Source organism: Gorilla gorilla, chromosome 19, assembly GCF_029281585.2.
Source record: "Gorilla gorilla gorilla isolate KB3781 chromosome 19, NHGRI_mGorGor1-v2.1_pri, whole genome shotgun sequence".
Classification (NCBI taxonomy): Eukaryota; Metazoa; Chordata; class Mammalia; order Primates; family Hominidae; genus Gorilla; species Gorilla gorilla.
This window is the reverse complement of record NC_073243.2, coordinates 21,208,216-21,279,621: the sequence shown is the minus strand read 5'-3', so window position 1 is coordinate 21,279,621 and position 71,406 is coordinate 21,208,216. Positions and strand designations below refer to the sequence as shown.

Sequence of the window (71,406 nt, the reverse complement as noted above, 5' to 3'; positions counted from 1 at the left end):
GATTACAGGTGTGTGCCACCACACCTGGCTAATTTTTTTTGTATTTTTAGTAGAGACAGGATTTCACCATGTTGGCCAGGCTGGTCACAAACTTCTGACCTCAAGTGATCGATCTGCCTGCCTTGGCCTCCCAAAGTGCTGGGATTACAGGTGTGAGCCACTGCACGTGGCCTGTCATTATTACTTTGAGCCAAATAATGAGTTGGTGCTGTAGAAACAGATGTAAATAACATTGCCACTGCCCCACAGGAGCTCACAGGCCAGTTGCAAAAGCAGATATGAAAAAATGCCAGTGATGGTTAGAAGCCGAATGGTGGAAATGGAACTGTGGGGATTCCAGAGGAGAAGCCCATTCATTCAGCCTGGGAGAGCAGAAAATGCTCCCTGGAGGAGGTAGATTCATTCAAGTTGGACCTTGAACGGTGTTTAAGATTTGAATAGTCAGAGAAGGGGAAGAAAGACATACTAGGCAGGTGGAAGAGGTACCGTGTGGAGTGGCTGAAGCATCAATGCAAGACTGCATCCATGCAAAAGATGGTTATGTGGGAAGGTTGCAGAGGGCTTTGAGTGCCAAGCCAAGTGGAGCCTGTGGGTTTTATTCTCCTGGGCCATGGTAAGTGGTTTCAACAACTCAAACAAGAGAAGGATTGGATCTGATCATTACTGAGGGTAAAACTTGCCATTATAAAAATGAATATGCCTACCTAAGACTGAGAAATATTGGCTGGAATAAGTGACCAGATTTTCAGTTCTTTGTCTGTGGGGGTTTGCTTCCTGCTGGAGGCAAAGGGGCCAAGAAGGATGACGTCACAGGGCCCGTGGGATGCCTCATGTCCAGAGCAGGCAGCCAAATCGTGCTTACCGGAGACCAAGCGGCCGGGGAGATGAAGAAAGCATTTAGCACCATATACCAAACTTCCTTTGATCTCTACAGCCCCAGTGTGCTCCTTGAGATCTGGGGAAACTATAGAAGGGAAACTGAGGCACAGAGGGACTAATAATATAGCAAGTTGGAGCTAGATAGTCATGAGTCTGCATCCCCTTTCTACCTGTTAACTAGTTGTGTGACCTCAGGGACAAATCGCTTAACTTTTCTGAGGCCCCATTTTCTTATCTGCAAAACAGGATAATAATGGTAACTATTGGCCAGGCGCGGTGGTTCATGCCTGTAATCCCAGCACTTTGGGAGGCCAAGGCGGGTGGATCACCTGAGTTCAGGAGTTCGAGACCAGCCTGTCCAACATGGTGAAACCCCGTCTCTACTAAACATACAAAAAAATGTAGCTGGGCATGGTAGTGGGGTGCGTGTCATCCCAGCTATTCAGGAGGCTGAGGCAGGAGAATCGCTTGAACCTGGGAGGTGGAGGTTGCAGTGAGCTGAGATTGTACCATTGCACTCCAGCCTGGATTACAAGAGCGAAACTCTATCTCAATAATAATAATAACTACTTCACAGGGTGATAGTGAGGTTGCAGTGAGAGAATATAGAGTGTTTCTGTCAAGCTGCTGTGTGTGCATTAAATGCTCACCAGATGGTAGCTGTTGGAAGAGCTCCGGAGACTTTGGAGAGGCTTGGCACGTAGGCTTTCCTAACCTCTCACTTCCCCTTCCTCCCTTAGTCCTTGCTGACTGTCCTCTGACCAGGCTGCGATCCACCCCAGGAATAGCCAGAGAAGAGTGGGAATGAAAAGTGTAGACACTTGCCTGGGAGTTTTACAGTCAGAAAAAACCAAAGCATAGCATGTATTTTTCACCACTTCTCCGAAGAGGGTAGGATATGCATCATACCTTTTTTTCCTAAGTCCTTTGAAATTTTAGCTATAAATGGTAAAACACATTGATGAATTTCCCCATGAATATTTATTGAAATGGCACTTTTAATACAAAGCCATTTGAAAAGTGAACCTCCAAGGAAAATGCATTTTGTGCAGCCATGGATCTTAAAATATTTACTATGAATATGCTCATCTTAGAAATATTACACACTGCTTTTTTATTATTTGTTCTGGATGAAATCGCAGGGATTTGGCTTAGATGGTTTTTACAAGCTAAACAGTATGGGCAAGATGATTTTCTGGACTCTATTCAGCTTTCTTTCTTTCCAGTTCTTGATGTGTTGGTTTCTGGCAATTTTTTCAAAGATGTCTCTGGGATTTGCAAACAGTCAGTGAATGGGGGCTAAACACACACCTGCTAACAGATAAGTTATGAAAAAAAATAATTTGAGAAATATGGACACTTGAGCTAGAACAATCTTAGAGTTTGTCTGATCCGATGCCTTTGCTTATACATGAAAGTGGCCTGAACGCCATTTCTCACCCCTCTGATCAGATTGGCAAAAGTTGAAAAGACTAATAACTCTTAAAATCTTTAAAGATGCAGGAAATAAGTGTTTCATACATTGCTGGTGGCGGGGACATGAATTGCTACAGACAATTTGGAGAGCAGACCACCCATATCAGTTAAAATTAAAACTAGACAAACCCTTTGAATCAGGAATTTTACTTCTGGGAATCTGTCCTATAGAACAAAAAGCACGGCCGGGCATGGTGGCTCATGTCTGCAATCCCAGCACTTTGGGAGGCCAAGGCGGACAGATCACGAGGTCAGGAGTTCGAGACCAGCCTGATATGGCGAAACCCCGTCTCTACTAAAAATACAAAAATTAGCCAGGCATGGTGGCGGGTGCCTGTAATCCCAGCTACTCAGGAGGCCTAGGCAGGAGAATCGCTTGAATCCAGGAGGTGGAGGTTGCAGTGAGTGGAGATCACGCCACTGCACTCCAGCCTGGGCAACAGAGCGAGACTCCATCTCAAAAAAAATAAATAAATAAAAATAAAAAAGCACTAGTATGTAAATATCTGTGTAGAGTAATGCTTGTCAAAGCATAGTTTGTCGTGGTACCTGTTGCAGCATCTAAAAACAGCCTGGATATCCATCAAAAGGGAAATGTGTGAATAAGTTGTTCCCCGATTCTGTAGACTAGTGGTCTCTAAGCATTTCTGATTGCTCATTTGATGATAGCATGCACTTCCAAAAGATGGATATTTATTTGCATGTGTGAATACCTTAAGTGTAGGATAAACAAACAGAAAATAGAAATTTTAAAGAGATCAAAATAAATAGAGATAAAATTTTTAATATGTTTTCCTTGTGCCGGTACAGTGTATACACCTCATTCTGGAGATTCCCAACTAAAGAATATTAGATTTGCCTTCTAAAGGAATGAATGTTTTGCATAATTTAGGGGCAAATTGAATAGAAAACACAGAAAAATCATTTTATTACATTTTTGCAAAAACAAATGATGGCCCCCAAATTTTTATATCTATATCTATAGACATATGGACACAGACAGAAATATAGATATATACACATATGCTTTTATATATTTATATGTGAATGGTGTGAATGGATAATACCAGGCTGTCACTGGTTACTACATCAGGGGGCTGAACAGGAAAGTAGGAAAAGGAGAAGAATTGGGGAAAAATAAGATACAAAAACTATAGGCCAGGCACAGTGGCTCACACCTGTAACACCAGCACTTTGGGAGGCTGGGGTGGGAGGATCAGTTGAGGTCAGGAGTTTGAGACTAGCCTGGCCAACATGGTCTGTACTAAAAATACCAAAATTTGGCTAGGGGCAATGGCTCACGCCTGTAATCCCAGCACTTTGGGAGGCTGAGGTGGGCAGATCACCTGTGGTCGGGAGTTTGAGACCAGCCTGGCTGACATGGTGAAACCCCATCTCTATTAAAAATATGAAAATTAGCTGGGCATGGTAGTGCATGCCTATAATCCCAGCTACTTGGGAGACTGAAGCAAGAGAATCACTTGAACCTGGGAGGCGGAGGTTGCAATGAGCCAAGATCCAGCCACTGCACTCCAGCCTGGGCGACAAAGCAAGATTCCATCTCAAAAAAAAAAATTAGCTGGGAGTGTTGGCACACGCCTGCAGTCCCAGCTACTCGGGAGGCTGAGAAAGAGGATCACCTGAGCCCAGAAGGTGGAGGTTGCAGCGAACCAAGATTGCACCACTGCACTCCAGCCTGGGTGGCAAAGCAAGACCCTGCCTCAAAAAAAAAAAAAAAAAAAAAAAAGACTACAGAGAAATGGAAAAATATTCATGATATAATGTTAAATAAAAAAGAAAAGTTTCTATCTATTACATCATTCGTTCATACAGGTAAAAAATTAGCAGGAAAAGGGAGAAGAAGGCAATGCAGACAAATGAAAGAACTGATTTGATTAGGTGCACAATTTTTGTCTTGGGTATTGGTTACCATTTTAATATTCACATGAACAGATCCTATTTCAGCCTCTCTCTGGGTTATTTTCTTCTCAGATCTCCATCTCTCAGCACAATGATGCCATTCATTGGTCTCTTTGCAGCGATCATCTGCGTGCCCACATCTATGCTCCATGGGCCCCACATTCCTGTGTCTTCATTTTGCGCAGCTAGCAGACAGACAGTGGTCTCCCAGGCCCAAGCCCAAGTGACCAAAAGGAGAATCCAATTGCCCAGCTCTGGTCAGGGGCCCCAGCAGTCCCGTGAGCTCTGGCCAAGGAGACAAGGTCATGAAGTCAAACCCAGATGTCAGCTCTACTGCCCTGTTTGAGTGATAGTTCTCAGGGAAAATGATAAGAGTCTTCCAAAGATGCATGGCCAGTTAGAGGTAGGGTCAGTTGTAGAGCCCGAGTTCCCCAGACCCCAGGCAGGGTCCCTTTGGAATTGCTTCATTCTCCACATCCAAGGACTGGTGACCCTAAGAAGGACTTTCTCAGTGATTTATGGGATTCAGAGAAGCAAGAGGTGTCAAAATGGGACCCAGAAAAATAGCAGTGACTCACAGAGCAGAATGTGGCTTTTTAAACGAGTGAAAGTAGATGAAGGTGTCTCTGGCTTATTTCCATCTGCTGTCCTTCAATGACTGAAAATCTGCATAGAACAGTTGGCTTATGGCGTCCACTGGCCAATGCAGCTCTCAGAGCTGAGAATTTGCTCCCTTCCTGTGTGTAAAACACCCTCTTCTTGGCCCCAGGCCTTGGCCTGACCCTGAGCAGGGTAAAAAGGCTCAGCCCACTGAAAGAGAGACAGAGAGACAGAGAGAATGAGAACGAGTGAGGGGTCCTGGCTGGCAGAAGGCTCTGCCATTACCTGGGGAGCTGAGGTTGGGATAAGCCCTGCTCAGCACTCAGACAGGCAGGAGCCTGCACCAGGTCCAGGCAACTTCCTTGATCAGAACTTGACAGTGCCAGAAATGGCCCCACTGCCCTTGGTTACTGGGCCATTTGAGGGGAAAATTGAATTATAATCCTAACATCCCTTGTACATCTGGAAATTTGTCATAGTAATTAAATGCTAATAAGGCAAGAGAGATTAAATGGATAGTTTCCTTAAAGATTACACTCTACCACCAAGGTCAGGTAGAAATTATAAGTAATGTAGTGGTGTAGTCAGATCACTCCAGCTGAATAAATGTCACGATGAGAAAGCAAAGAGTCGCTCGGTTTTCTATATTTGAATGTCTCATTAGAGTCTGTCATTCAGAGACATATTGGGTGGCAGAAAGGTGACATTTAAGGTCTCTCATGGAAAGCCAAGCCCTTAATTATCTGATGGAGGTTAATGTGGCCACGGAACAGGGGAAGTCTGGGTGTAACCGGGGAGAATGGATTGTGCTAAGAGCAGGTTTGGTGGATGGACCCATAGAGTGGGGCACCCCGATGGGAGGTCTGGGTGGAGTTTTCCTGCTTTGCTTTTTCCCTAGCAGGCTGAATGTGGGGACCAGGAGCATTCTCCTTGGCATAAAGAAGGGATGAGCACAGTTATAAGGAAAGAAAGCGTAGGAAGTGATCTCTCTGCCACAATAATGATGTAGGCAGAAGGCCAGCCAGCCTACAGGCCTGGAAAGACTTTGCTGAGTATGCCGAAGTCTGCAATGTAGTATGTGCAGGGGCAAGGGTAAGTGTGTGCGGCAACAATGATGGCTGTGACTCTAGTGTAGAAGGCCCTCCATGGGAATATAGTAGGCAGCCATGAAAATCACTCCACAGGTTTCCTGCCTCCCAGGATTCATGCCCTTGTCTAATCCCCTCACCCCAGCATGTGGGCTGGACCTAGTGATGCGCTTCTAACAAATACAATATGATAAAAGTGATGTGATGTCACTTCCAAGGTTCAGTTACCAGAAAAAAAAAAAAGACTGTGACTCCTGCCTTGCTTACACTCTCTCTGGCTCTTCTCACTTGCTCACAGTGGTGAAGCCAGCCACTGGGTTGTGAGGTGCCCTGTGGAGAGGCCCAGGTGGCAGGGAACTGAGGGTGGCCTCTGACCAACAGCCAGCAAGAGGTCCGCAGTCTGACAGCCTGCAAGAAATGGAATCTTGCCATTATTCTACCTGAGTGAGCTTGGAAGTGAGTTCTTCCCAAAGTGAGCCTTCAGCTGAGACTGCAGCCAAGTCCAACTTCTTGGTTACAGCCTCATGAGAGTCACTGAGCTAAGCTATGCCTAGATTCCTGACCCACAGAAACCCTGAGTTAACAAATGTTTGTTTTGAGTCATGGGTTTAAGCTGTGGCTAAGTTCTGGGGTAGTTCGTTACAGCGGGTAATTAACACAAGGAGCTTTAGACTTTATGGTAATACTGGGGTGGGAGGCCTCAGGTTGACCAGTAGGCAGATCCTCCTTGCTGTGTCTCTGCATTCTCGCCCCTGCCCTATACCAGGGAGAGGAAGTTTCTTCCTGCACCTAGCTGGAAGTGGGGTCTTTGTGTCCTACCTCGGGGCCTACGATAGATGGGTGGTTAATATTAAAAGAAAAAAAGTTTTGCTATAGGTTTAATGAGCTTTAGGTAATGAGCTACAGAACCAGAAGAGGCAGAGAAGATGCTGCTTCCCACCTACCTCGATGCAAAAAAGAACAGTGCCCATCTGCAGTGGAGACTCTGAGTTGGAGCAAAGGTGTGGATTGTGCCATTAAACTATCGTTCTGAACATCCATGAACAGAGATTTTGACAGGTATCCTAACAACCTGCTTCCTGTTCCTCAAGAGTTGGGAACAAGTGGTTGATCAAGAACCATGGCAGCTCAGAACAATTCTCCAGCAAAATTTGGTGGCTGCCACATTTCTTTGCCTTTTACATCTGCGGCACGGAACAATTATAGCTCAACTCAGTTCCTGAGCTTCTCAATAAACAGCTGGTGGAAAAACTCAACCAAATATCCTCAGCAACATATCCTCAGCTTGTAATTGGAAGAGAAAGGTACTATTTTCCAGGAAGATATTATTTTCTTGGAAAACTTTAAAAGCCAGGTGATTTAGAATTTTAATCTATCCGTCCTTCTATTTCATTAACATTTCTTGTGCCTCCTGTATACGAGGTCCTTTGCTAGGAGCTAAGGTTACAAATATAAATGCAAAATACAATACTATCCCTGCCTCTACTGGCTTAAACATATAATGAAGGCAATATATAAATATAGTTTTTTGGCCAGGCACGGCGTCTCACGCCTGTAATCCCAGCACTTTGGGAGGCCGAGGCAGGTGGATCACCTGAGGTCAGGAGTTCAAGAACAGCCTGGGCAACATGGGGAAACCCCATCTCTACTAAAAATACAAAAATTAGCCAGGCGTGGTGGCAGGTGCCTGTAATTCCAGCTACTGAGGAGGCTGAGGCAGGAGAATGGCGTGAACCTGGGAGGCAGAGCTTGCAGTGAGCTGAGATTGCACCACTGTATTCCAGCCTGGGCAACGGAGCAAGATTCCATCTCAAAAAAAAAAAAATATATATATATATAGCTTTTCAAGTGAGTAAAAAACATTGGAGAATTGTTTATGGAATCAAACACAGAAAACAAAGAATGGAAGGAATAAATAAAAATTATTTTTAGGGTATTTTATTTTTCCCGGGGCACTATCCATTTTGCAGAGGAGACCTGACAAAGATTGAGAAGCCAATTCTTGTGAAGTGAACATCTGTCATGATATCATTTGTTGAAGTCTATGTTTTGAGCTGGTACAAAAATCATTCCATTGGATTATGTTGTGGATGTGATAAGCAGAACTTTAGAAAGCCCAAGCTAGATGAGGATTGAGCCAATTCTTATTTCAAACTTCTAATTTTTAAGATTCAGAGAGGCAAGACACTTGCCCAAGATCACACAGCACATAACTTGTCCTTCTAGATTAGAACCTTGGCCTTCTCACTCCAAGCCAGCATTTTTATGATGCTCTTAGGTCACAAGAGAGCATCAAAGATATGGTTTTCATGACCAACAACCTGGTTTTCCTGGTGATGGATTAAGCATCAAGGACCTTGCTTACATGATGGTAGGTTCAGCAAGCACTTACTTTGTTCCCTGAATCAAGGTATACAATAACATAGCCACGCTTGAAAATAAGAAGAGGCACTAGACTGGACCCAAAACTGAGCTGAAAGATAGAAAGTAGATGGGAAGCTTAGAAGGAACCCACAGTCCAGGACCTAGCTGGGAATTCTGCCTCAGAAATACTGGTGCTTCCTACTGAGAGTGGGTGGAATTTGGGAGCAAGAGGCGGCCTAGGGGTAATTAACAGAGTCATTATTAAGGCGTCATACCTAAGGCAGAAGGCAGGATGGTTGACACCTCCACAATTCCCCTCTATTTTCATGAACACACAATCACTAAAATTTTGATAAAAATCCAAACCAGGAAAAATATAGCAAAATCAAGAAATGAAAAAACCTAAAACCCAAGAAAATAGAGTTGATAGAGCAAACACGACAGAACATTTACATAAATATATTTAATATCTTCAGAGAGAGGCAAAAGAGTATCACGGCCATAAAGCACGTCCAGATTGTTACAAAAATCAACTAGAAGTCTCATGAATAAAAAACATAAATATAGAAATCCATAGATGTGTTGACGAGCAGAATGTGCACAGTGATGCGCAAATTATAAATTTTGACTATTAAAGTAAAGAATTCTCTCAGGACCCAGTACAACGGGATTGAGAGATAAAAAGTACGGAAAAAGAGCTGAGTGTGGAAACTGGATTTTTGAGTTCCAACACCAGTGCCAGAACGAGAGATTAACGAAAAGAGATGGCAATATTCAAAGAGATAGTAGCTAATATGTACTAAAATTAAGGAAAGAAATCCGGTGTAATCCCAGCACTTTGAGAGGCTGAGGTGCGTGGATCACAAGGTCAAGAGATCAAGACCATCCTGGCCAACATGGTGAAAACCCCATCTCTACTAAAAATACAAAAATTAGCTGGGCATGGTGGCTCATGCCTGTAGTCCCAGCTACAAGGCTGAGGCAGGAGAGTTGCTTGAACCTGGGGGGCGGAGGTTGCAGTGAGCCGAGATCGCTCCACTGCACTCCAGCTTGGTGACACAGCAAAACTCCATCCAAAAAAAAAAGAGAGAGAGAGAAGGAAGGAAGGAGAGAAAGAGAGAGAGAGAGAGAAAGAGAGAAAAAAGAAAGAAAGAAAAAGAAAGAAAGAAAAAGAAAGAAAGAAAGAGAAAGAAAGAAAAAGAAAGAAGAAAGAAAAAGAGAAGAGAGAGCGAGAGAGAGGGAGGGAGGGAAGGAAGGAAGGACAGAAGGAAGGAAGGAAGGAAAGAAAGAAAAGAAAGAAAGAAAGAAGAAAGAAAAGAAAAAGAAAGAAATTGAAAGTTGCACTATGTGCCGAGCAGAATAAATTTTTAAAAATAATACAGGTCTGGCCAATATAAATTGGGAATGTTCCTTTAGCTTCACAAGTAGATGATTCTGCTACTGTCAAGGCAGTGGGTTGAGGACATTAGCTCTGAATTCATTATTATGACTTGGATATCACCGATCCTCTTGGATGATGCTTCAAAATATCCACTACAAGCAATATGATCCAGTGGCCAGTGCTTCTCTATGGACCACAAAGCATGCTCTGATTGCTGGACTTTTTCCTTATTGGTGTTGTGGTGTACAAATGATCCCCATCTCCTGGTGTTCATGCCTTTGTGCAGTCCCCTCCCCTTGGATGTGACTAGGGCCTGTGACTCACTTCTAACCAGCAGAATGTGGCAAAGATGAAGGGATGTCACTCCCGTAGTTACATTATGAATGTTAGACTGTCTCACTCTCTGGGCCTTGAAGAAGCCAACAGCCATGTGGTGAACATGGAGATACCCACAGGTCAAGGAACAGTGGATGGCCTCTAGGAGCTCAGGGCCTCTGTCCTACAACCACGTGCAACTTAATTCTGTCAACGATCTAAGTAAGTTTGGATTATTCCTGGTCAAATCTGCAGATGAAAACGCAGTCTGGCTGACATCTTGATTGCAGCCTGATGAGATCCTGAAGCAGAGAACCCAGTTAACCATGCTCAGCCTCCGGACCCACAGAAACTGTGGAATGATAAATGCGTGTTGTTTTAAGCTGTTCTGTTTGTGGTCATTTGTTGCTCAGCAATAGAAAACAAATACAGGTGATTCTGGTGAGGGATGATTTCAACCTTCGGCAAGTGCCATGGTACGACTGGATGGTTGAAGGCTTAGAAAGTATCTGTATTAGCACCACTATTCTGCTTCCCTGGGCTTCCTCCTAGACACATACTAAATGTGTGCCCTGCCTTCCAAAGTGAGGGTAGATTATTCTGTCATCTGGGTACCATAGATCTGACTGTGGGAGAAAGAATTATCTAAGTGAGTTGATGCCAAAGTCCAAGTGACCAGGCTCTTGTCACTTGTAATGCTCAGGATGGCTGGCATTGGATTCAGAGAGGCAGCTGTCTGCAACTGGAGCTCTTACAAATAATTACATACTGCTGGGCTCAGACCCACCAAAGATTCTTGCCTATTAATTAATGTCTTGGAATAACGGGACCTTTCTTTGTCTGGGATTCGGTGACTTGGGTTGAAAACTCTGGGCTCCTATCTTACGGCATTATGGTCCATCTCACTGACTCCCCTTCTTTGGAAAGGGATTTTTCTTCTGAGCAGGTTGTCAAGTAGTGGGGATGCTTGATAAACAGCTCTTAAAACTCAGTTGCCCACCAAAATGTATTCTGGCAAAGAATGAGCAGTGAAATTAATGGACTTGCTTCCAAATGAGCTGTCTGTGCACACTTGTCTCATTTCCAGCAACTTCTTGAAGAATTATAGGTATGCAACGTGGGGCCAATCAGGTGGTTTAGTGGAATGAATCCACCTTCTGGTCCCAGCTCCACCACTGATTCCCACAGCATGACTTTGTATGAGACCCCTCCCCATTCCAAATCTCATTTTGCTCTTCTATAAACTAAAGCTGTGAAATTTTGGCTAACTCAGTCTCAGAAACCACATATCCTATTCCCTCCACATGGAAATAATAATGTTCACCTCACTGAGGCACATGTGGGATGATGTTTGTGGAACTTTGTGACCCAAAAGAATTTTGTTCACTGTTATTGATCATCACTATTCACACCTTCAAACCATGGGTCTGTCACTGCTGATGCCTGAACCTGAGAAAAATTCTTAAGTACTAAAGACACCTTGGAAAGTTAATGCACTCAGCTCATGGTTGTGCTTATAACATCAACTGGGATTCTTTTTATTTTTGACATCAATATTCCTCATTTTATATTGCCTCATTTAAGCTGGATCTGCTCATATTTCCCATGGCAGGGACCTGGATGTCTGCAGTGTGTCTGCACACTTGGGCCCCTCCTGAGAACTTCCAGAAGTTCAAAATCTATCTTCAGTCACAAAAGGGAGCACTGCAGACAAATATATTCAAATAAATTTCCTGGGATCCTGGCCTTTTTCTACATATTGTATAGATTTTCATCCTGGCATACTGTATAATAGACATTCCAAGGAGAGTATGAAGATGGGGAGCCACATATAACTCCCTCTGTTCCTCTGATTTCTGGCATATAGAGGGCTAAAGAGGGAAAGACAGAGGGGGAAACTCGCAGTGGCATCATTTACCTCTCCTCCAACAGCAGCAATTCAGCTCTGCCCCAAGCTTGCATGTCCCACTTTGCAAAATCAATGCTATATGGTTAACCACACCTACCCTCCCTAGAAGGGAGTTTACTGTCTATAAGCTGTTACACAAGCATGTCCCCTGAAGGGGCTAAAGAGGTCTTATCCCCAATCCAAGTAATTTATCAAATAATTCCTTCCAATACCACATCATATACTCCACGAAAGAAGTTACAGTAACTACAAAAGGGCCATACTTTGACAGTCATTACAAATTGGAATCCCAGTCCTCTCATTTTTCAAGCAGAGATAATAAATAATAACCACACCAAAGAGTTAAACATTAAATGAGACAACTAATGGTTTGGGCTGGGCACCTTATGAATTATTGTCTATGGCTATATGGGTGACCTCACCATGTACCAACTTAAAAATGCTACTTGTCTTGGCTAAGCACAGCTTTCTATTGAGCATTTGCACTCAGCTCAATTCCTGTGAAAAGTAACCTCCCAATCCTACAAGCTCAAGTTGGACTGAGTTTCAGGCTTTATCTAAATCAGCCACAGAGATAGAGAATGTCAGAGCCCCAGGGCTTTTCAATTCAACCCATTTGCACCATGTTCTGAGTTATAAGTAACAGAAATTAAACTCAACCCAACTTAAACAATAAACAGAATTTATTAGCTCATATAACAAAAAAAGTCCAGAGGTAAGGCCAATCTCAGGCAAGGCTTGATCCTGTACTTAAACAATTTCACCAAGGACTTGATTTCTTTCTGCCTCTCAACTCTCCCTTCAGTGGTGTCAGCTTCACGTGATTCCTGGTCATGATCCCAAGGCCCAAGGTGGTCATCATAAAGACCCAGGAATACTACTACCTTTTTCACATTCAACAAGGGAATTAAAACAGCTTCTACCCAGCATTCCCAAAAGTCTTGAAATTCCCTCTGGCTTCATTGCCTTAACTCACAAGATCATACCTAACCCAGTCACCATAGCTGGAAAGATGGAAGGTGTCATTGGCTTAGTCCAGGACATGTATTCCACCCCTGGAGAGGCTCTGGCAGATCATATGAATTCCCAAACAGAAATGGGGGGTTGCTGGGAAAGGAAATGGAGGAATGAATGTGGATGCAATCAGCAAGACCTACCACTTCACCCATTTTATGGATGGGAAACTGAGACTGGAGATGGGAAAAGCTTTGTCCAAGATGGCAGATAAGAGCTGGGACTACATCCTGGCCTTTCAGTCTGACGACTCTACATTATTTCCACTCTACTTTATCCCTACCTTGTTCAGACCAACTCACCCAATATTGAGTGGTGATAAATAGGAGGTCAGATGAATCAATTTCTCCCTATAGTGAAATGAACCCCTTTGGAGTCATCACATTTCAGATACCTCCAATGGGTTTCCAAGCAAGTCAGCAGAAAACAAACCTGTGTCCCAAGAATTCTTGCAGTCGTAACATCAACCTCAGCACTTCTCCTCTCCTCTTGGGGCCCCCTAAGAACCAAGTGGCTATTGCTACTTTTAAGGGGAGAATGCATTCTGATATGCAAACATTATCACAGATTCATGCACTCAAAATCTAATTTTAGCTGCAAGAGACTTCATTATACGATGTTCACATAATCAAGCAGCTTTCTTCCCAGGGTTTGGAAGCCTGTCTATTCTTCTCTCTCATTTACACATCACTGGGATTACCAGAATGTGTTTTAGTTTTTTAAAATTACATATTTTGGTTTTTCCAAATTGATCCACAACAGGAGATGAAATCCATAAAAATTACATGTTTTAACACAGGTTTGTGTAACTCCGCAGGCTTGCTATTAAAGTTGGAATCTGTAGACAGTCAGGGTTTCTCTGTTCTGTTCTAACCGGTTCCTGATGCATTTGCCACACTTCTGCCCTACATACAGATCAGCTTTTATTCCTTGGCTGGTTGGGAGAGTATCCTCTTTACTGAGAAGCTAAGAGCTGTAGATGAGACCTAACTTGGAGAAAGACAAATGGACTTTCCTGCAAGCACAGACAGATCCCCGTTCCTGTTTCTGATGAGATCTCCCACGTAGGCAGACCTGGGATGAAGGCTGTGAGGACCACTGCCAGGTGACAGGGCCTTTGCTCTCCCTTGCTGATCAACATCCGGGAGTACCTGCCAAGTGCCAGGTGTCTTGCCGTATGGACTGACTCAGCGTAAACTGGATGGACACCGACCCCATCATTCTACTTGCCTGCACTCTTCACTGAGGTACACAGTCATCTACAAGGCCACAGGAGCTGGTGACACTCTACCTGGAGAGAGATGACATCTCTGGGTACCTGGCAGCAGTGAATGTACCAATCCAACTACCAGGAAAAGCCTGGTGCTGTTGCTGTCCCTAGACCCCGGCTCCAGTCCCGGTCACTCCTCTCTCCACACTTTGGCCTTCCCAGCCTCCATGGCTTCCCCGCTGCCACGCCTGCCATCGCTTTCAAGGATCTAGGCTTGCTCTGGGATGCAGGTCTGCCCTGGCTACCCTGTCCACAGCAGTGTGGAAACTCCTGAGGGGTCTCAGTTGCTCCTAATACTAGGAAGAAATAGCCCCATCAGGGGCCTTTGCAGATTGGATGCTGAAGCTATCCTGAGCCAATAAACATTTTCAAAGACCTTGGTGTTTCTAGCTTTGATCTGAACTGAGTTGATGCTATGGGAGGGTCAAGAACAGCTTCACATCAGTGTGGGTTTGGGGGAATCCCAGGAAGGATTTGGAGGCACAGATGCCCAAACCCACCCACTGGCCAAACTGAAGGTTGGAGGAAGCTTCCATCTGGAGAAGGGCAGCTCTACTGGGCCTTCCACCCCTGACCTGTGCTCATAGCGGGTGGCTCTGGGTTCCCCATCATCAGGCTAGGAAGCAGAGGGTCAGGATATCTCAACGTCCTGCTCTCCCAGATCCCTCACCCTGCCTTCTCCTCCCAGTGCAGCTTGGCTCAGGCTGAGGGGAGGTCTCCCTGACAGCTGACCCAGAGCAGGACCATGGGGCCTGGCCAGGGTTATCCTAGGCCTGAAGAAGCCACTGAGGGGCTGCCTGAGTTCAGGCCCACCCACCTTCCCACCTCCCTGACCTCCACAGGGGCCAGTGTGCAACCGGATCACCACAGTCCTCCCTGCATCTCAGCCACCTTGAGCGTTGCTCCTGGGTTGCACTCCTACCCTCCATACTTGAACCTCCTGGCCTCCACAGCCTCACTCGTGAGCCCAAGATGTGTAGCATACGTTGACCCCCATCCCAGGCTGGCAGGGCCGGACCTAGGGGTCAGGCTGAGTACTAATTAGCTCTCGTGACCCCAGTGTGGGACCCCAGAGAGAACAGGGCCCCTATGGGTGGAGCACCAGTACCAGTAATCTCGGAGATACAGCCCTTACAATCTCCCCATGCCAACTCCCAAGACCCATCCTGCTGGTGTACAGGTCCCCAGGGGTCCTGGGCTCCCCTGGAACTTCAGCTCCTGCCCTCTTCCCCACGCCCCCATGCTTACACCTTGCTTCTGGGGCATGACTTGAATCTCCAACTTCCCTGAGGATAGTTGGAGGAAGAAGCCAGGCAAGGAGGCCCCAGGCCCCGGAGCATGGTGTAGGAGGGGTTGAAGGGGGTGGTGGGCAGTGCACAGACTTAATGTGGCTGGTCTTGAGGTCAGTGTCTGCATTGGCTTAGGCGGGGTGGGGGGCAGTCCTCAACCCTGCCCATGGTGCAGCCAGCCCAGCCACAGAGAAAAGAGAGGCAAGGCTGCAGAGTTTGTGGTGCCCGTAGTCACACCACACACACATTTATGGGATGTCAGACACACGGCCAGGGCCGCACACCCTGGAAGCAGCAGTCTTTGTGCCCACCTCCATCCCAACGGTCCTTGCTGCTCAGAGCATAAATGTCTGCCCGGCCCAGCATCCCAGAGTCAAACACCCTGACGAGCAAGTCTATGCCAGGGCTAGACACAGGAAGCCCAGGGCCTCCTGGATCCCAGGGAGCACACGTGTATCTGTGTGAGAGACAGCCAGCCAGCCAGCCTCCAGGAGCACACGGCCTGGCACCTGTGTGTTACGTCTGTGCGTGGCTGCGTTTGTATCTGGGGGCGCCTGGCACACCCCACGTGGGTGGCTTCTCTGCGTCAAGACGGGGCTATGAGCCTGGAGTGGTGTCTGAGTGTCTGAGGAGGTGTGGGTTCGTGGCCAGGTATGTGTGTCCTTTTGTGTTCGCTTTGTGATGTGTGTCTGTTGTGTCCAGGTCTCCTTGTGCGGGAGGCAGCACCAGGGTGGGCCCCCCACCCACCGTTCATCCCAGTGAGGCCACGGGCCTGAGCATGAGAGTGGGGAGCGCAGCCCCATGGTGCAATTGCGTCACTCAGCGGGGGCGGCAGCGTGGGCCAGGCCTATCATCTGGGCACATACTCCCTGGGCAGCCCCGTCCAGTTGTGGTCGCGCAGGGCTTGGTCCACCGTCCGGATGTAGCCATTGATCAAGTCTTTCATCTCCGGGGTGAAGGGCTCAGGGTCGTGGGAGCGCCGGCCGCGCCGCCGGAAGCTGCCCTCCTTGTTGTTCTCCACGCAGAGCAGCCGCTCCTCGCTCACAGACACGTTGAGGAAGGCCACCATCTCCCGCAACGTGGGCACCAGGCTGCGCCGCAGCTCCTCGTAGTGCACCACCAGCAGCCGCTTCCCGTACTTGAGCCAGTCCAGGACGTGCGAGGACCACCACGAGGCGTAGCTGTTGACAAAGTCCGGCCACTCTAGAGTGAGGACAGGAGAGATGCAGAATCGGGGGCTGGCCCTGCCAGGGCTGCCGGTCCCCGGGGGGCTGCTCGGGAGAGGGAGGTGGGCAGGGTTTTCCACTGTCCACTGCCTAGAGTCAACCTGGCATTCACCATGGAGGAGGACCCTTTGGTGGCTGAGCAGTGTGTCTGTGGTGGGTGGGGGCAGCTCTGGGCATCCTGGTGGGATGAGGATGCTGTGCAGCCTCCATTTCCCATCCCAGGTCCTCCTATAAAGCTAAGTCAGCGTGGTGCCTGATGGGCAAATATGTGTCTTGTGGTTTGATTGCCTGTTTGAACCTGTGAAACTGCAGGGCAGTAGGACATACAGTGAAGCCACAGATGGGGTGGCCTCGGACTTTTGCAGGTAATCTACTTTATGAGCTTTCTTTTCCAGAAAATTAAGAAATTAATTTTGGGGGAGGGATGTGCAGGGTCCAAATATCAGAAATCATCCCAATAAAAAGTTTCCATTATTGGGCTATTAACGCACCTCAAACGCCGTCTGAAGCGTTTGCTTTCTCTAATCTTCACAATGCCCCTAGGAGACAGGGCCTATCCTTGTTTTTAACATGAGACAACAGGCTCAGAAGACAAGATAAGCAGCTTTCCCGGAGTTATACGGCTCATAAGAGGCAGAGGAGGCGTCAGAGATCAGCCTGCCTGACTGTCGGGTGCTGTCTAAGTAAAGGATGATGGGGGAAGGGGAAGACTAGAGGCCGGCAGAGGCCACCCACTGGGTGATCCAGTAACAAGTGGACAGGAGCACAAGCTGGTCTGGCCATGGTTCCTGTGACTTCTCCTCTCACCCCACCTTGCCTGGACACTGCTTTGTTTCTGACCAACTTCATTTCACATCACTTACCACCCAGACTCTATTCGTCACCACCCAAAGGCTCAGCTGTGCATGCCTCGAGGGAAGAGACCCTGACCTCATTAGCCTGCGCTCCTGGTACCTTGCCCCGTGCCTGGCACCCAGGAAGACTTCAGCAAGTGTGAGTCAGAAGACTGATTCCACGAATAAAGCTGCAGTGGGGAACAGGCCAATGTGACCCAGAATCAGACACTCTGGATGTTGGGGCCCAGATGCTTGTATGCCCCCCAAATTCACGGAGAGTCCTAACCCACCATATCATGGTATTAGGGATGGGGGATTTGGGAGGCGATTAGAGTCAGATACGGTCATGAGGGTGGGGCCCTTGTGATGGAATTAGTGCCTTTATCAGAAGAGTCACCAGAGAGCTTTTGGGGACATGTGAGGACACAGTGAGAAGGCAGCTGTCTCCAAGCCTGAAAACAGGGCCTTCCTTAGAATGGAATTAGCTAGCACTTTGATCTTGGACTTCCCAGCCTCTAAGACTATGAGAAATAAATGTCTGTTGCTTAAGCACCACCCCCTGCCCCATCCCCCAGTTTTGTGGTATTTTGTTATGGCAGCCAGAGCTGACTAAGACATTGGGTGTGAGTCCCAGCTCTGCTGCTCACCACCAAGGCCAAGTCCTGCAGCCATGTTCTCTGGGCTCATCTGGAATGTAGGGCTGATGTGATTTCCCCACCAGACACTGTGAAGAGTCAGTAAGAGGCAGCTTAGGAGGGAATTAACATGCTGAGCTCTGACCAGAGACCAGGCAGGCACATCATCTCACGGCTCCCTGAATGCCCCACAAGGTGCAGGTCTCATTCTATAAAGGAGGAACCTGGTGCTGAACACAGAGGAAGGTGCAAAGCAGGTCCATGTGCACCCCATGTGCTCTTCTCCCAGCCCTGCATGAGCTCCTGGGCAGAAGCAGAGATGGAAAGGGGTGCATATCACCCCACTACGCACTCATGGAGGCAGAGAAGATTCTTGGTGATCAAGCTGGCATCTAAGTAAAATGCCTTAGCGTATGGACCTCAGCAGGCATGGGGGGCAACGGGAGGAGGTGAACTCAAGCCCAGGCACAGCAGAACTAAGTCCCTAGCAGGATGGGGTTTGAGTGCCTACCTGTGTATACTGATCCTGCATCCTGCAGTGCCTACCTGTGTACATTGATCCTACATCCTGATAGGCAACCTACCTGTACTGACAAGCCTCCCACCCCCACCGCAAGGTCCTTGATTACCTTTGCTCTTCCAGTTGCGGTCAGCTGCATATCCCAGGTGCCCGGCACATTTTCTGTTGAATTCCGCCACCAGGGACCTGTATGGGTTCCGGATTAGCAGGATGGCTGAATCAAACATCTCAATCTCCCTCCTGCCACTCTCGTGGGTTTTGACACAGATGGTGCGTCGGCTCCGCCAGTGGTCCTTTTCGCCCTTGAACCCTGCAGGGAAAAATGAGAGGGTCTCTGTGGAGGATGGTGTCCATGGGGCACCCTACCATAGCAGCAGACAGATTGGGTAAAGCTGGCATCACGGGCATAAGAGAGGGCCCATGGAAGACACAGAGGACACTGAGAGGACCTATGGATGGTGACAGGAATGGCCTCCACAGGAGTGACCCTGTCCAAGGGAAAGTGACAGCAGGAGTTATCTAATAGTGGGGAAAGATGGCATCTGCAAGAGAAATGAGATGAGGTATCCCCTGAAGACCTCCAGGAGTCAGAGGGCAGAAGACCTGTCATTGCAGATACACGCATATGTTTTGGGCATCTTCATAGAGATAATCTTACACAAGCATTACAAACAACCTTTCATTTAACCATAGCTGCAAACATAGCTGAATGAAGAGACCAAGGCGCAGAGTGAGCATGGGACTTGCCCAAGATCACACAGCGCTGTGAAAACAGTGCCAGGGCTCTCTCCACATGCCACTGTGTGTCTCTGTGAGACCCCCAGCTTCCTCTCACCTCCCCACAGTCAGGGCAGGATCCTGATTTACAGATTCAATGGCTGTGAGCAGGTATAGATCCACCCTCTGACCTGATGCCATGGTTCTATGACAGGGCCCAGCCTTGCCTTAGAGCAGGTCTGGTCAAGGCCTCATCCACAGTGCTTGAGCCTGGCCCTGAGGACCCAGGGCCCAGTTCCTATGAATGGAGACTTGTTCCCATTGATCAGCCCATCGGGGGCCCTCTCTTTCCTTGATCCCTTGCTATAGTACTGGGTACTCAGAACCTGAATGACTGACTACTGGCAGAGAAGGCCAGACTCCGCCCATTCATCCAGAGTCACACATGTATCAGTGAAGGTTATTATGTGCTCACTACGTTAGACTTTATTTTGGGGACAGAGGGTTAAGACTCAGACCTTGTCTTTAAGCTTATGTTCTAGTAGAGGAAATAGCCTAAGTGCAGGCTATAGGGGCTTATGGAAACAAAGAGCAGGGATCCCAAATAGTGGGATGTCCTAGAAGACTTCCTGGGAAGAGGTCTCCTGAAACTAGTCTCCTGGCCACACCCAACGTAGCCCATGCACCCAGCTCTGAGACATGTTCCGTAAGTGCTCATGTGCTTATCTTGGGCTCTTGGAAACAAAATGAGTCCTACCACCTGCCCCTCTGCAGGAATTGCTGGAAAGCATTTGTATCTGCAGTGAGCACTGAGGGACGCTTTGATGCCTGGAAAATGCAAGTCTCTTTTGAATCTGGAAGTCCGGGTTTACCCACTGAAACTCAACAAGCTTCAAACTTATCTCTGCCATGGGCCAAATACCAAAAGGCCTCGCTTTGATTCATTCTGTCAAACAGCTGGAAAATGCTATGAAAGGAAGAGTCAAACTGGAATGAATAAACTTGAGATCTAGTCTTTAACAACCCTGAGACCCGGGGGGCCTTCCATACTGCCTCGGCCTCTTCCAACAACAGCTATTCTGCCTTGCAGCTCAGACCACATTCGACGCACCACAATAGATCTGGTGGTTGGGCATTGGAGATGCCTTGTGAATGGTGTGTGTGTGTGTGTGTGTGTGTGATCACTCTGCCAGTGCTCTGAGGCCACTGGCCACATCTAATGGTCTTGTAAGGCTCAAAGATATGTGTGAGGTATCTCTAAAGCATTCCTGAGGCAGTGTCGACCCAACCTCTATAGTTGGCAATATCAGTCATTGGGCCGCTTACCACATGTAGACCAAAACAGCCAGCTGCTTGAATAAGGTAAGGGCCTTGGAGATGAACAAGGTGGGTAACTGCAGCCTGGGCACAGTGGGTGATTCCTAGGGAACTAAGCCAGAGTGGACAGGGCCATGTGCTCATGTGGCCACTTCCTCCCTCACCTGAAGATGCCTGTAACACTTGAGGTTCCCAGGGAGTACAAGGCTGGGTTATATGGACAACTATAGCTTTTTCCCAGAACCAAGATTGTTATAAGTGATTCCAGAGCCCAGTGCCAAGCTTGGGAAGTTTCTGTTTCTCTAGGATGTTACTGACAGTATCAACTTTCCTACACCAAACTCTGGTTAAGAAATCCAGAGAAAATGGGCTAGGCATGGTGGCTCACTCCTATAATCCCAGCACTTTAGGAGGGTGAGGCAGGCAGATCAATTGAGGTCAGGAGTTTGAGACTAGCCTGGCCAACATGGTAAACCTCCCTGTCTCTACTAAAATACAAAAATTAGCTGGGTGTGGTGGCGGGTGCCTGTATTTCTAGCTACTCGGGAGGCTGAGACAGGAGAATCGCTTGAACCCGAGAGGCGGAAGTTGCAGTGAGCTGAGATTGTGCCATTGCACTCCATCCTGGGCGACAGAGTGAGAGTGAGACTCTATCTCAAAAAAAAAAAAAAAAAAAAAAAAGAAAAAGAAAAGAAAAAAGGAAAGAAAGAAATCCAGAGAAAATGCTTGACAACAGAGAAATACATTTTAATACATTTTGCCAAATTTGATGCCAATGGACTTGTCTGAGGTTTTTCATTCTTAAACAAAACACAGACTTCAGCCATTTAACTTAATTTCTGTTATTTCTACAAGGGAAAGATTACAAATCAAAACTCTTAAAAGATTTTTGGACATTTTTTATTACATTTTGATGAACTAGTTCTTGCCTCAAAAAAGGAATGAGCAGATTAAATCAGTTTCACCCCTAATTATTGAGGGTTCTAAAAATTAAGGAAAATTCAAGAAATGTTTATAGAGAGAAGATTCAAGCTGCTAGTCTTTCCCTTTGAATCCAGAATAGGCACGATCTCATGAAGTTCCACTCTAAGTGGGGTCCTCGGGCTGCCTTCATCAGGGTCACCTGGGAGCTTGTTAGAAATGAAAATTCTCAGGCCCCACCTCGGACTACCTGAATCAGACTGTCAGGGGTGTGGGCCAGGACCAAGTGATTCTCTTTTTTACTTAAAAATATTTGTATTAAAAAAGAATGAGTTCATGTCCTTTGCAGGAACATGCATGAAGCTGGAAGCCATCATTCTCAGCAAACTAACACAGCAACAGAAAACCAAACACCGCATGTTCTCACTCATAAGTGGGAGTTGAACAATGAGAACACATGGACACAGGGAGGGGAATATCACACACCGGGGCCTGTTGGGGGGTGGGGGACAAGGGAAGGGAGAGCATCAGGACAAATACCTAAGGCATACAGGGCTTACAACCTAGACGATGGGTTGATGGGTGCAGCAAACCACCTTGGCACATGTATACCTATGTAACAAACCTGCACATTCTGCACATGCATCCCAGAACTTAAAGTAAAATAAAATAATAATAAATATAAATATATTTATTATTAGTTTAAACTGACACATGATAAATGTACATCTTCTTTATGGGGTGCAATGTGATATTTCAATGCATGTATACAATGTTTAATAATCAAATCAAAGTAATTAGGATATCCATCGCCTCAAACATTTATCATTTCTTTGAGCTGGAAACATTCAAAATCCTCTGTTCTCGCTACTTGAAAACATACAATCAATTATTGTCAACTGTAGTCACCCTACAGTGCTATAAAACACTAGAACTTATTCCTCATATCTAGCTGTAATTTTGTATCCTTTAACCAACATCTCCCTATCCTGCCCTCCCTCCTACCCTTCCCAGCCTCTAGTGACCACTATTCTACTCTCCACATCAGTGAGATCAACTTTTTAAGCTTTGACATATGAATGAGAGCATGTGGTATTCATCTTTCTGTGCCTGGTTTATTTCACTTAACATAAGGTCCCTTAGGCTCATCCATGTGGCCGTGAATTATAGCATTTAATTTTTTTTTTTTTTTTTTACGGCTAACTAGCCATTGTGTATATGTACCACATTTTAAAAATTCACCTATTGACAGATACTAAGGTTGATTCCATACCTTGGCTATTGTGTATGGTGCTGTAATAAGCATGAGAGTACAGGTATCTCTTCAACATACTCATTTCCTTTCCCTTGAATATATACCCAGCAGTGGGATTGCTGGATCATATATATGGCAATTCGATATTTTTTTGAGGAGCCTCCATACTATTTTCCATAAGAGCTGTACTAGTTTACATTCCCACCAATAGAGTATAAGAGTTCCCTTTTCTCCACATCCTCTCCAACACTTGTTATTTTTTGTCTTTTTGATAGTAGCCATTCTAACTGGGGTGAGATGATATCTCATTGTGGTTTTGATTTGCATTTCCCTGATAATTAGTGATAGTGAGCATGTTTTCATATACTTGTTGACCATTTGTATATCTTCCTTTGATAAATGTCTATTCATATCATCTGTCAATTTTTAAATCAGATTCTTTTGGGTTTTTGTTGTTGAGTTCCTTATATATTTTGGTTATTAATCCCTTGTTGGATGAATAGTTTGCCAATATTTTCTCCCATTCTGCAGGCTGTCTCTTCACTCTGTTGATTGTTTCCTTGGTTGTGCAGAAGTTTTTCACTTTGACATAATCCCACTTGTCTAATTTTGCTTTTGTTGTCTGTGCTCTTGAGGTCCTATCTCAAAAGCAAAAACATCTTTGCCCAGACCGGTGTCCTGAAATATTCCCCGTTTTCTTCTAGCAGTTTAATAGATTTGGGTCTTACATTTAAGTCTTCATTTTGAGTTGATTTTTGCATAAGGAGAGAGATAGGGGTATATCTTCAGTCTTCTGCATATGGTTATCCAGTCTTCCCAACACCATTTGTACAGCCTCAGTCTTCTGCATATGGTTATCCAGTCTTCCCAACACCATTTATTGAAGAGACTGTCCTTTCCCAAATGTATGTTCTTGGCATCTTTGTCAAAAATGAGTTGGCTGTAAATGCATGGATTTATTTCTGGGTTCTCTATTTTGTTCCATTGGTCTATGCGTCTGTTTTTATAGCACTACCGTGCTGTTTTTTGTTACTAAAGCTTTGTAACATATTTTTCAGTCAGTAGTGTGATACCTCCAGCTTTGTTCTTTTTGCTCAGAATTGCCTTGGCTATTCAGGGTCTTTTGTGGTTCCATACAAATTTTAGAATTGTTTTTTTCTGTTTCTGTGAAGAATGTCATTGGTATTTTGATAGGGATTGTAATGGATCTGTTGACTGCTTTCGGTAGCATGGTCATTTTCCCAATATTAATTCTTCCAATCCATAAATATGGGATGTCTTCCCATTTTTCTGTGTGTCCTCTTCAGTTTCATAAGTGTTTTATAGTTATCTTTGCAGAGGTCTTTCATCTCTTTTATTAAATTTATTCCTAGGTATTTTTTCATAGCTATTTAAATGGTACCGCATTCTTCATATCTTTTTCGGGTAGTTCACTATTGGTATATGGAAATGCTACTGATTTTTGCATGTTTATTTTGTATCCTGTAACTTTACTGAATTCATTTATTGGTTCTAAGGGTTTCTTGGTGAAGCCTTTAGGCATTTCTACATGTAAGATCATGCCATCTGCAAACAGGGACAAGTGGACTTCCTCCTTCCCAATTTGGATGCCCTTTGTTTCTTTTTCTTGCCTAATTGCTGCATAGGACTTCCATTACTAGGCTGAATAGACATGGTGAAAGTGGGCATCCTTGTCTTTTTCAGTTCTTAGGGAAAAGGTTTTCAACACTTTCTTCATTTAGTATGATACTAGCTGTGGGTTTTTCACATATGGCCTTCATTGTGGTGAGGTACATTCCCTCTATACCTAACTTGTTTATTGTTTTTGCCATAAAGGGATGTTGAATTTTATCATTTATTTCTGCTCTGATCTTCATCATTTCTTTCCCTCCAGTACTTTTGGGTTGGCTTGTTCTTGCTTTTCTAGTTCCTTGAGGTACGTCATTAGGTTGCTTATTTAAAATCTTTCTACTATTTTGATGTAGGCATTTATTGCTATAAACTTTTGTCTTAGAACTTCTTTTGCTGTATCCCATAGGTTTTGGTATAAAATTAAAAACACAGTTGAGAGCTTTTGTAACAGACTAGATCATTAATTTCATTCATTAAAAATTCATTTTAATTATTCAACTAACAGATTTGTTTGGTTGTTTTTATGATATCTATTTCTATCGAATTTCTCATTCGGATCATAAAATGTTTTCCTAATTTCATTGAATTGTCTATTTGTATTCTCTTGTATCATGCTGAGTTTCCTTAAAATCATTATTTTAAATTACTTTTCAGGTATTTCATACATTTCCTTTTCTTTGGGGTCTGTTATTGGAGAATTATTGTGTTTCTTTGCAGACGTCATGTTTCCTTGCTCTTTTTTTTTTTTTTTTTTTTGAGACGGAGTGTCACTCTGTTGCCCAGGCTGGAGTGCAGCGGCATAATCTCAACTCACTGCAACCTCTGCCTCCCAGGTTCAAGCAATTCTCCTGCCTCAGCCTCCTGAGTAGCTGGGATTACAGGCGCCTACCACCGCACCCAGCTAATTTTTGTATTTTTAGTAGAAATGAGGTTTCACCATATCGGTCAGGCTGGTCTCAAACTCCTGACCTCAGGCGATCCACCCACCTCAGCCTCCCAAAGTGTTAGGATTACAGGCGTGAGCCACTGCGCCTGGCCTCCTTGCTCTTTCATGTTTCTTGTGTGACTGCATTGATATCTGCACATCTGGTGGAACAGTCACCTCTTCCAATTTTATGGAGTAGCTTTCATAGGAAAAGACTTTTTCTAGTAGATGTATCCTATAGTGTGGGTTGGGTAGCACGCTTAGGTTTTGGTTCTGGGTGGTGGAGTAGTGTAGTCTCAGTGTAATTTCTTTGGCTGTAATCAATATCAGTGGTGTCTGCAAGTGCCTCAGTGGCCTAGATTGTGGGTGTTTGTGGATACAATGGCATAACTTTGCTGTGGATGGGGACCACCAGACGGGCTGGTCTTCAATCCCTGAAGTGTGAGTATGGCACACAGTGGCTCCACCCACAGGTGATTCTTATGTACGCTCAAGTTTGAGATGCACTGCTCTAGTGCTCTGAGAAGCTTGGCTGGCAAGGTGACAGTTTGGTCACCGGGAGCTGCCTTCCATCATCCCCTGTAGCTTTGACTTACCTTTGTTGTAGAGGGTTCCATCAAAGTAGTAGCTCCCTGTATAGAAGCCAGTGGCGTGCTCAATGAGGTGCCGTGCCCATGTGTTCCCGGCTCCTGGGAAGCTTGACAAAGCCACAAACACTTTGGATTTGTTAGGCAGGAACCTCCTGTCTGTACAACGAGTGTCTGAAAGTCCAAAAGTCATCACGGGGTTACTCACTTCCATTATGACTCGCCAATTCACCACTAAACTCCCTTAGAGGAACTGATGAACGAAGACTCCCATTTAATAGATGGGGGAACCAAGGCCCAAAGAAGGGAAGAGATCTTCCAAATATACCTTAGCTGCCCAGGTCTGTGGCCAGTCCGAGAAAGCCCCGTAATGAGGCCTCCAATACTGCAATGCAGGAGTAAGATGGGAATCAGACACCCTATGGACCCTCGACTCCCATTCTGTCTCTATGGCCACAGCCAAACTCTTGCTCCTGACATAGCACAGATAATTCCAGATTCTAATAGGGGAAGTGGGTGGGGATTGAGGCTAGGCTGAGCAAAGTAACACACCCAGGTACTGCCAACAATAAACCAGAGCTGGACTAATGACAGGCAAGTCATTCGTTATGTCTCATCCCCAGGGCTGCTACAAGGAGCACATGAAATCACCAGGGGAAAGCCCCAAAACATCCAGGGCCGTGCTGGGTCACAGTAGGCACTTGATAAAGGTGGTAACATCCCTCGTCCCCTGCTCTTCCTTTCATCAGTTCCTAAGGTCAACAGGGGCAGACCTGATGCTCACACCAAGGAGGGTTCCCAGGTCCTGGAGGCACCAGTGGCCCCTGCAGCTCCTGGGATCTCATTCTTCCCATGCCTCCCAATCCTACCACCTTTCTGTTGCTATCTCTCTAGGACCTGCCCCTCTGTGCTCATCCTCTTACCATTGTCATCTCCAGAGAGACTTAGATAAAGGGTCCAGTGTTTTTTAAAGTGAGTCCAGGATTCAGCCTCTGTGGAGGGTGGAAAACTGACCCTCCCCATTATCTCCAGCACCCATCAAGATGCCAAGACCTTTACACGGACACATGCCATACCTCATAACTGCATGCTTGGCCATGACTGGCATCTCCAAACCCTGGAAGCTCTCCCCACCCCACAGACCAAATGCCACTACCAGTCGGGGATGCAGAACCCACCTTGCACAGGTGTCTGGTAGACCTCACAGTATTCTGCCAGCCTCTGTGCCTCAGGGTCCTGGCCACATACTGAGCTGTCCATGGCATCACGCAGGTTGAACTGGGGGGTAGGGTAAGCACAGTAGCATTCCCAGCCCCTGAGAATGGCCAAGGGGAACTCCTGCCAGGGAACGATAAGAAGAGAAGCACATTGAGTGAATTTGAGGGTCATGCTTCCCAGGGCTCAGGAATGGGATGAACATGGATGGTGTATTGCCAGCTGTATGGAATCCACAGGGATGACCACCGTGCTTCCACCACTGTGCTCTGTGCCCAATTCCAGGGGAGACAAAGCTCAACAAGATGTGAGCTTCAAGTAGCTCAAGTAGCCCTTGTTCTTATAAGCACAGCCCTACTTGGTTGGTTCCTTGACAAGTCAACAGTATGAGCAGCAATATGACTGCGGGATGAGTGACGTGCAGAAAGCAGGAGGCAGAGGCTGGAATCATGTTTTTGAGATTCCAAGGCATTTGTCAGGAGTGCCAGGGATAGAAATGGCACTCTGGGCAGGGGCATCCATATGAGTGGATGTCTGCATGGCACAGAGCGGGGCAGATCAGCTGACATAGGGCATCCCCAAGGATCCACGTGTCACACCACTCATGAACAGACCTCAAGCCCTGAGAGAGGACTGAGATCCGATTCCCTCTGGCCTTCCTTGGCCAGCCACCTCCCTGGAAAGAGACCAAAACCAACTCTCATGCCAGATGTCCCACTGCAGGGTGGAGACATTTTCATACAGTCATCTTTCCAAAGATGGAAGGGGTGGAGAAGAACAGACTTCGTTCCCACCCAAGATGCTCAGCCCAAGGAGGATTCTTCAAAATGGAGGGGGGCCCTGTCAGGAGTAGGAGAGAGGAGTCGTCCCACTCTGTGGGCCAGCCCAGCTCCCAGCAGTCTAAGTGGGTCCTTGTTCCCCTTTGGGGAGGCTGCACCACACATTGAAGAGAGCTGGCATCCTGAAGGTGTGAAAGTCAATTCTAGCTCACTTGCTAGGCACCCTTGAGCAAGGTGCCTAACTTCTTAGAATTTCATCACTGAAAAAAGTAATAAAATCCGCCTTGTAGGTTTAAGGTGAGGGCTAAATGAGACAGGTCCGAAGTGCCCAGCACCGGGCCTGGCATGCTTCCAAGGAGGAAGAGGTCATTCTCGACCTCCCTAACCCTCTGGGCATCAGCTGTGTCTTGCTCAAAAATGTATCCACCCACCTCTCCCACATGTACGGGAGAGCCCTCACTCTGCCCCAGGCACTAGCCCCTTTTCATCTCTTCCCTCTCTGCATCCTACAGTCGGGAGATGCTAGGACTTTTGGAGCGTAGACAGATGAGAGAGTAATCTGTGAGTGTGTGTGCCAGGGAGGGAGGCAGTGGGTGGAGAAAACTTCTCACTGCTAAGGGAAACACTGCACAAACCTTTTTATTTTTTGCTCACAGCAAAAATCTCATAAATAAATAAGAAAAAGAAAATCAATAGCATTTTTTGAGCATGGCTAGGTAAAGCTGAGGATTTGGGCACTCATAAAAGACAACAGCCTGTGTCCCATGCAAGCGAAGATGACGCAGGGCCTGGGGCATTGGCGGGAGGGCAGGTATCTTTGGAGGGAGTCGGGGGAAATGCTGTTGGAGGTTGCCCCCCACTGTCAGGCTGTTCTTATAAGTACAGGCCGCATGCTCTCCTAGGTGCCAAGCAGCCCCCAAGGAAAGCCTCTCCCCACTCTCCTCGTCCTTCTTCAAGCCAAGGAGCCACCTGCGCTGTGAATCAGTGCACGATAGGCTATTGAGCCTCGGTAGTACGTCCAACTAGACCCATCCTCACGGCCCCTACACCACTCTTCTATGGAAAGCGAGAGCTGGGGCCTGACCCTCAATCTCAACACCACTGGCTTTTCCAGAAGCAAGTTTCCCCGGTCATGTGAATTCATGAAAGGCAACTTCAAGAATTGCCACCTCCAGCCTCTACAGCTTCATCCACCCTCTATCACAAAACCCTCATCCCACCTCATTCCACACCAAAACCTTCATCACAGGGAGCAGCAGAAACAAGCAGCCCGGATGTCCACGGCACACGGTGGCCCATCTGTGTCTCAGGTACCTCTGTCCATGCTGGCTGCTGTGGGCTGAACTGTGTCCCCCAAATTCATATGTTGAAGTCCTAACCCCAGGGCCTTAGAATGGGACCTTATTTGGATGTAGGATCTTTTTTTCTTCTACTTCTTTTTGAGACAGAGTCTCACTCTGTTGCACAGGCTGGAGTGCTGTGGCAGGATCTTGGCTCACTGCAACCTCTGCCTCCCGGGTTCAAGCGATTGTCCTACCTCAGCCTCCTGAATAGCCGGGATTACAGGTAGCCACCACCATGCCTGGCTACTTTTTGTATTTTTAGTAGAGATGGGGTTTCACTGTGTTGGCCAGTCTGGTCTTGAACTCCTGACCTCAGGTGATCTGCCCGCCTCGGCCTCCCAAAGTGCTGGGATTACAGAGATAATTAAGTTCAAATGAGGCCATCAGGGTAGGCCCTAATCTAATATGACAAAGGTCCTCACAAGAAGAGGAGGTTACGATACATCCAACACACAGACCAAGGGACAAGCACGCAAGGACACAGTAAGAAGGCTGCCATCTACAAGCCAAGTGGGGAGGCCTCGGAAGAAACCAACCCTGCTGAGACCTTGATCTCAGATTTTCAGCTTCCAGAATGAGAAAATAAATGTCTGTTGTTTACACTGCCCAGTCTGTGGCACTCTCTCATAGCAGCCGAGTTGATGAATGCAGTGGCTTCCTTGCTGTTCCCTGACTTCTCCACTCATGATCCCACCTCAGGGCCTTTGCACTTGCTGTTCCCCCTGCCAGGAATGCCCTTCACCCAGATACCCTCATAGCTCTCTCCCTCACTTTCTTCAAGTCACCTTCTCTGTGGGGCCTTCCCTGGCCACCCCCTTTTCAAGTTGCAAACCCTTCCCACCATCACCACCACATGCTATTCCCTCACCATGCTTTACAGTTTTGTGTAATAACCTATCTGATGACATGCTCTGATCCCAGGTGTACCATTCAATCAAGACAGGCAGCACATCCGTGACACCAGAGGCCCCTCTCCCCATTCACCATCCTCCTTCCCTCCCCAGAGCAACCACCTTTCAGATTTCTATTGCCATGGATTCGTTTTATCTATACTAGAATGTCATATAAATAGAATCACCCAGCACATGTTTTTTGTGTGCCTGGCTTCTTTCATTCAGAAAAGTATTTGTCAAATCCATTCATGTTGTTATCTGTGTCTGTGGATCATTCCTTTTCATTGCTGTGTAGTATTCCATTCAAGGATGCACTGGTTTGTTGATTCATCCACTTGTGGATTGACACCTGGGCTGTTCCTGGTTTTTAGCTATTGTGAATAATGCTCCTCTGAACATTCTTGTGCAAGCCTTTTGGTCCAAAAAAGTTTGCATTTCTCATGGGTAAACACCTATGATTCCTACTTCCTTTTCCTCCATGACACAGATCACCATACAACATACTATATAATTTACTTACCTGGTTGGTTGTCTGCCTCTTTCCACAAGAACATAAGCAGGGTTGTTGTGTTTTTTGTGTGCTTTGTTATATTCTCAGAATCTAGAAAAGTGCCTTGCACATGGCAGATGCTCAATAAATGTTTGATGAATGAAGAAATGAATGAATGAGTGAATGAATGAAGAAGCAAATGAATGTCCCTTCCAAATCCCAATTGCACCAGAAGCTGCTGGAAACTAACTTGAGTCTGATTTTTCTGCTGGTCATTGGGTTAACTGCACCACAGGCATGAGGGAAAAGAAAATCCGCTATCTCTAAGCAAATCTTCCCCACATCAGAAAGCCCAGAGGGGGCTCTGCTGTCCTGGGATTCCTGTTCCGAGGAAAAAAAATTCACCAGCATGGTAAATCTACTCAAGGCACGGTGGCTCCGTCTCCCTTCCCAGCGGTAACAGCCCCACTGACGTTGATGCCCCACAATCTTATATCCCAGGACTGGAGAATGGGCTGCCCCCAGCAGTGACCCGAACCTTTTCGCTTCCTTGAGTGGATTAAACTGTCAAGTTTCCGGGTGTTTGCAGAGCGACAGGAGAGCTGCAGACAGTAATGTGGTTTTATTTACAACATCACCGCTCCAGCAACATCACTGGATTCTGAAAACACAGAACAATTTTCAGCCCCTTGGGGATTTCTAGGACATGATTTCCATAAAAATTAAATATTGATGAATCTTATCTCTCTGCCAACTTCCCCGCACCCTACCCTATGCTTCAGTGAGAGACAGAAAGGGTACTTCAGTGAGAGAAAGAAGAGGAAAAAAGGATCCAAGAATACAAGGCAAAAAAAGAAAGTGAGAAGATAGATTTGGGATTGTTTCAATCAGACAGGTGAGGGGTTAAAGAAAGAGCTGTCTCAGCCTGTGTCCGAGGGCAGAAAGATATGCATCCTCATCCTGATCCTGTATCTACAGCCTGAGCCTGGGTCGGTCTGGATGCAGGGCTAGTGCTCGGCTGGGCTGAGGTATGGGTGGGCATTCAGCCTAGAGCAAGGTCATGACTCAGCAAGGGCAGGGCTCTGGGGCTGGCGGGGATCCACATGCGGGAGGCTTGGTCTGTGGCCACTAGGTCAAGGAGTGAACATTCCTCCAGGTAAGGAGCAAGGTCCCAGGCGGGACCTCTGTAACAAACCAGCCCCTCTCGGCATCATCTCCTCCATCTTCAGTCCTTCTTGAGCACTTTTCTAGGATCCGCAGGGTTACACAGAATGACAGAGATTTCGGGGATCACAGAAGGGGAAACTGAGGCTCGGAGGTAGGCAGTGAACAGCCCAGGATGCCCAGCCTGCCAGGTGAGTGGGAAAAGGAGCCAGCCTTCTGGACTCCGAGTCCAGGACCTTGCCACATCCACACAGCTCAACTCCTAAGAGGCAAATACATGGATGTGCTGGGTTTCCAGTGAAATCTGCAAACCAATACGGAGGTTAGCTCTGCCAGTCTCTTGCCTCCAGAGCAGTTCCCTTCACTCCAGAGGCAGATCTGGATATTCAAGGTACGAAAAGGAAAGAAGACACCCACAAAGATGACTTCAAGGACTGCGGACAAAGGGGACAGACTTTTGCTTTCAGGCATATGTCAGGTTGGCTGAAAACTTGTCCAGTGATGCTGTAACTGAGAATGGGGCCTTGTGATTTGGGGAGGCAGATGCTGGGAGTGGAACCAACCCAAAGCTTGTCATCAGGAACTGTGGGCTTAGAATCCCATCCGTGGACTGCCAACGAGCAACTGGGCATCTCTGAGCCTTGGCTTTATCATCTGTAAAAGGGGCAGTTTAATGACTAAGGGCTCTCACAGAGTTTGGATGTGTGTCCCCTCCAAATCTCATATTGAAATGTGACCCCCAATGTTGGAGGTGGGGCCTGGTTGGAGGGGTTAGATCATAGGGGTGGGGATGCCTTATGAATGGCTTAGCACCATCCCCTTGGTAATGAATGAGGGAGTTCTTGCTCTCAGTTCACAGACAGCTGGTTGTTTATAGGAGCCTGGCACCTCCTCCCCATCTCTTGCTCCATCTCTCACCATGAGATATGCTGGCTCCCCCTTCACCTTCTACCATGATTGGAAGCTTCCTGAGGCCTCACCGGAAGCAGATGCTGGGGCCATACTTATACAACTTGCAGAACCATGAGCCAAATAAACCTCTTTTCTTTATAAATTACTCAGCCTCAGGTATTCCTTTACAGCAATGCAAATGGGCTAACACAGGCTCTGGAGTCTATAGGTGTGAGTTTAAATTTAGCTGAATTGAGTCTTGGTTCCTCCATCCATATGGTGGATCTGGGGATTGAAATACTCTTGAAGTGCCTTTCAGAGAGTAGATACTCAGTAAGCATGGATGGGCTGAGTCCAGGGGAGGCAAATGCACGGGGTCAGAGGCAGGGGCTTCCTCCCACCCCTACAGCATCCACTTTTCTCCACATAAAGAGTGCACTCACCAGTCCCCTTCTCCGTGCGCTGTAGCACACACTCAAAACAGAGGCTGCAATATCCACTCTATGCATATGAGAGCAGGCCAAGCATGACTGTTTGTGGCAAATGTCAGAGTGTCTCCAGGGGACCCTGTGGGATGTGGGATGTCTCCAGGGGCAGATGGCTCTCTGAAGACTTGAGCCCCAGACAGCAGACCTACTTAACCCACCAACCACCCCAGGTAACACCATCCCTATCAAAGCCAAACAAACATCCTTCAGACAGAAGAGTCTGTGAAACACAGTGTGACTCAGAACCACCCAACCATTGGGATCCTGAGGTACCTGGCTTTCCACTGACCTGGGAAAGGACTGGCTCTTCATCCCAGGAAGTTTCTCAAACATCCCCCGCACACTGAAAGAACTAGGGGACACTGAATAATCACAGTGATCATAAGCATTGTCTGGGACACTTGCTACTCCAGACACACCCCAAAACATAAATCACAGAACTGTTAGTGCCCACAAAGTCACCGAATCCTCATCACAGTCTGGCGAGGCACTTTCATCTCCACCCATCCCGTTTAGCAGATGAGAAGACTAAGGCTCTGTGTTATGTGATCTGGCCAGGATCACAAAATGAGGAAGTGGCAGAGTAGGAATATGAACCCAGGCTACCACGACTCTAAAGCCCTTTTACCAGCTTCAGAAGGATGAGGCTAGAAGACACACTTCCCAAAATGTATAAAAAGTCTTAAAAGGGCTCATATAAAATGTACCTATCCTTTGCCCCAGCAATTCCTGATCTGCCAATATAGCCCAATGAAATACTTATGAATGGGCTCAAAGGTTTATTTTCAAGGATGTTTGTGGCAGCATTGTTCATAACAGCAATAAGGAAAAAGAAAAAAAAAAGAAAGGAAATGGCCTAAATGTCCCTCAGGAGAGGACAGAATGCCCATAAGCGATAAGGCATAGCACGGTGAAAGAAAATGCTCACAACATATTCAATGAGAAAAAGGAACAAATGTGAGAAGGAATGAGTCAATGTTTATAAAACAAATTACGTAGAGATACACCTAGAACAAAAGACCAAAAAGATGTTCAATGTTATTAGTTGTTACAGGTGCATTCTATTTTTATTTCTGCACTTGGAAAATTTTCAAACTCTCTAAAATAGATATGTGTTAACCCCCCAGAAAAACAAACAATACGTGTTTTTCAAAATACGCAGAGAGTACAGCATCAACAGGTTTACTACAGACTTTTTATAAGCAATTCAAAGCATATCCAATAGCTCTTGGAATGACTACAGCATTTTGTCAAAGAGAAAATTCTTATTCTCAAGGCTCACAAAACCCAGACTCTTACAGACCCAACCCTTGGCAAAGACATGAACTTGGGTGCCCCATGGAGACCATAAGGCTACCTTGGATAGACAGAATCTATTGGAATCCAAGTGGATTTTGCAAGAGCAGCTGCCCAGCTGAGAACAAACAGGTTCCATATTAATGCATACTTTTCCATTTGAAAGGTGGCTAGGTGAGCACCACCATTAAATGGCCAAACAAGCAAAAAAACTTAAAAGAAATGTCAATGGGAAAACATCCAGGTGATTAATGCATAAAGAATTTAGACACCCAAAAGAGGCTAAAAGAGGGGAAAAAGAAAGCTCAACACCTTTCTTCCTCCTCTCCTTGTGATTCCTTTATCAGTAGAATCACTAACAGCAGCTGGGAGAACAAAGGAGAACAAACCTCACATCACGGTATAATCGCTGGTGGAGTGTCTCACATTAGTAACCTATTTGCAGATGGTGTTAGATTTCACTCATCAGCCTCCTTTCGGAGCACCCCCACAAATGGCCTATCTACTTGAGCACAAATATCAGGCGACAAAACTAATTACCCCAGATCTGAATTGGTAGCAATGCAAATATCGAAGCTGCCCCCTGCTCACTCTTGCCTTGTGTTGAAACAAAGGAGCCGATAGGATCCTGAAAGGGACTGAGAATGAGCAGGTCTCTTTCCATCTCCATACGATCACAGGAAATTAGACAAGATCATTTCACTGGGCTTTAAAAACACATTACATTGGTCAATTCCCTCTTGCTGGCAGAGAGTCAGATCATTAAGATGCGGATATCACCTGGAATGTTCTTTTTCTGTCAAACTACACTCTTGGAACTCCCCAAATCCATTTTCGCGAACTAGCAAAAACAGTAGACATTTTATCTGGGGCCACAAATAAGCCTCAGATGGTGCTCAAAGGTGGGGGCACTACAAGGAACCCCCTCCTCTTTTCCTGTTTCCAAGCCCCACATCTCACATCTGCTGCTCCCAGCCCCATTGCCCAGCCAGCTCTAATTAAGCCCCTAGCTTCCTACCCCCAGGCTCAGCTCTGCCCCATTTAACATTCTACTGTGAGCATTTTCCATCATCAAAGTCTTTGAAAACATTTTCAATGGTTGTATTATAGTCCACTGTATGGCCGTGGCATAATTTAACCATTCCCACATCATAGGACATTTGAGCTTGTTTTTCGGCCAAATTAGGATGAGATAAAGCTGCCACCGGGACTGCCAGGCAGCCTCCACACCACTGGCCTTTCCAGAGAGGACGTGCTTGGCACTTCAGAGCAGGCAAATACAGCCAGACATCCCCAGATTCACCTTTCTCGCCACCCTCAACATTCAGGAGGGAAGAGAGGATACCATTCCCTGCAAAGAGCTCTCTGGCCTCTGCAGGTCTGGGTCAGATCAACTTCCAACCAATTTCACATCCATCAGACCTCAATGCTAGAGGCAGAATTTGCTTCTCCATCCTCAACAATGGTTGGAAGAGACCATTGCTCCCCAGGATTCAGCCCCACGGGGATATGGGCCATGACTGGGCATGGCTGCCTGGCATCTTCAGGTGGCTCTCCAGGGCTGTGGTTCTCAACCAGGGGTGATTTTACCCTCTAGAGGACATACGGCAATGTGTGGGGACTGTGTGTCACAACTGAGGGAATATGGGCTATTGGCATCTAGTGGGTAGAGGCTAGGGATGCTGCTAGATATCCTACAATGCACAGATCCCAACATGAGTAATATCCAACCCCAAATGCCAACAGATCCAAGGCTGTGAACCCGTGCTCTAGAGTGAAGTCAGAATTCCAGCAAAACCCCTGCGGGGCATCTGCAGAGCTCAGAGCTGAGGGGCTAACAGTACAGACGGTTTGAGTTCAAGTTACGCCCACATCCACGGGCGAGACAAGCGAGAATGGATGGACAATCTGGGAGCCAAAGGCTCGCTCCGTTGGGCAGACGGTGGTTTGACTTTAAAGGCATGACATCCAGGGCACTGTTCTTGCCCTACCTGAAATCCCTAACTCCAGAACCAGGTCACAGGTCGACTTCTGTGGCAGCTTTGCCAAGGCATCTCTGAGGGTACCCCTGAGAAATGCTGTATCCCAGAAGGATCCAAGGAGAACTTCCCTCCCGCATTGGACAGGTCAGCTGCCCCACTCACCCACAACCCCATCCATACCTCATCCTCCTCCCTGGGGGTTCCCACTCCTTCTTTCATGCCCCCACATCCTCTCTTGTGGATTCCAACCCTGTGGTGTCTCATAGACCTACTTCCTTCTTTATTAGCTCTCATCCTCTCCGTGCTCCAGAACATCCTATCTGCAGCTATAAAGTGCCACACAAACCATACCAGCCCCTCCCTGCCACACCAACAGTAGCGCCCTCCCACCCACTGAAAAAAGTCTAAACCTTGAGGCAGGCATTCAAGCGATATGGCTCTGATGACCGGAGGAACACCAGGGTTCTTGGTCTCGTGCCGGTTTAGATAAAATGACATGGACACATGTGGGGTGATTTTAAGGAGTGAAAAGATTAATAGGCAAGAAAGAAGGAAGGAAGAAGAAAACAGCTCGCCATACAGAGAGAGGGAGGGGGGATTTGAACAAAGAGAAAACCCCGTGTGCAGCGGAAAAGTGGCTGCTTATATTGGGATGCTGGAGGAGGCGGTGTCTGAGTTCCATAAGGCCCAGGGGATTGGTTTGACAGGGTGTGTCATTTACGTAGCCCTTGAAAAACCTGGCCCTCCCACCTTAGTCCTTTAATATGCAAATGCAGGTCATCATGATGTTCTGAACACATGGTGTTATCTGGAGGTGGCCATGACACTCGGTACACCTGGTAACAAGGAAAAGACAGTGGAAATCACCATATTGAGTGAACCCAGTTGCTCTTTTTTTTTTTTTTTTTTTTTTGAGACAAAGTCTCGCTCTGTCGCCCAGGCTGGAGCGCAGTGGTGTGATCTCGGCTCACTGCAGCCTCTGCCTCCTGGGTTCAAGTGATTCTCCTCCCTCAGCCTCCCGAGTAGCTAGGCCTACAGGCAGGCGCCACCACACCTGGCTAATTTTTGTATTTTTAGTAGAGACAGTGTTTCACCATGTTGGCCAGGATGGTCACAATCTCTTGAACTCATGATCCGCCCACCTCAGCTTCCCAAAGTGCAGGGATTACAGGCGTGAGCCACCGTGCCTGGCCCTTTAAGCCGCCTTTTCTGTTAGAAAAGAGATGGTTTGGGGGTTGTTTCTTATTACAGGAAAATTTCCACCCAGAACCTTACTATCTGCCTAAAATAACTTCTTAATAACTCTTGTATCACAAAGCCCTCTGCAATTTGTACCCCCTGACCTTTCACAGCGCCCCAAGTAACCCTGCACGCTGGGCCACCTGGGCTGCTTTCCTGCCACCTGGTTCCTGCTCAGCAGTTGCCTCTTCTTGGACCACACTCCTTAATCCCCTCAGCCACCTGGCAACACTGCCCCACATCCTCCAGCTCCAACCCTTCCCAAATGTTGCAACCATCTTCCTTTGTCAGCCTCCTTCCAAGCCTTCTTCACCCTCTTCAGGCACTGCCCTTACTCTGCCACCAGTGAGAGTCCCCTGCCCCTGGCTGTGCCCACCGTCTCAGCATTTGCATTTTGCCAAGTCCCACCAAATATGCGCTGCCAATACCCACTTTAAACTTTAAAGCTGGAAATGATGACTCTGTTCCTCACAGCTGCAAATGTTGCAGCCCTAAACAATGGAACTCAGGAAACACCACCCTCCCAGTCCCATCTGACCACGCAGAGGCGGCCCGGATAAGGATCAGGTGTCAGCACTGGCTCCAGTGTTGTGAGTGCTGAGGACAGAGGCTGTTTCTGAGAAACCTGGATGCCCTTTCCATGTAGTTCTGACCCAAACAATTCACGACTGCTCCGGCCATAGCAGAGAAGGGAACTGTCCTTGAAATGCGTGTGAGGGGAGATGGACAAGGTGCTGAGGTGAGATGGCACAAGACACCAAGAGCCTGCGTGCATCTTCTGGTACATGCTCCAGTGTGAAACTGCAGCAATCTGGATTTATGCCAGTAAATATGAAGGAAGGCTGAAAATACAAGTTGAAGAGTTATAAGCCTTTAAATTCTTGTCTGTAATCACAAATGCGAACTCTCTGGACCAGCCGGGCACAGTGGCTCATGCTTGTAATCCCAGGACTTTGGGAGGCCAAGGAGGGCAGATTGCTTGAGCCCAGGAGTTCAAGACCAGTCTGGGCAACTTGGTGAGAACCACCCCCCGCCCCGCCGTCTCTGCAAAAAATACACAAAAAAATTAGCTGGGCATGGTAGTGTGTGCCTGTAGTCACAGCTACTCAGGAGGCCAAGGTGGGAGGATCACTTGAGCCCAGGAGCCAGAGGCTACAGTGAGCTATGATCACACCACTGCACTCCAACCTGGGCATCAGAGCGGAACACTGCCTCAAAAAAAAAAAAAAGAAAGAACTCTCTGGGCCCTAATGAGGTACACAAAGGGAGGAGCCCCAGAAAACTGAGGCATCTGCCTAAAATGCTGCTTTGAACCCCCCAACACACACAAAAGAAGGGTTACGAGGGTGGCTTGCCTCCCCCTCACACATCACTGATCGGGGTATAAAATGAATACAATCCTTGCCAAGGACAACTTCACAAAGTTTACCAAAATGATAAAGACACTCAGTCTTTGACCCAGCATCTCCAAGGAATATTTTTCTTACAGATTCACTCACACAAAGTGATCTACGTACATACACAGGTAGTCACTGCCGCATTGTTTGTGAAGGCTGGAAATAGGCGAAATGCTAAACTGGTTAAATAAATTATAGGACCTCCGTGTAATGGTAAAAAAGAATGAGAAAGCACTTTGTGTCGCGACGTGAGACAATCTCCGAGACAGGCTGTCCAGTGAAGAGTTCAGTGCAGAAGGGCGGGTGCAGCTCCTGCCCGGCTGCGGAGCTTGTTAGAGAATGGGCAAGGATGCAGTTGCTTGAATATTCAGTCTCTCTGGAAGTAGACATGAGAAGCCAGGACAATCCAGGCAAGGAAACGCATGGAGTGAGAGGAAGGCTCCCCTGCTATGCCCTTTGGCGTCTTCATTATGCTCCAAGTAAGCATGTTCCTATTTAAAACTAGTCCGAAACACTAATGGCTCATGGCCACAATGGCCACCCCTTTCTTTCCCTTCTCTTCCTTCTCATCTTCTCCGTCTCTTTCCCCTTCCATAACGCCGAATGGCAGCAGTGTGTAAAACCACAGGCTGTGTGTGGCGTCAGGAGCACGGGCTGCAAAGCCGGCCGCTCTGTGCCAGTGTGTGGCTGTGTGTGGCATCAAGAGCAGGGGCTGCAAAGCCGGCCGCTCTGTGCCGGTGTGTGGCTGTGTGTGGCATCAGGAGCAGGGGCTGCAAAGCCGGCCGCTCTGTGCCGGTGTGTGGCTGTGTGTGGCATCAGGAGCAGGGGCTGCAAAGCCGGCCGCTCTGTGCCGGTGTGTGGCTGTGTGTGGCATCAGGAGCAGGGGCTGCAAAGCCGGCCGCTCTGTGCCGGTGTGTGGCTGTGTGTGGCATCAGGAGCAGGGGCTGCAAAGCCGGCCGCTCTGTGCCGGTGTGTGGCTGTGTGTGGCATCAGGAGCAGGGGCTGCAAAGCCGGCCGCTCTGTGCCGGTGTGTGGCTGTGTGTGGCATCAGGAGCAGGGGCTGCAAAGCCGGCCGCTCTGTGCCGGTGTGTGGCTGTGTGTGGCATCAGGAGCAGGGGCTGCAAAGCCGGCCGCTCTGTGCCGGTGTGTGGCTGTGTGTGGCATCAGGAGCAGGGGCTGCAAAGCCGGCCGCTCTGTGCCGGTGTGTGGCTGTGTGTGGCATCAGGAGCAGGGGCTGCAAAGCCGGCCGCTCTGTGCCGGTGTGTGGCTGTGTGTGGCATCAGGAGCAGGGGCTGCAAAGCCGGCCGCTCTGTGCCGGTGTGTGGCTGTGTGTGGCATCAGGAGCAGGGGCTGCAAAGCCGGCCGCTCTGTGCCGGTGTGTGGCTGTGTGTGGCATCAGGAGCAGGGGCTGCAAAGCCGGCCGCTCTGTGCCGGTGTGTGGCTGTGTGTGGCATCAGGAGCAGGGGCTGCAAAGCCGGCCGCTCTGTGCCGGTGTGTGGCTGTGTGTGGCATCAGGAGCAGGGGCTGCAAAGCCGGCCGCTCTGTGCCGGTGTGTGGCTGTGTGTGGCATCAAGAGCAAGGGCTGCAAAGTCGGCCACTCTGTGCCTGTGTTTGAGGGCTCTCAGCTCTGCACACCTGCTCAGCCTCTCGCAGCAAGCAGGCATCTGAGTATCTCCCATTGGGAGCTACTGGGAGGATTAAAGCAGATAACCCCCCGCAGGAAGGCTCCTAGTGCCATGCCCAGCACACAGCAGGACTACCCAAGCTGGTTGCTCAAGGGAGGCCTGCCTCCAGCCTGGTCTGGACCACAGAGTTCCTTTGATTCCAACCAGAGGGCCTCTCAAGGGAACTGCTCTGAGCTGCAGGTGTGAGGGAAGCCCTAGGAGGGTGGCTCATTCTCCTGAGAGCACCAGCAGGGCCGGCAGCTGAGCGCGCATCCTTGCTGCCTCTACCCATCGCTCTGCTCCCATGAGGAGGAGAAGGGATGAGGAGGTCCCCAGGCCAGATGTCTGCAAATCAACGAACTGCCTTTTTGGCTCATTTAATTGTGTCGTGGGTGCCCTGATGCCCAAGACATCCTTGGCTGTGGCTTCGGAAATGCTGGTGACGCAGGAGAGCCACTTCAAAGGATGCACTTGGACAAGAAGAAAGCACATATGAAAGCCCCCTCCAGCCCCCTCCAAGGGAGGTGTCCAGCCCCCTTGTTCTCCAGCCCCCTCCAAGGGAGGTGTCCCCAGAGTGCGGAGGAACACGTGAAGCAGGGAGAGCGGAAGTCAGGGGTGCAGCAGAGGATGGCTGTGCTGCTCCTGCAGATCTGATCACATCTGCTGTCATTGAAGTCCACCCCTGCACCCTTCAACCCACAGCAGACTATGGAGCTACCTGAGTTCAAATCCCGACCCCACCACTTACTGGCTGTGTGACCTCAGGCACACAGCTCAAACTCTCTGCCTCAGTTTCCTCACCTGGAAGATGCAGATAATCACAGCACATAGCTGTAGGGTTGTTAGGAGGATTAAATGAGTTAACCCATAAAGCGCTTGGAACAGTACCTGGCATGGAATGAGTGATCAACGAATGGCAGCTTCTGTTGATTGTCATCATCGTCATCATCATCCTGGCCAAGGCCATCCTCTCACCTTAGCCCTGTTCTATTACATTGCCAAGTACCAAAGCCACACTGAGGGTACAGCAATCCCAGCGCATGTGAAACAGCCCCAGCCCCAAGCCTACTGCCACCAAGGGCCATTTCTAGAGCCATAGCATCCACCCCAATCTGGAGTCTGCCTGACTCCAGCCCGAGATCTCAATGTTCTTTGGACACAGTCTGCTGGGTCTCCTCCAGCCTTGCTTCACACACTCCAGGCCCTGCTTTTTGCAAGCCCCCTCTGGCCTTGACCAACTTTCCCCACCCCAGAGCTACCATGCAATGCGGGGTCAGTGGCCTTTGGTGCCTAGCCCTGCCCCTCCACGGGGTCACGCTCTACTCCTCAGCCCAGGCTGAACCAAAGATGCAAGTGTGGCTCCAGCCCCTGTCATCAGATTCACGGCCCAACACTGTCAGCACCAATAACAGAAAATCCATCAGCTATCCCCAAGTCCCGAGCCAGCATCTTCTGGCTTCCAAACCAAGTCAATTTAACATCTGACACTTGTGGCAAGAGTTTGCATCCAGAAAGGCACTCTCCTTTCGGCTTTACAAGCCTTGCTGACAATTCCCCACCCAGCCTCACATGGTGGACAGAGGCGAAGGGCTCCCTGCCGGCTCCCTCTGTGGTACCTGGTGCCTGCCTCCCATCCATGCCCCCTTCCTCTGCTCCCATCTGGACTGCCAGAGGGGACACCCGCAGCCCAGCACATGTGCCCCCCTCTCTCGGGACCACCACACACACTTAAAGGAAAGGGTTGTGAAATGATCATTTGGTCTTACTTTCTGGGAACAAAAGCCCGAGCAAGTCTCCACGGTCACATTGGCCTGTATCAGGGAGCTGGGGAAGGCATGTGTGATGTTCTCTGGCAGTCGGAAGCATCCGCGGTAGGTGGCGGTCCGCCCTGGGGGGAAAGAGAGGGGTTTCTGGTAAGAGATGGTGTCCAGTTGTTGGTGCCTGTCACCAGGGAAAATGCTGGCTTTAGGTCCTGAGACAGGTATAAATAAACTTACGAGGCGAGCTCAAATCAGGGAGGGAAAACGGCCCTGCATGGGACATAGTCATGCTGAGCTTCTGAGAGAAACCAGGCATCAGCACCTTGACCGTCCAGGGTCATCTACAAGGGACCACTTGGCTGAAACTGCAGCGCTCAGCTCTTGCTTCTGCCAGTTCTCCATAAGTCATTCCTTCCTCCCTTCCTTCCTTCCTCCCTCCCTCCCTTCCTTCCTTCTCTTGCTTCTGCCAGTTCTCCATTCCCTCCCTCCCTCCTTCCCTCCCTCCCTTTCTTCCTTCCTTCCCTCTCCCTTCCTTCCTTCCTTCCTTTCTTCCTTCCTTCCTTCCCTCTCTTGCTTCTGCCAGTTCTCCATAATGCCAGCCTGCCTGCCGGCCTGCCTACCTTCCTTCCTTCCTTCTCCTTCCTTCCTTCCTTCCTCCCTTCCTTCTCCTTCCTTTTCCTTCCTTCCTTCCTTCTTTCTTCCTTCCTTCAACAAATTCGGATGGTGCATTTACTAGGTGCCAGATTCCTCCCATGGTAGGTGACCTGAGAGGCTGATATTGTGAAAAATTCAATGTCCTACCGGAAGATGCATTAAAAGAAAAGCAGACATGGAAATCTGAAACCCGGCCATGTTTGTTCTTGCTGTGCCATTGGAGTCATACCACTGCTTTGCCTCTTTGCAAGGTTTGCCTCTCTCTGATCTTGAACTCCCACTCAATTTCTAGGAACACTCCTCAAGCCCATGTTACAAAGAAGGCTCCTGCCAAGCCTCCTGCTGCTCTGTAGAGCCTCCAGGTGGAAAAGTCCAGTGCCCTAGCTGGCTTCCTTGGAGCTGAACAAACTTTCTGGAATGTTCTTGCACCAACTGCTCATATTTCTTCCAGACTCATCAGGGTTTCTCTAGATGGCATCCTGATTATTACCCCATGCTCCTCTCTACACGGGGTCTCCCAGGGCTCAGTATCTCCCCTGGCTCTCTAGCTGCCACATCACATGGTGCAAACAGAAACCCTTTTACCAGCCAGAATCTGCCAAGTAGGACCAAACCCTGGATCTGGAAGCCCATCTCAACTGACCACAGCACCTGTGGTGCACGTGTCAGGGCACGACCTATTAGGGCACAGACACCAGCCTAGTGTGGGGAAAACACCAGGGCTTAGGGTTGTAAGTGCTTAGGTTCAAGTCCTTGCACTGCCAGTGACTAGCTCTGCAACTCTGCCATGTCTCGGGCTCAGACTCTCAATTTCCTCACCTACATACAGCGTAGCTCCTAGGGTTGTCATGAGGAACAATGTATACCCACGCACATCCCCTGATGGGGCCGTGTCTCCCCCCCACCGTGTGTCTGCCCTGGCTTTTGGTGTCAAGGTCGAGGGTGGTGGCAGGTGCTGGGCTCACAAAACTCTTTCCTGTTTTTGGCATGATTGATGCCCCAAAGAACAAACATTTCAATGGACTGGGCACTGGTCCTCAACCAGCTCCACGGGGATAGAACAGTCAATGGGGAGAGTCATCAGGGTAGGCACAATCCAGAGATGGGGGGAGGGATCAAGATTTCAGCGAGCCCTGGGCCACAGGGAGGGACAAAAGGGGGCCATGAGGCCTCCAGAACACAGCTCCTGGGGGGAAGCTACATCCTGGGTGACCCCTGTGTTCCCCACACCAAGCCCTGATCCTGACACACAGCAGGTGCCCACTACGTGGTGAGCGAATGAATGAACTGAATGAGATAAAGCAGGAAGGCACTGCATATACTGCAACAGATGAGTGGTCCATGAGCTGCTAAAGAAGGAAGTGTTGGCTGCCTCCACACTTCACTGATGCGACTCTCAGGACACAGGTTGTCACCTGGTACAGTCCAGTCTCCCTCATTCCCCAGGTGGGAGCCTGAGGGTCACTTGGCAGAATGACGCCTCCAAGGCGAAGACGTTGATGACTTGCTCAGAACCCACTCTGATTCCAACCTGGGGAGCAAATTCATGGGTCTTACTCCTTGTGAATGCTCCTTGCTGGCAGAAGCTGCAGCTCACAATGGTGGTCACCTGGTCACCTCTTGAGAGAGATCCTGTCAGCTCATCCCCTCAGGAAGGGGGCAGGAAGGCAAAGGTACCTCACGGGGGGCTCCACAGCCTGCCCAAAGAGGCAGCTAGGACACCACCTTCAACACTAACCATGACAGCAAGTCCAGCCAACTCCGGATCTAGGGCTGGCTTGAATGATTGGACCATCTGTCTCTTAATCCATGGGCAACCTAAAGCAAAACAACTGCCTTTCAGAATCAATTACTGAGCAGGCAGATGGGGCTGGGAGGGCCGCCGGGAGTCCACATATAGAATTGGTCTTACTTGGGGGCAGGAATGTTGTTTGAAACCAAAGAAATAAAAACTCCAAGAAGCCAGCGTGGAGCAGTTTGGTCCTCAGGAAGCCCGTTTGCATGTCCAGGTGACGGGATAGGACTGTGCCCATGTGCCATGGCAAACCCCTGTATGAGGTCAGGGCTTGGCAGAGTAGGTGTCGGTGAGACACTGTCAAGTTCATGGTGTCACTAGTGAACCTGTCAGCTAAACGACGTGTTGTCAGTTTCTCCACCCCTGTCCCCATTGCCCCATCTGGACCCCTGAGCTCCCAGACACATCCTGTCTGAATGCAAGAGGCATCTAAGAAGCCCCGGTCAGCTGGGGTCAAACACGGAGCAGCTCTTCTGGGCACTGTGACCCCACAGACAGTTGCCAGCCAGGGTGGCCTTTAGGTTCACCCACGGTTCTCAGGGCTCGGCTTCTGTGCTGCTTGGAAAACTCACTCCCTGCTAGGACAGCCCTCCCCAGAACCCCTGTGAAGCCTTAGCTTTTGATCCAATACCTTTTTATTTTATTTTTTTTGGAGACAGAGTCTCACTCTGTCGCCCAGGCTGGAGTACAATGGCATGATTTTGGCTCACTGCAACCTCCACCTCCCGGGATCAAGTGATTCTCCTGCCTCAGCCTCCTGAGTAGCTAGGATTACAGGCACCTGCCACCACATCCGGCTAATTTTGTATTTTTAGTAGAGACGGGTTTTCACCATGTTGGTCAGGCTGGTCTCGAACTCCTGACCTCATGATTCGCCCACCTTGGCCTCCCAAAGTGCTGGGATTACAGGCGTGAGCCACTGCGCCCGGCTGATCCAATACCTCTTTACCTGGGCTCTGCCCCATTCTTGAACTAATCCGTCAGCTCTCCTGGAGCCCTGTTACTAGGGCATGACCAGAGGCAGTCATGTCCATGAGTCAGTGAGCCTGGACCCTGGGCTGTGCCTCTGCCTCCATCACCACTGTCCTACCCTTGCCAGTGGTGGGGGTGGTCTCCCAGGCTCTGACTCCTTCCCAGTCTGCCTCTCCCAACCATGAAAAGAATGGCCCCCAGCATGTGCAACAGTGTACAGCCCTATTATTTTATAAAGGAGCCTTCTGTGATTAGAGGAAGCGGATTTGTGCTTATCATCTTGCAGTGAGGACAAACCTGAGCTTCCCATTCCTCCTTTGAGCTGGGCCCCTTCAGGGCCATCACTACTTGATAGCCGTTTGCACTGAAATTCCTTGGAGTCCAATCTTGCTGCCTGACGTGACAGCTTGGTTGATTGTTTCCTCCTGAGTTCTACCACTTTGAACTGCGAGCTCCGCACTCAGTGAGAATTCACCTCTGGGCACCCCTGCGCCTGGGTTGGTGGCACAGCTCTCAAGGGGACACTGCATTTGCCTCTGCCAGAACCTCCAGGTGGCCCAGAGCCAACTTTTATGTTGAAACTTTCAGGCAGATCATATAAATTTGAACCCCCAAATGCATACGAATGCAAGCCTGTGGTTACAAATCCTTAGGAAAATTTTTGTCTTCACCTGAAGCTCAGGTCAAGACAGACAAGCTTTGTTCTAACTCTCTGAATGGGTGGGAGATATATTTTTTTTCATCTAAACTTTCGCTGATTTACATTTCAGTCAAATTGAATCCCACTGTATACAGAAGTTTCAATCCAATTCCTTACCCTGAGAAGCCCAAGGCCTCCTTCCCTATCCTGCTTGGACATTAAGACCCAAACAGAGTGGCCATGCAGCCTGGCAACTTCCCTCCGCTGAGCCCCACGGCCACACAGCCTATCTCTAACTCTCTCCACTGTGGGTCTTTGTTCTTTCTTCATTTTTGGATCCAAGGGATTGCCTTACTTTTCTGCTAGTTCAGCTATGCATTTACAATAATGTTTGCTAAATTTTATGCAGCATTTCTAGGTGCTTTATAGTTAGGGAATTTTCTGATTATCTGGCTCACACCATTGCTAGAAATCTAGGTCTCCTGGCTGGGTGCGTGGCTCACGCCTGTAATCCCAGCACTTTGGGAGGCCGAGACAGGCAGATCACCTGAGGTCAGTAATTCAAGACCAGCCTGGCCAATGTGGTGAAACCCCATCTCTACTAAAAATACAAAAAACATTAGCCAGGTGTGGTGGCAGGTGCCTGTAATCCTAGCTCCTCGGGAGGCTGAGGCAGGAGAATTGTTTGAACCGGAGAGGTGGAGGTTGCAGTGAGCCAAGATTGGGCCACTGCACTGTAGCCTGGCCTGGGTGACAGAGTGAGACTCTGTCTCAAAAATAAAAAATTAAATATAAAATTTTTAAAAAAAAGAAAGAAATCTAGGTCTCCCTCTGCAATTTACAAAATAGACCGTAGCTCAGAGAGGGGCAGTGAGCTGCCGAAGGCCACACAGCATGTCTGAGGCATACCCAGGCCCCCTAATCAGTTTCTCTCTCCTGCAGGGGACAGGCAAAGGTATGCTTCAGTCATGAACTCAAGCAGTTAAGCCTTTGATGGACCCTAGCCCCATCCCCGCCCTGCCAGGAGCCTGTCCAGTGATGGCAATAGGGAAGGGAGGGCAGAGGTTGGCACAGGTTCTGCCCCAGGTAGTTTGAATGAGAGGTTGTGGGGGATGGGCAGCCAGAGCGGGTGGGACGGACAAAGCTCAGGGAGAGGCTGGCACACTCACGCTTCCTGGAGCCCGGCTGCAGCTCGTCCACACGGTACACGGAGAGCCGGTCCACAGCCCCGCACACAGAGCCCTTCTCGCCTTTGCACTCCTGGTTACACTCTTCCAGCCCGACGCTCATCGCTGGCAGCCGGTTCCCGCAGTAACACTCCGCCCCGGCCTCCAAGCCGGCGTAGACATAGGACCTGCAGGGAGACGGCCTGGGTGAGTCCGGACCTTGGCCCAGAGCTAGGGCTGGGGTCTAAACTGCAGACTGTTTCAGCTTGATGTAGATTAGAAAGTATGTTTTTTTTTGTTTTTTGTTTTAATTATACTTTAAGTTTTAGGGTACATGTGCACAACATGCAGGTTAGTTACATATGTATACATGTGCCGTAAGGACCTTGTCTTTTCTTTCTCCAGCCTCAGATTCTCCATCTGTATAAGAGGGATAACTCATTGCTACCTGGCAGACTGTGGAGAGGATTTATGTGGGTCATGCAATGGCAACTGAGTCTGGAGTCGGGAAACGGACTGGACTTGAAGCTGAGTTTGGGTCTAGGTGAACAGACAGGGGCCACAGCCATCAGCCTACGGCTGGCCTTAGGAATCAGTCTCTAGCCAGACTCAAGGGCCACCAGGCTAAGTTCAGGCAACAGTCTTTCCTTTGTGATAAACGAATGGAACCAGCCCCGTTGGTCCCTCTTGCCAGCCCTGAGCTCTGCCCTGCAGAGTGCCGTGGTTGCAGGTTATAATGGATCTAAATCTGTGATGTGCCTGTAAGCTGGTTCTCAGTATGCGACAGGGAGAGCTCTGGTTTGTACTGTTTGCCAATTTCTGTGATGTAAACACTCCCACTATAGAAGATTTTAAGCTCCCAATGGTTTTATAATGGGCTCACAACAACTCTAAAAATTTAACAGCTTACCCTGGTGAGCGGCCATGAGCTGGTCTGAAGTGCCTGCCACATGTCACATCTTGTTACACATGGGCCCTACTGCACAGCCCCCATCTCCACAGCCATTTCTCTACTTACTTTGACCTAGTAATACCGTAGGTAAAGAAAGGCTGGAAACAGAACCCTCAATGAATCACACAGGACTTCAGCTACAGAAAGCAGTCAACACTTTCAAATCAGTGGATTTAGATGTGAAAAGCCCAGACTGAAAATCCAAACACAAGCTTCAAGTCCCCATTTGACCACGTCCTGGCGGTGAGACCCTGAACATGACTTACCATCTCTGAGTCTCAGTTTCCTGATCTATTAGGAGACTAAAAAGAGAATGTATCATCCTGTTTCCGCCTTATCTAGACCAGAACGTTATGTTTATGTAAGGACCTTGTCTTTTCTTTCTCCAGCGTCAGTTTCTCCATCTGTAAAATGGGGATAACCAATTGCTACCTGGCTGACTATGGAAAGAATTTATGTGACATAACAAAGGTGAGGCCAGGTGTGGTGGCTCATGCCTGTAATCCCAGTACTTTGGGAGGCTGAGGCGGGCAGATCATGAGGTCAGGAGATCGAGACCATCCTGGCTAACACAGTGAAACCCCATCTCTACTAAAAATACAGAAAATTAGCCGGGCGTGGTGGCGGGCACCTGTAGTCCCAGCTACTTGGGAGGCTGAGGCAGGAGAATGGCCTGAACCCGGGAGGTGGAGGTTGCAGTGAGTGGAGATCGCGCCACTGCACTCCAGCCTGGGCGACAGAGCGAGACTCCGTCTCAAAAAAAAAAAAAAAAAAAAGGTGAAAAAAATCTGTGGGAGAAATAAGTGAAGAGGGAAGTCTGATTCTGTTTAACCCACCTCTCTCAGATGTGTGTGTGTGTGTGTGTGCAGCACACACAGACACACAGTCAGTTGTGAGGGCCTTGACATTAGGGACCATTCCCCTGGCACATGACAAGTGTCTGGCAACTACTGGGTGAGCTGGAAGTATCAGAAAAAGTAAACCTTGTTATAGACACAAGGTGAAAATACTTTTCCTACCAGAGCTGGAAAGATCCTCTCAGAGAAATCTCAGTTAAAGCCCTTTATCTTATTGTAAAATATATAAGTAAACTGAGGCCCAGAGAAGGAAAAGAACTCACCAAAGTCACACGCTGAGTCCCTGCCATGGCTGGACTGGAAGTCGCATCTCCCTGCACCCAGCACCAGCACCCAAGCTCCCAGCACCTAGGTCATCACCCAACTCCCAGCACCCAGGCGGTCACCCAGCTCTCAGCACCCAGGCCATCACCCAGCACCCAGCTCCCGGCACCCAGGCCATCTGCCAACAAACTTTCTTTCTTCTGGAAAACTGGGATCTGAGCAGTGAGTTCCAATTATGCTATGACAGCCAATTGGTAGCTGATATGCCTCCTCATTCTGGAACTGTCCCTGGACCTTCCTGCCTCTAGAATCAACAGTCCAGGGCCCCAGCACTCACCGCTCAGCACACGCATCCTGGCAGTGGGAGACAGTCATCTTTCTCAAGTCATAAAACACAGCTCCTTTCAGAGTCCTCTCGTGGCCATCGTCACTGAAGCATCCAATGTAGATGCCTGCAGAAAGGGAAGCATGGCTAATACCAGAGGCCCAGGAATCAGGGCCCACCCTTAGGAAAAGCCAGGGGAACCTCTGCCTTCCTGGCCAAGGCCACTCCCAGAGAAACCCGGGAGATGAGTGCTGAAGGCTACCTCCCTCCCCCTCAGTGCTGAGCCAAGTGAGCATCTGACACCTCCCTCTTGTTTCTTTCCTGCCCATTTTCTCTTTTTTAATGGCCCACTGTCCACCCTGACGGCTCTGCCGGGAGCCAGGCGTCGGCCTGACCACTGCTTTCTTCCACTACCCCAACTCAGAAGTTGGGAAGGCTGGATTACCTCTCATGGACTCTACCCCTCCTCTCTAGCCCTGCCCTACCTGGGCTCAGAGAGGCCTCTCTACCTTGGCAAATGCCCTGAGAGACAGGGTCGTTGCCTCCTTGGGGGCCAGAGAGAAGAAATCAGTTAGGGCAAGTTTGATTTTAGCAAATTTAAGGAAGATCTTTCAAACGGGGAAAGCTATCTCAAGATAAAGTCTGTCATCCCAAGAGGGAGTAAGGCCCCATCTCTGGAGTGTGTCCGCAGAGTCTGTTAAGAATGGGAGCAAGTGTCCTGTGTGGGAAACAACAGGGCCAAGTGACCGCAGAGGCCTCTCCAGGCTGGTCACCTGCACACATCCCTGGAAGGGGATACTGGGGACACTCATGCAGTGAGAAGCCAGCCGTGCACGCGCCAGTGAGAGTCTGTCACAGCCCTGCCCTGCCACCCCGAGGGAGGGAGACATCTCCCAGAGATGCACAGAGAAGTTGGGAGATGGCATCGGGAGATGGCAGTCCTGATGCAAACGCGGGTAGGCATGTAAATGTCACGCGCACCAGTGTTTTGAAGGAGCGGCATGGGAATTTGCAAACACGCCATCACACAGTCCCCAAGCCGTGAACGCACACCCACAATAGCTGCGCCGAGATCTGGATCGGGCACCTGTGATAAAGACGCTGCACGTCTCCCCAGGAAGGGCCGCGTTCCGCTCATTCATGTCACCTGGGGAGCGCACCACTGCCTCCAGAGAAATTAGGCTGTCTCTGGGAAGTAACATGCCCAGGACCTCCCAGCAGCCTGCCAGTGGCTCCCAAGTGGCTTTTTAGTGAGGAGAAAAGTCCTGATGGTCCACAGGCCTGGGTGCTCCGTGAGGGCAGGGGAGACTGTCTCTGTTCCTGCCAAGAGCCTGGTCCAGGGCAGCGGCTGGGGGAGTGGGGCCACTGCTGAGTGGCCTAGGGGAGGAAGTCTGCCAACCATCCACTTCTGGGCCTGAATCGGGGAGTGACTTTACTTTGTACTTAGCAGAGAGCCTAAATACAAAGAAGGGGGCCAGGTGCTGTGGCTCACACCTATAATGCCAGCACTTTGGGAAGCCGGGGTGGGTGGATCACTTGAGATCAGGAGTTCGAGACCAGCCTGGTCAACATAGTGAAACCCCGTCTCTACTAAAAATACAAAAAATATATACATACCAAAAATTAGCTGGATGTGGTAGCACACACCTGTAATCCCAGCTACTCCAGAGGCTGAGGCAGGAGAATCACTTGAACCTAGGAGGTGGAGGTTGCAGTGAGCTGGGATCATGCCACTGCACTCCAGCCTGGGTGACAGAGCAAGACTCCGTCTGAATATATATATATGAATGAACAATTATAGTACTATTTATTATCCATGGCGACTAGCAGTAATGCACGAAGTACATAAGTATATATATATATATGAAGTCAGGACGGTCTTACTGACTGCATCAAGGTGCAATATCCAGGGCCCTAGGTTAAGGCAAAGCAGAGGAGAACAAGCAAGATGGCAGGAGACAGGACTCCCCATCACACCAAGACCCAAGGGACCCAGGAGACCCTCGGACCACAGAACCCCAGGGCTGAGGAGGGAACAACGGCCACCTTCTCCAGTGTTTGCCAAAGGGTCTGGCTGCCTGCCAGGCTCTGAGCCTCTTGAGGTCACCTTCATCTGGGGACGCCCATCAGCACACATTGCCACGCCCACAGGCACATGCTACTGCCCTCCACTGCCCAGACATCCAGTCCCACCTGCATCTCTCTACTTCTGTAAGTCTCAGGTCCACCGCCACCAGCACGGACCACTGCACAGAGCTTTCACCCGGGTCAGTAAGAATGGATCCTTCTCCTCTGCCTGCCTACTTAGTAAAAGAAAACTAATATTTGATAAATTTCTGATGGGTTGCTCAGCAAAGAAGTTCCATTTCAGCTTTCAATTAAACAGCCAAAGCATAAGCTCAGGATTATTAAACGTTTATCATTGTAGATGGGAAATTAACCACAAGGTTTTCAAGGTGCTTGGGCTCAAGACCTTCCCAGACTGAGACTGCATGTGGCTGTACGTGCTTCCCAGGCTGTACATGCTTCTGAGGAAGTGGATGGAAACAGCCTTTGGGAATAGGCTCCACCACTATCTGGCTGTGCAACCTGGGATGTGCAGCTGCCTCTCTCTGAGCCTCAACTTCCCCATCTATAAAATGGGGATATGGTTCCAATTCCATGAGGTAGTTGTGAAAATTCCATAAGGTAACACATGTAAAATGTCTAATACAAGGCTTGGCATGCAGTAATTACTCAGCAGCGATTGTTTTCACTGTTAATATATTGTTATTAATAATGAAACATTTAAATTACTTTTCTTCCCAGAAACTCAAATTCTTCATCATTAAAACAGTGATAGCGGCACTTACATCATAAGGCTGTTTGAAGATTAAATTAAATGAGATAACAGATGTATGTCTATACAATACAATGCTTGGCACATAACAGATGTCCAAATAAATAACAGCCATTATTATTCTGATCCTACACTCTAACCTGGGACTTGTGATGGATAGATCAGTAAATATTCGCTGAATAAGTAACATGTTAATAAAAGAGAGAAAAAAATTGTTTCAGTCAGGCAGGCTCTGGTTCTTCTGGAAACAGGGAGTGGCCCACCTGTGACCAGCCGGCCATTTGATGGAGCTCACCGGCGTGGAGGGCGAGCCCGGGCCTGGCTGGCCCCGTCTCAGTGTGTGACGGGGATAAAAGAGGAGGCGAGCTCTTGTATCTGGACGCAGAATGAACAGCTTTTCTAACTCCCCGACAGAGGCGAGAATGTTCAGGAAAGAAAGAACTTCCGAGGGATACACTGGGACCCATTCTGAGGCGGATTTATTCCTTTCAGCTGAAATGGAGGCATTGCATTATTGTCTGTCACTCTGCATCTGTTCATTTGCACATCAAAATGGACATACCGTGAGGCTAGTAACGACGGCTTTGAAGATATTGGAATGTCTTTGGAAATTACTATCAATAAAAACCAAACTGGCTATGGAGAAGTTACTATTTTTCCCCTAGTAAACTTACTGACATTTTATTCCATTATGGATGTTGTCCAAGGTATAATGAAATGCTCAGTGATTGAGGGAGCCTCCTGCAGCTTCCGCGCCTTACACGATCCCCTTTCAGGAGGATGGCGGGCTGCCCGGGCCACAAAGAGACGCCCGCTTTGTTTGAGGCCCCAGCAGCTGTCCCGAGGGCTGGGCTGCGGGCTACTCTCCACCAGTGAGGCCGGACTGGCTGTGCTTGGCCCATGGAGCCCCACGACAGGAAGGGGCCCAGAGGGATTGCAGGCCAGCACCCTGCCTTCCCCCATTCTCTGATGACCATGAGAGCACAGCCTCCCCAGACTTGGTTCTTTTGCTGTTCAAAGGAGAGCAAATTCTTCCTTCAGTCCTGGCACACATTCACAATACCTGACAACCTATGGAGGGCACTGACCATTCAGAATTGCCACCATTTGGCACTGGAATCACATTAACCCTCTCTTTGCTGGATAAGGGGGAGGTCTGGGGGCCACTGGGGAGGCAGCCAGAGTGTAGACGGCACCCCAGCGGCCCAGGGCAGGAACCATTTACCAGCCAACCTGGAAGTATTGCAATTATTTTAACAACTGATAAGACCATAGTGGTATATAAATTTGGATATCAGTCCTGCTTATATCTAGCCACAATCTCTCTAGCTTTTACTAGAGCCCCTTCCATCATTTCTGTAAGTTATTAGGGGTAACTTAAAGTAAAGGGGGGCTCACTGCTTCCCTGAGACATATACACTCTGCACTCAGGGCTGAGCCCTCCCCTCTGCTGGTCACTTCTATTTTTATTTTTATTATTATTATATATATTTTTTCAGACAGGGTCTTGCTCTGTCGCCCAGGCTGGAGTGCAGTGGCGTGATCTCGGCTCACTGCAACCTCTGCCTCCCGGGTTCAAGCGATTCTCCTGCCTCAGCCTCCCAAGTAGCTGGAATTACAGGCACACGCCACCATGCCTGGCTAATTTTTGTATTTTTAGTAGAGACAGGGTTTCACCATGTTGGCCAGGCTGGTCTCAAACTCCTAGTCTCAGGTGATCCGCCTGCCTCGGCTGGGCGTGGTGGCTCACGCCTGTAATCCTAGCACTTTGGGAGGCTGCTGGTCAGTTATAAAGGTCACTTCACACTGAGTCCACAGCCCACTTCGCACGTGCCTCTAGCAGACCTCGGCCGTGCTTTGTGGAAATAATTTGGGTGCATGTCTGACTCTATCACCAGACTGAGCTCCTCCAGGGCACAGTGAGGTGCGCACGTGAAGAGTCATTTGGTGGCTCATCAGTAGGCGTGGAATGAAGGCAATGAAGAGAGGAACTGAGCCCACTATGCCCAAGGCCACATGCCCAATAAGTGGCAATACACAGGTCTATTTTTAAAACGTGTGCATTTTACATGGCTTCCTCTCAAGTAACGTTGACTCCTGCCGGTCAAGTATACTTTAGTCCAAATAAGTTTCACTGATAAAACCTGCACAGAGATCCAGTCTCTTGGTGTGTTGCAGAGAGTTTGCAGAAATCATGCCTGTGTCAAATGAGCTGAAGCATCAGCTCCTCATTTCTCCCTCCCTTCTGACACACGAGCCTTGCTGAGAAATCCTACAGCAAGTGCGATGGCCTGAATGATTTCTGAAGGAACTTCCTTCCACAGCGACATGAACCCACAGCCCTCCAGTCTTTATTTGACTGAGCTACCAGTCAGTCTCCTAAAGCAAGGACAGCTTGGGCTCCGTTCTCTTCCACAGAACCTTCTCGTCATGATCAAAATAAAGCCAAACTCCTAGGCCTGGCACTCGTGGCCCTCCCTAACCCAGGCCCCAGTGCTCCTCCTGCCTCATCTCCTTTTATATTCTGCCAGGTGGTACACTGTGCTCTGACCACACTTATTACAGTCCAGAGAGCAGTTCCTCTTCTGACTTCGGGTGCAGGGCCCAGTGAGGTGGTGACAGGGATGCTGAGAAGCTGACTGAGCTCAGTCACCCTCCAACTACAACTTCCACGCTTACTGGGAGCTCCCCAAGCACCAGGCACATTTGCTGCACCCTGCAGAGAGAGTCTGCATAATTCAGCATAAACAGCTCCAACCCGGAGCCAGACTGTCCCCACGCTGGCATCCAGCAGTGTGACGATGGTAGACCCTGCCGCGTCCCTTCCATGTCTCCCAGGCCTGCCACTTCCAGCGGGTCCTTTGAGATGTGTATTCTGCTCTGGTACCGAGCCTCCAGCCGGATGAAGTCCGGTTGCCCATTTGTAACCTGCTTGATAACACACCCTTCGCTGGCTGCCTTCCCTTCCCTGTCCCACTTCCCGCGCCCCCACTAGTGTTCCCTGGGATCACATCCCAAATATACTGGATGCATGTGAATCCTGGTTTCAGGGTTTGCTTCTAGGGAACCCACACTAAGAGAATAACCTTGGCAATTGACTTAACTTCTCCATGCCTTGGTTTCTTTACCTGTAAAACTGCGATATAATAATAATACCTGTAAACAGCAGACTTACAGGTGCATAGGAAATCCCATATGCATTAGCTGCTTTTATTAAGTCATAATAGCTGCCAGTTAGAGTGCCAAATAATATACCGGGGCCTCTGTCCTGGGAGTTCTCAGCTTAAGCATGCATCAGACTCACCTGGAGACAGCGTTAAATACAAAGCCTGCTGGCCCCTACCCCAGAGTTCCTGACTAGGCAACTCCGGGAGAATCTGAGAATCTGCACTTGTGACAAGATCCCAGGCAGAGCTGATGCTGCTGGTCAGGGACCCCACTTTGTGACCCATTCCTCTGTGTTATCACATTTGCTTGTCACAATAGCCCAGGAATGGCATCTTTAGCTCCATTTCAGGCAGACCTGGTGACATTAAGTGACATGTCTAATTTTTTTTTTTTTCTTTTTTTTGAGACAGAGTCTCCTTCCCAGGCTGGAGTGCAGTGGCCCGATCTCTGCTCACGGCAACCTCGGCTTCCCAGATTCCAGCGATTCTGGTACCTCAGCCTCTCGAGCAGCTGGGATTACAGGTATGCGCCACCACACCCGGCTAATTTTTGTATTTTTAGCAGAGATGGGCTTTCACCATGTTGGCCAGGCTGGTCTTGAACTCCTGACCTCAAGTGATCTGCCCGCCTCGGTCTCCCAAAGTGCTGGGATTACAGGCATGAGCCACTGCGCCCAACCTATTTTCATATATTCAATGAAACTTGTCCTACTAGATTATCTGAGATTAAAAAAAAAATTGTTGGCCAGGATTCCAGCCAACGTCTGTCTGAATCCAAAGCCGGAGCGCTAAGTGACCTGCTCACAACATCTCAGTGTTGAGCCATGTGGAACTCCAGCTGGTGAGTGAGCAAAACCCTGAAGGACTTCGCATCGCAGGCCCCTTCCTGTCCTGCAGAGCAGAAGGAAAGAACCATCTAGCGGTGAAGGCCACGGGCCTGCAGAGAGAAAGGGGACACCAAACCTGTGACCCTGAACGGGGGTCCTGGGAACAGCTCCCCCAAATACAGCTGAGCGCCTACCTCGGCTGTGGATGGCGGGCCTGGCAGCCTCAGGGCCCAGGGCGGGCGGTCCCTGGGAGTCACTCATGAAGTGGTGGAACCAGCGGCGACGCAACTGACGCAGCTCCGAGTTGCGGCTCCGGAGCCAGCGGGGGCCGGGCCGGGGCCGGGTCAGGGGGCTCTGCAGCATGTCCACACCCAGCAGCAGCTCTGGGCTGACTCGAGGGTCGTGCAGGGCTCTGCTGTCCAGCAAGCCCACGCCCAGCGCCACGGCGGCCACTGGCAAGGTCTGCAGGGGGCCGGGCGCCCGGGGACCCTGTGGGAGGGCCACACGGGCCCGCTGCAGCAGCAGCAGGCTGCCAGTCATCAGGTAGGCAGCCGTGAGGAAGAACAGCAGGAACTGTGTTCGGCGGAGAAACTTCTGGAGTCGGAAGAAAGGTTTGGCCATGCCCCTGGGCAGCAGGGCTCCTGGCTGGAGCCCCGGGATGGCTCCTAGCACCTAGGTGGGAGGGAGGCCAGGGCCTCCGGAGGCGTCATCCTTGCATCCTGGCTCCTGGCGCCTGCCTGTGCTCGCCTGGGGTCACTCACTGTTCCTGCCCCGTTTCCAGTAGGTGTTCAAATGGCACCATTACTTATCTCCAGTGGCCACAGGGTCCTGCAGCTGCAGCCTCTGCCCAGGTGTCAAGGACATCTCCATTCCAGGGCTCTACCGACCCTCATCTCCTGGCGCAGAAATCTGGAAGGTGGAGAAAGAGCACCAAGATGTAATAGGCGGGTCCACTACCTGGCACTCCCAGGCTGGGACACCCCTCACCCTGTGCTTGCTTTATCCAAGGACCAGCTGTGTTGCAGGAGCACTGGACAAAGCCAGGTTTAAATCCCAGCTCTGTTACTGGCCAGCTGTGTGACACTGGGTAGGTTGCTTAACCTTGCTGGGCCTCAGCTTCCCCATCTGTAAAATGGGGACAACAGCTCTCGCCTTGAGGAATAATAAGGAGTCAGTGATGACAGCAATATCAATAAGGGGGACGAGGAACAGCAGCAGGGGCTCTTCCTCAGCCCTTCCTGTGTGTCAAGCACTCAGCTAAACACTTTACATATTATCTCACTTAACCCTGAAACCAATCCAACAACGTAGAGATATCATATCCCTGTTACACAGATGAGGAAACTGGCAAAAGAAGGCATATTAGCTAGTTTTTCCCAAGCCACACAGCTGGTAAACAGGGGAGCCAAGGTTTTGAAGAGTCTGTGTTTGGAGCCTGGACTCTCAATGACTGCATGGCCCAGTTTACAATGAGACACTACCACATATAAATGTACCTAGCCCAGGCAGGACTATGTTGCAGATGCTTGATATATGCATGCAATCAGCTGACTCCCAGGGGTGCACTGGAACTGTGAGCCTGGGTTGGAAGGAGCTTCTGCACAGGCTGGTCATTGGCTTTCACACAGGATGGGGCCCAGGGAAGGGAGGGGCTTGTGTAGCCTTCCCAGGCCTCCTGGACTCCAGAGGCCAGAATCAAAGGACCAGGGTAGCGCCTGAGCCGTGCACCTGCAACAGAGGCTGAGCACCCAGAGCAGAGAAGGCAGAAGGCTCTCTGATCTGCCTTCCATGGGTCTCTCCACTCCCCAGGACTCAGCCGTCACTCTGGGTTTCGGTTCCCATTGGCGGCACCTCTGAAGTGTGCTGTTGGGGTTGGGAGAGGGTTTTGCAGCTGCCACGACCTGGGCTGCTGTGTGAGCGAAGCCCTTAGCACAAGGACAGGCTTATCCCAGAAAAAAAGGCCCCTAGAAGCGTGACTAAGCCACTGCCCGTAACTAACTTTGTCCGGGCCCCCCGCCAGGCCTGTGCAGCCACTCAATGGCTGCTCTGTGCACCAGGGACAGACAGCGGGTGTGAGAGGAAGGACAATGTTTGGGCTGGCATTCCAGGCCCCCAGAAAGCTTGGAGGCTTCAGACAAAGACCCCAGATAGGCATGACCCTCTCTGAGTAAATGGTGAGGGCCGCCAGGTTCCGAGGCCCTCGGGGAGAGCAGAGATCTGGAAATCTGGGTCGGCTGGTCCTTTAGGCTGGGGCGGAGGTAGCAGACTCAGTAATCAGCAAATGAAGGTGGAATTAAACTCTGGGTTGGGAAATTGCAGATGGTTCTCCAGAGCTTCATTTTCTAGGCTGATATGTCTGCCAGGCCCACCCCAGACAACCTCATCAGATTTGTAAAACCACAGAGAAAATCCCAAGAAATCCTGACTGATCCCTCTGCCTCCAGCTTTGGACCCTCCAATCCGTCTTCCACAAGACTGCCAGGGTGATCCTCCTAACATGCAAATCTGATCATGGCGTGTCCCTGCTTAAAACCCTGTTCAATAGCTCCCTGTGGCTACTGGATAAACTCTAAGCTCCTTAGCATGACATACAAGGGCCCCTTCATGATCCAGCCCATCCAGCCTCATCTCTTGCCAGGTCTCTTCCTTTGGCTTCCCCATCTCACATGCACACGCATGCATGCACGCGCGCGCACACACACACACACACACACACACACACACACACACTCCACATTCCAGCAGAGCCACCGGGAACCGGAACCACAGCACATCTGCCTCGGTGCCTTTGCACAAGCTACCCTTTATTTATGCTGTTTCCTTCCTCTTCACTTATCAAATCCCTGTGTATCCTCTAAGGCTCAGGCCAGATATTGTTCCTCAGAGAAAGCTTCCCTGAAGATTCCTCAGTCTTTCCACAGCTCCTGCTGACCCTCAGCCCAGCACTCACCATCCTGGGGTTGATCAGAACTGTCCATCTACTTGTCGGTTACCCTCCAAAGTCTGTAATCTCCTTAGGGCTAGAGGCCATGCCTCATTCATTTTCCTAACCCCAGCCCCAGCATGAGGCCTGGGAGTGTGGATGCTCAGTGATCATTGTTTATGAATACATCTTAAAAATGAACGAGACCACAGATAAATTGATACGCAAATCCTGACATCAGAAACCTGCCCCTATGGAGTCAGGGCAGTGAAATCTCAAATTCCACTTACCCAGAGCCACGGATGAAGCCTGAAACATGGGAGAGATGGAGCAGTACATAGGCACAGGCCCCCAGGCGGTCCAGGAACACAGCTTAATGGAGCTGAGGGCTTTCAGACGCATGGAGTTAACAAGAGTGCCTGGGCTGAGCTTTATGTCATCCTTTCTGTGATGTAATTCTATGAGGAGGGGTCTCCAGGTCTGCTCACAAAGGGGCTCCGGTTACAAACTAGGGATCACATTAATCCTGTATAACTGAAGGGAAGAGGGTAGCACTCCTGCTGTGAAAAGTTTTCTGATGAGATGGAGCAGAAAGGCAGGCAGGAGTTCAACAATTTGGAATTTTGAAGGCAGGGTATACTGGTGAATTCCGTATAGACTTCTAGATAGGATTTGGATATACAATACAAGTAGGGCTGGGGTGAGGAGTGGTCAGAGCTGATGAATCAGGATTCAATACATCTCACACAAGGTCCCAAGGTCCTCCAAAGTATTTTCTGGCGCTCCCCCTTCCCAGAAGGGGTTTCCCTGGTCTGGGGAGGTGGGTGCTGGTGTGGACACAACAGACAGCCACGTGCAGGCCAGATTTCCATGGCCCAGGTCTTCTATGAAGCAGGCTGCACTCCCAACTTTTAAAATCACAAAGCAGATTCCTAGCCTGGAAAACTCATTGCGGGTAGGCTGGTAGGGAGAAACAAAAGACCAGGCATAGTGGCTCATGCCTGTAATCCCAGCACTTGGGAGGCCGAGGCAGGTGGATCACAAGGTCAAGAGATGGAGACCATCCTGGCCAACATGGTGAAACCCCATCTCTACTGAAAATACAAAAATTAGCTGGATGTGGTGGCATGCACCTGTAATCCCAGCTACTCAGGAGGCTGAGGCAGGAGAAATGCTTAAACTTGGGAGGCAGAGGTTGCAGTGAGCCAAGATCACGCCACTGCACTCCAGCCTGGTGACAGAGCAAGACTCTGTCTCAAAAAAAAAAAAAAAAAAAAGCATCAGGAACTTGCAGGAACTTGTCACCCTGCCCTGGACTTCCACCACACTTTATAGCCAACATCACATCACACTGTCTCTCCTCAAGGCTGGCAGCCCCCCTCCAGGGCACGGACCACACCTCGTTTATCTCCCTGTTCCCAGATCCCAGCATACAGCTAGCAGGGCAGTGATGGTAAATGTTTGTTGAGTGAATGAACCCAAAAGAGACCTGGGGGTGGGCTGGGAAACTTGGAGCATCTACACAAGGGCTCACAGCCAAGCCACGAGGTAAGTCAGGTAGCACAACCGGCCAACACCTGGGGTCGGGGGCAGAATGCTAGCCACTGCTCATCTGCATAGGGCCTGGGAGGCCATCAGCTATACCCACTACACCCGAAAGCCAGCAGGCTGTCCATGACAGTAAACCCACCTCGAGCAAAGCATTGCACAGGGCAGGGCCTCAGGCTCATTGTCCATTAAATGGGGGTAAATATGCTTTATGGGATCGAATTAGGGAGTGGACATGAAACCTCCGTTACTCTGTTCCCTACAGACTGTGGCATGGATTGGTTATGAATGCAAAAGAGGCAAGCAAGGAAAAGCCGGAGGACGGGCCTGTAGTAGCTGTGCCACTGGTGAAGTCAGACTCAAGAGGCCTCTCCCCAGCTCTGAGTCCCCATAGTCCCTGGAGTGCACCCAGGATCCCACTCTTGCTCACAGCTGATCCCCATGCTGAGACTGCTGTTAGCAATTGCTTTGTCAATGCCACCATTTATGAAGCATTTGCAGTGTGAATAGGTTGAACTGGGCTGTGCACTTTACCTGCACCATCTCATTTCCTCCAGACAACCCACCAAGCAAATGCCCCACATACCCCATTTGAGCACTGAGGTCTCTGAAGCTCAGCCAGGTGATGCACACTGCCTAAAGCCAGACAGCTCAGGGCCAGCACTCAGACCAGGCCACCTGCTCCCAGGGCCTACATTATGCCCACTAAGCTTCCTATTTCTCTCCACATCCCAGCTCCGGTTTCACACGAGGCAAGATTTATTCTTGAGAGTTTAGTGCGCCTCTGTCAGCACCTTTTTGAAGTCATCCGGGCCAAAGCTCCTAGAGATGATGCCACACATGGTGTCTCCCCAGCCAAGCCTTCCAGACAGTGCCTTGTCCGTGAGTGTTCCCGCCCCAGCCCACTGGGACTGGGAGGCAGCCTGGGGCCCCTCCCCTCTGAAAGTCTGGAGAATTTTTCCCCAAGGTGTGCTTCCTGTGGGCACCTCCCATCTTGGAACCCTGCAGAGTGCTTCAGGGGGAGGCTAGGGGGGTTCTATCCCTGCCTGGGGCTTGGCCTTATTGGGGGTAGAGGGGGCACGCCAGGGCTGGACAAAGGTGCACACCCACTGCCCTGTCCTGGGGTCACCCTACAGAAGAGCAGGGCCTGGGGAGGGAGATCCTGAGTTCCCTGTCAAGCATGAGAAGAGAGTAATAGAACAAATGGGCTTCTGGAAGTCTCAGGGAGGGAGCAGGAGCCCACAGCACCTGGATATTCAGACAACCTGAGCTTTTGTCTATTACTTTGTTGCCATCTGGGACCGAGGGAGCAGCAACTGCCCAGCCTGAATGATGGGTGGCTTCGGCTGGTCAGGTGGCCACTTCTCACTCAGGCTAGGGGTCCAGAGACTGAGGGGTGGCAGCAGGGAGAGGAGAGGAGGCAGTCCCTGGGGCTGGGGGCTGCAAGATAGAACTCGGAGCTGGCCCAGGTGCAGCCAGTGGCCACTGGGGTTCAGTCAGATGACTCAACCTCCCAGTGACCCCCAGTCAGAGAGAACGGGCAGTGGCAACTGAAGGGAAAATGACACCAGACATCCCCAGAAGGATCTCAGCTACTGTGGCAGCTGCAGCAAGGGCTGCAAACCTCTTGGGACTCAGAGCTGCCTGCTCTTTGCAGGGCAGGAGCCCCAGCGACAAGAATAGGGCCCAGAACGTTGCTCTCTAGATAAGGTGATGGGCATCTGGGTCCTAGAAGCTCGAAGCCTCAGCCTCAGTGACTGGCAGCCGGGGGGCTCAGCTTCAGGACCTGGGCAGAGTACATGCAGGAGCCTCCAGCTGGGCTCACAGCTCCTGGATTCCCCTACTGTGACTTTCCCCTTGCCCCTGCCCCTACCCCGCTCAGGCATAGCGCCTGGCTTCTGTACCCCATCCCCTCTCCAAAAGACTGTCCCCTTTCCGTCTAAGAAAGTGATCTTTCTAATATGAGGAGCTAATGATGCTACAGCCTGTAATGGCTTCCCAGGGATTGACAAGTAAGCCGTGTATCCCACCAGAGCATCACCTGGTTAGCGAGAGAGGCGTCAAGCACCCTCACACATGCCCTTCCACCAGCCAGGGATGCTTGTGCCCCATCTCACGGCTCTGAAATGCTTCAGGCCATCAAGGTTCAGCTCCCATGCCTCCTCTTCCATGAAGCCTCCCTGATCTCTGGAGCAGAACCACTCCTCAGTGCTAGGCACTAAGCAGCAAGGCTGGATGCTCCTACAAACTGTACCTGGGTAGTGTGTGGTCTTGAGTCAGGGTTCCCTGCTAATGTCCCTACCTCTCCTTCCAGCCTGTAGGCCTGTCAAAGGCACAGTCAGTGCCTCTGCCCACCTCTGGGTGGGGCACAGGGAATGCCCCTGAAAATAAGTGCCTGCTGGACTGGACATCCTTCAGTGCTCAGGGCCATGCTGCCATTACTGACAGGCCTAACAACTCTGGGTCTTGGAGACTGAGAAAAAGCAAGAGACCCACTAAACAAAAATCTGTTGGGCCCTTTGGGGGAACAAGGTCTGGGAAATGCAAATGGGGTGGGATCCCTGTCTTTGATGAGGCAAATCTCTTGAGAGTTTGAACTTCAGAGCTTGAAAAAAGATTCAAAATTTTAATATGTTGCTAAAAGGGTATAAAACATAATAGGTAAAAACTCCATTCCACACAAAGGAGGAAAACCTCTTCAATTAACCCACTGTTGGGGTTCATATAAATAAAACATTTAACATACCATATTAGAGTTCAAGGTACTTTCACCAACTGTCAAGTGCATTGGATGAATGATCAGATGAACAAATGAATGAGTGATCTTCCCACAAATCTGTGAGGCCAAAATCATTATCGTCCCCATCATACAGATGCAGAATCTGAGACAGAGAAGGCCAAGTAACTTGAACAAATACAAACGGCTATTGCTAAATCGCTCTGATTCCAGAGCATATCATCACCAGCCATATCACATGGTCTTCATGTGTGCAATACCAAGGACAGAGATCCTTCCAAGCACCATGCTGGGGGCTGGGTCCACACAGAAAGACAGAGCACCAGCACCGGGGCCGGCATTTTTCCTTTCCTGGTGCCTGATTTGGAGCCTTTCTCACTTTTGAAACAGCCAGTCGCAACCTTTTCCAGCCTATCTCTGGGCTATCTCTTTTATTTTTATTTATTTTTCAAGAAGGAGTCTCGCTCTGTCGCCCAGGCTAGAATGTAGTGGCATGATCTTGGCTCATCGCAACCTCCGCCTCCTGAGTTCAAGCGATTTTCCTGCCTCAGCCTCCCTAGTAGCTGGGATTACAGGCACACACCACCATGCCCAGCTAATTTTTGTATTTTTAGTAGAGATGGGGTTTCGCCATGTTTGCCAGGCTGGTCTCAAACTCCTGGCCTCAGGTGATCTGCCCACCTTGGCTTCCAAAACACCAGAATTACAGGTGTGAGCCACCACGCCTGGCCTGGGCTATCTCTTTTATAGAATCTTATTTTGTTCACTTATTCATGTGTTTCTTCCACCGGGTGCTGAAAGCTTAAGGGTCGTCTCAAGCCCATCTCAGAATCTGGAAGGTAAACAGGTGTTGAAACCCTACGGAGTGAGTTGGATCCAGGTGGACAAGTGAGGGGAGTGCCCAACCAAAGTCAGACCTGCCCAACTTGATGCTGCCACTGGGCACTCGGGCTATGGGAGAGAGGCCAAGACACCCTGCTGCACATCCTTGTCCTCAGAATACTCTTGACCCCCTCATGTCAAGGGAGCCACTCTCTGGAAGGGAGCTCACATCTCCAGGGGCTTCCAGCAGCAAAGGAAGGGAAGCGAAGTGAAGGGGAGGGGCCTTAACAGCTACCAGCAGGTGCACTGTATTTTATAGCTGATGAAATGAATCCAGCCCATTCTTCCATCCACTTCTTACATCCACACCAGGAGGCAGGGCATATGCAGAGTGCCTCCCTGACCACATTCTCCAAGTGGCACACTTCCGATAATTTTTCAGGCCGTATGTCAACACGATTGTCAAAGCCATGATGAAGAATGTGAAGGCCAGACCAGGAGGCCCAGGGAGAAGGTGGTGAGCGGAAAGCCACATTCATTCCCTCATTCCCCAGATGAGCAGCCCTGGATGTTAGGGCCCAGCTCTGGCCCTGCTAGTGTATATGATTATCACCTGCATTTTAAGGCCTAAGGCCCTGAAGGTCTAAACACTGAGCTGCCCCAAAGTCCTTGGCCTTGACCTCATTGTACCTCCAGAGAAAGAGTCAGGGAGCTGGTCTCACCAAGGCTGATGGGGGTCTGAGCTGGATGGGAGTACAAGCTTGGAGCTTCTATAATGAGAAACACCACTTCCCTAGAGGCCCTGCTGGGAGGGGTTCCATCAGGGCCTGGAGGCTCTGGATTCAGAGGCTCTGAGTCACCTGCTCAGGCTGATGCCATAAGGAACCAGCTCTGTGACTCATTCCCCAGTGCTCTGGCCGAACTGATCAGGTTGGAGGCTCAAGCTTCAGCAGCAGACCCACTAGTGGCACTGAATATCCACTTCTGCCCAGTTAGGAAGACAGGAGGAAGAGACAGGAGTCTGGCCTTCTGCCTTATCCCAGCTTCTCTTCACTTCCAACCAGACATGCCACAGGCCACAGGGCAGTACCCCATAGGGCACAATACCCACTGAAGAGAGGGATCCCCTCACCCCAGAAGAAGGCATTTTTACAGAGGAGCTATGGAAATGGCCCTGCTGAGGCCTAGAGGATGCAGAGCCTTCTGGCGGGGAAGATGAGGCAGTCAGGCTCAGCCACCAGCCCAACCACCGCCAAGCCTCCTTCAGATCCTGTGCCTGGGAGAGCTCCTGCTCTTCCTCCTAGAAACCCTGAGCTCTGGCAGCCGGTTGAGGCCCCTTCCCGGAGGATCTCCTGAGGGCCAATCTAAGTGTGTGGGGGTGGGGGGCATGATTGAGAGAGACAAACCTCATTCTCCCATAGCCCAAGGAAACCTCCCCTAGCTCTCTCCCCAGCACCTGCAGCCACCAGGAGTGGGTGATTGCAAACAGCGCAGGGCAAGCCAGCTTTATATCTCCTCTTTCACTCCCCACCACCCTCACTTTCTGTGCCTGACAACCTAGGTAAATCAGAGGAAAAAAGAAAGGCTCCCACTCCTGATCCCAAAGTGGGATAAACCAAGTGCCTCCATAAACCTAAGCATGCTGTTCCAGCAACAAGAGGGATGCGGGTATCTCATGTTAGAAAAGTACAGCGGAGTCCTGCAACTGTCCATCTTGGGAGCTGCAGGGGCAGGGCCAGTGTGGGGAGCAGCTGGATCCCAGTGCAGGGCTATGAGGCTAGAACTCCTATATCAGCCTTCCCACTGCTCAGCGGAAGGAAGAGCGGTCCCCTTCCCCACCCGCATTCCCGATCAGCAGAGCAGGCATCATCCCAGGCGCACAAATGCTCAGGAAAACAACCAGCGAGGTTACCCGGAGGCAGGGGACCCAGCCAGGTACGCTCCTGAGTAGCCAAGAAAAACGCAATTTAGCAACCTTCAGTCGTGAGTCTCCGTCCACACCTACGAAGACGCAAAGCTCTACACTGGGTAATTTTCTGGACAAAATACATACGTTTTGCTTTTGCCTCTGCCTCTGTTCAAGTTCACCAAGAGACGGAGCAAACCCTCCGCTGACCGGAAGCCTCTCTTGGGAGCGGAACGAGAGGGAGCTGCTTCTGGGTAAACGTCGCCGCCTAGGAGGGAATCTGTGCGCACCCCACACCCTGCCCTCGCCCCCTCCCCGGGACCAGCCGCAGCGCCCTCCCGGGAAACGGACGGACTCTCAGGACTCCGGAGGGGGACGCGGCTCGTGCGGCGCCTCGCGCACCCCCACCCCATCCCGGCCGCGCCGAGCGCCGCCCCCCCCCCCCCCCCCACAACCCCTACACGCACCCGCTCACTCTCCCCTGCCCCGGCCGAGCCGCCCCGGGCCCCCGGGAAGGTGCCCCCGGCAAGCCCGCCCTGCAGCCGGAGCAGGTGCAGCCCCGCCGCGCTCCCAACCGCGTCTGCACAAACTTGTTTGCCCGCGGCAGGGGGAACACCCTGCTCGCAGCCCGCGCGGGGGTCCGGCTGGAGCGCCGAGAGACAGGACTCACCCCGCGATCGCGGCCGGCTGGGGCGCCAGCACCCGCGCCCACGGCCCGCCTCCGCCGGGCGCCGAGCCCGCAGCCCCCGCAGTGCCCGGAGCCCAGGAGCCCCGGCGCCCGCACGCCTCCGGCCGCCCGCGGCAAGCGGACCCACGCGCCCGGGCACAGGGCGCCGCCGCCTGGCTCCCCGGGGCTGCTGGCGTCCGGGCTGAACGGCGGGGCGGGCGCGGAGCCGGGGCGGGCAGCGGGCGGGCGGGCGGGCGAGCGGGCGCCGGGCTCTGCACATGCTCACTCGCGCGGCCCGGGGACAGCGGCCGGCCGCCGCCGGGTCCTAGAGGCGCCGGTGCGCACCTCCCGCCGCCCGGGGGAGGGGTCGCGGCTCCGCCGGAGGGGGCCCACGCCCTGCCCCGGCCCGCAAGACACGCGCGCGGGGCGGGCCACACGCGCCACTGCCGAGCAGAGACGCCGCCACCCACTCTGATACACGCACACACACACACACACACACACACACCAGTCACCCAGAGCCACAGCCTTTCACCGGGGCCCCACGGGCTCTAACACACGCACCATGACGCTCACACCCAGACACAGACCCACAAACACACGGGGCACTGCCGCGCAGAGGAGAGCACGCCGCCACTCTCCCATGCAGACTCACAGCGACAGCCGCACACTGCCTGACACACACATCCCGAATCACTGCTTCCCAGAGACACCGACACCCACACTCACACACACACTCTCTGGGCTCTGCCCCACTCACCCAGAAGCAGACTGGGCCACTGTGACAGGCACGCACACGTACACAGCCACACACTTTAGAGTGCACTCTAATACACACACACACCACACACACACACACACACACACACCGGATCACCGTCCCATGCAGAGCTAGAGACAGACGGTCACAGCTTCACACACATTCACACTCAGAAACAAGCACCTGCTGGAACACAAACACTCTCACACAATCTGAGACAGACCTACACAGAATCGCAGCCCTACAAATACCCTGACACCAGCTCCCGCGTCTACACACTCGGGGGTCGGCCGCCGGCTTATCATACTGCTCCACACTGCACACAGTGCCAAACCCACGCCTTGACATAGTTGCCCACAGAAGCAATGTCACACACTGGTGTCTACTAACAGACACACTCTCAGAGGGGCATACTGGGCATTGACCCACAGGCTCGCTCTCTCTCTCTCTCTCTCTCTCTCACACACACACAAACACACACACACACGCACCGAGGTGGAAAGAGGCTGAACAGTCACACAAGTCTATACACAATCCCCCTCTTTAAATAAAGGCTGGATCCAAACCTAAAGATTTTTCCCAGGGAGGAGCCCCACCCTGTTCCCCCAAAGCCCCCAAGTCACAGCATCTACCCTGCTCTGCCATGCGCACCGGTGGACCCTGTCCTCACCAGGGGCTGGCTGCTAAGATGCTCCCAGAAGCTGAGGACAGCAGAGGCAGCAGGAGCAGGTGGTGGTGCCTCTTACTCCGTCTTCCTAAAAGGGAGTTTCATGCCTCCGACTCCCGCTAGGGGCAGAGCTGCTTGGCCTGGCTCTGAGGAGCTGGCTTGCAACAGGTGCAGGTGGCAGGGAAAGCGTTTGCCTGGGGACCAGTCACAGTCCCTCCTTACGCGGGTCAGTCAGGTGGCGCCCAGAGCGGGAAGAGACTCGCTGCAGTTTGCATAGCTATGTCTGGCCAAGTGCAGAATTAGAACAGAGTCTGCACCATCCGCATGAAGGCAGAATGCTCTGAAGGTCTTGGGGCACCTGGGTTTAACATCCTTAAACCCAGGAAGAGGATACAGTAAGTGAGAGACGAATTCTGTGCTGCCTCAGAGTCCCAGCCTTGCAGAAAAGCCCCCTTCGCATATATATCCTTTACAGAATGTGAATGTGTATGTTGTTGTGATTTATAACAGCAACCCACTGTGCAGTCTTGCAATGCTGTTTGGTTTGCAAAGCCCTTTCCATGACCAGCTACATAATTTGAAGGGCCTAAAATAAAAATGGAGCCCCTTTTTAAAACATTATCAAGAATTTCAAGAGATAAAAGGAGGATATTAAACCAGTACGGGTCCCTTCTGAGCACAGAATTCAGAGCCTTTCACAGATCTCATACCAATGAAAGCCAGCCCTGGCCCTCTCGTACCCATTGTCCTACTTAAAACTGATAAGTCTATAGATGCCTTCATGTGCCCATTTGACAGATGAGACCTTCAGGTGGGTGATCACAAAAGGCTCACAGCCAGTTGAGCCCAGGGGAATTCAAGCCCAGCTCCTCTGGGAAGCCAGACATTTCCCGGCAGCTGCTATTCAGAAGTGTCCATCTGCAGCAGCAGACACTTGGTACAGAATAATCAAGCAGAAGAGTTGATGTGGCTGCCACCAGGGAAGGAGGTGACTCAAGAAGAAAAAGCAAAAGGCTGCTGGGTATCCATGCCATCTGTGCTCGATGTCATGCTGCACCTGCCCTGCAAAGCACCCCACCAGGGGAACACCATACAGCCCCTGTGTGGGTAGATGCTAGAGTCAACTACTGACTCTAGGGAGGGAGGTTGAGGAAGGAGGTGCATGAAAGAACCCAGGAAGTAATTGAGAAGGGCTTGGGAGTCAACACGGCCAGGAGTATTTCAGTGTCAGGACAAAGCCCTTCTTTCTAGTGATGGTGACCAGTAAGAAGTGATAGGGAGGAGTGATAACAGAGTCACTCCTAATCACAGTCCAACTCCTTGTCCCTCAGCTCTTCTCTCCACATAGTTGGGACTGTTTCATAGTAACTTGTATACCATCCCTGTCCCAAAAGCAATTGGTCCCACAAAGCTGCCATCATATGTCCATTTACTGCTGAGAAATGTATCCCCCCCACCCCCAGGAGTCTGGGACTAAGAATCAGACAGGTCTGATCTCACATCAATCCCATCTCTCTGTGTTTGGCTCTTGAGTCGTCCGCTCCTCTCTTTGCAGACCTCAACTATTGGATCCTAGGTATTTACATCACCTCCTAACTTTATGTCATCTGATAGCTTATTCTTCCTTCCTTCCAGCCACCCATCTTTTCATGTATTTACTAAGCAAGGCACCCATTGTGTGTTAGATTTTGTGTTGAACACTGGAGAGTCTTTGATAAAAAGAACCAGTCCCCTGCAGGAGTTTCCAGTGTGAAGAACTGGACGAGAAAACAGACCAAAGTGAAAACATACCACAAAGAGAGAGCTCTGCTGTATCAGTCAGGATGCCTGCAGCCTCAAGTAACAAATAGCAAAGTAAAAGTGGTGTCAACCAAAGGGTTTATGATCTCAGACAGCAAGACGCCTGGAGGTAGGCAGTTCCAAGGTTGGGTGATTCAGTCACTCAATGATGTCAGGATCTGTGGTGGCCTCTCTGTGCTCCCTGGACCGCCCCCTCCTGACTGCAAAATGACAACTGAAGTGCTGTTCGTGACTTCCCCAAATGACAATACCCTAAGGCAAGAAAGAAAGGGACATTTCTTCCCACAAGTTTCTTTTTTCACTAGGTAAAGAAACTTTTGCCAGATCCTCCTTCTGGCAAGGCCCATTGGCCAGAAGTGAACCCTATGAGCACCCCTCAGCCAATACCTGGCCAAGGAGGAATGGGTTTGGCTAATTATAATTCACCCTCTGGGGATAGGC

The 71,406-nt window shown here is 49.8% G+C and overlaps 1 protein-coding gene across 7 annotated transcripts; it reads right to left on the bottom strand.

Annotated features, from left to right (window-relative positions):
* Positions 1-12,597: 12,597 nt before the first annotated feature.
* WSCD1 (WSC domain containing 1) lies at positions 12,598-69,260 on the bottom strand. 7 transcript variants are annotated; one of them, XM_063700559.1, is made up of 10 exons: positions 67,742-67,867; positions 57,330-58,044; positions 51,920-51,997; positions 50,315-50,429; positions 47,908-48,092; positions 42,684-42,805; positions 27,255-27,414; positions 26,086-26,250; positions 18,832-19,032; positions 12,598-16,708 (listed from the first exon to the last, which is right to left on the bottom strand). In XM_063700559.1, the coding sequence occupies exons 2-10, from the start codon at positions 57,754-57,756 to the stop codon at positions 16,356-16,358; spliced, it is 1,806 nt and encodes a 601-aa protein (XP_063556629.1). In that variant the 5' UTR covers positions 57,757-58,044; positions 67,742-67,867; the 3' UTR covers positions 12,598-16,355. The 7 variants fall into 7 exon arrangements, with proteins under 7 accessions (XP_063556629.1, XP_055223264.1, XP_055223263.1 ...); XM_055367289.2 differs by lacking the exon at positions 67,742-67,867 and adding an exon at positions 67,219-67,400; XM_055367288.2 differs by lacking the exon at positions 67,742-67,867 and adding an exon at positions 60,349-61,125.
* Positions 69,261-71,406: the final 2,146 nt, after the last annotated feature.

Coding starts and splice junctions, on each gene's coding strand:
- WSCD1 (XM_063700559.1), bottom strand. CDS start 57,756: ATGGCCAAACCTTTCTTCCGACTCCAGAAGTTTCTCCGCCGAACACAG. Junction 51,998..57,329: donor GCCCGCCATCCACAGCCGAG/GTAGGCGCTCAG, acceptor TCCACCTCCTAG/GTTCAAGTGATTCTCCTGCC. Junction 16,709..18,831: donor CCGCAACTGGAAGAGCAAAG/GTAATCAAGGAC, acceptor TCCTCACTCTAG/AGTGGCCGGACTTTGTCAAC.